The sequence below is a fragment of the Dermacentor silvarum genome, chromosome 6 (genome assembly GCF_013339745.2).
Source record: "Dermacentor silvarum isolate Dsil-2018 chromosome 6, BIME_Dsil_1.4, whole genome shotgun sequence".
Taxonomy (NCBI): Eukaryota; Metazoa; Arthropoda; class Arachnida; order Ixodida; family Ixodidae; genus Dermacentor; species Dermacentor silvarum.
In genome coordinates, this window is record NC_051159.1 from 103951045 (window position 1) to 104023133 (window position 72089).

Genomic DNA, 72089 nt, shown 5'->3' on the forward strand with positions numbered 1-72089 from the left:
ATAGTTTCTGTTAGGTACCTCGAAAGCGGGTGAATTTCACCTATATTGTCACAGCAATGAAAAGAATGCCGCGCCAACAGGTGGGAATGAGAACTGTGACTGAAAATAAAGACGGGGACAAGAACCACCTTTATGAAGCACCCACAAAATAAGAAATACGCTTCATATAGGCAGGGCAAAATTAGGCAATGGCAGAGCCACCTATGGAATTCACTAATCTGTTCGAGACGCAGCGTCACACAAGTGTCTTCAGGATTAGCCAATACTCTGTTAGACACCTCGAAAGCGGGGGGTTTTCCTTCCCTCCTCTCTCTCCCTGTCATCTTTGTGTTTCCCTTTCTCATTCTCCCGGTGTAGGGTAGCCAACCGGACGTTGTTCTGGTTAACCTCCCTGCCTTCTGCCTTTCTCTTGCTTTCTTTCTATCCTTCCTTCCTTCCTTCCTTCCTTCCTTCCTTCGAAAGTGGGGGAATTTCATCTATATTGTCATCGCACTGAAACGAATGCCTCAACAACAGGTGAGGATGAGAACTGCGATTGAAAATAAAGACAGGGACAAGAACCACCTTTTATGAAGCCCCCACAGAATAAGAAATACGCTTCATATAGACAGGGCAAAATTAGGCAGTGGCAGAGCCGCCTATGAAATTGACAAATGCATTTGTCAATTGAAACTAATATTGTTTGATGGAAGTTGCGTACATTATGTGCGATGGCAGTGCGTTCTGTAAGATAACAGTGTTTTCTTAAATATCGTAGACGAGGATGTTACGCACCGCGACAGTTCAGCGTACAGTACATTCTTCATTCGTTTACATTTCTTCACATTAGTTACAAGATTCCTGTATGCTGTCGCTGAAGCTTTTATACGCTGAGGAAGCAAGAATGTGTTCTAGTTAAACACAAGAAAGAGATCAGAATACATAACTGTGAAATACATGCATATTTGTGACCATGTACTTGGCGCCAGGTCACAATACGGTCACAAGGTTTCCTGCCACGGAAAGCAATGTTTCTCTCCGTCAAAAGCATAATAATGTACAAAACTTAACCTTGCGGCGCCCTTGTGGCCCTATAACCCTAATCCCGGAGCACAAACGAATTTCAGGAGGGCTTTGGTATCACCATGCCTTGTACCGTTTTTGAAGCTGCATGGCGTTGATGAGGCCGTTTTCGAAGGCGAATGTTAATGTTCCGTAGCACGCGGTTTTCCTTGCGCCGGTGTGTTCGCGCATTCGAGAGTAACAGTTATGAAATCACAAATTTTACTGAATTTGGTTCGGCACCTGCGGGGCGTCGAAACCAGCTCGTTTGAAATCCATCAGCTACCTTCAATAAACATAAGTACTCAAATGCATGGAGGCACCAAGATGGCTCCAGTTTATTTGGCAAGGACGAACGCTGCAAGAAAGCTTCGTCTGTTTTCCCGTAGAATGACACGCTTTCTGAATTTCTTCAGCAGTGTTTAAAGACGTTATGTATGCCTTATACCATTTTTACAATTGTAAGAGCTTACTAAACTCTCCATCTGCGATGCGACAGTGATGTAACACCTATGATAAGGAGTGGAGTTCACAAATGCCTATCTTTTTCTAACCACATTTTATAACGTTTCTGTATGCATATTTAAAAACATATCTTACAAGCGCACATTCATCAACGTTAATGTGCTGAAGTCAGCTAAGGGTGAAAGATGGAGGTTTAGCTCCGGATTTGAACGTCGGGTACGTATTTGGCCTTCGTAGTGAACGTTGAAGCGGTGAAAAAAATAAGACGTATGGCAGCTAAAGGGTGTCGCGTGCTTCTGCACTATGCTCCTAGAGTTCAGAGACCGGTGTCACGGTACCAATAAGAGCCGGCTTCGCTGGGATTGTGATCGATCGAAGTTTCTGGACCCTGCCTTATTGCTGTTAGCTTCTCCAGAAAAGGACACTGCGTTTCGGAGGACAAAGAATCGAATAAGGTTCCGACGGGGGACTTAGAATCCAGCTTTGTTTATGTGTGTGTGGCGCTTGCTTCCGCCCGATCTCATGTGTCTTCTCGTGTCTTTTTTGTAATTTTTATTTCTTTAAGGTCAATTTATTTCACGTGCTGGTGGAAACTACCAGGCTGACTGCGCCTTGGGAATCAAAGAATCCTTCAGTGAAGTTACCGGAGCAATATGTTCACTGACCGTTGACATTTTTGCTAATGAGACCCTAATCAAGAGAGCGATGAAAAATACAGAAAAGCCATAAAGTGACATGGAGAGCACGGAATTGCAACGAAACTTATTCTTCACGAAAAAGCCTTTATATCCTAAAGGGGGATGAAATGAAAACACGAATGAAAAGTTCCTAAAAATATAACCATACGTAGAAATTATATCAAATACACAAATTATATTAAAAACTTTTCTCGCGTTTCTTCGGAAGGTGGCATTCCCAGCGTTGAAGTACTTCAACTCCAATCATTGCAATCATTTTTCAAGTATAGACATGAGGCCAGCTTTTCCGCCCTCCAAACAAATGCCAGATTGGCTGAGAACAGCACAGTTATCTTTAAATTTTCTTCTGTCCTAAACACACAGGAAGTGCCTCGGCCTAGGAGTACGCTGTGTTTTTCCAATACCACTGGTTACCATGGGACTGCAGCTATGACTTGTGTGCTTAGAGACGCTGTAAGAGCCAAAATTATACAATCGAAAATCTTTCATTGTTAGTAGTTTGTACGCCTTGTATTCTAAGGTCAGGCTACATGACACTGCAGTTTGGTAGGCTCACCACCACTATTTGCAGCTATGACGCTCACATCAATATACGGTGGGGTAAAGTTTTGTTCCTTCTTCCACTCTTTTGGATTTAACGTTTATTATTCACAACAATCCACCAACTATCCATGTTCACAAGCTGAATTTTCATGACATACTGGTCTGTTGTAAGCAGAATATTTGTTTAAAACGCTTCATTATAAACTGAAAATCGTAGTGCGCATCGATCGCGACTCTCTGTTACGAAGTATGCTAGTTTTCACTCAATCAGGCCTATAACACAATTCACACAAAAGCAGCGATTGCAGCTAGCAGAGCCACGAACAGCCATTAGAAAATTTAGCTTCGAAGGGGAAAGCGCAAGTAATTCTGACTGCAAATCAAGTTTGACCCCGATTGCGTGTAGCCGGTGACCATAGAAGAAACACAACGCTTTCACCCTCAAGAAGATCCTAGGTGTTTGGCCAACACATTTTTGCAAAGGCAAGTGCTATTCGCACTCCAGAGATTTCTGGAAGCAGGTGATATCCTCAAAAAACGTTCAGTGGAGTAATTATTGCAAGCTCACTGTGTGCGTTTTATTTTACTCTACGTCTTCATTATGTGCCGGTCTTCACGTGGCACCTTGTGAACGTATTCTGTGTTTTCTTCGGTGACTGGACTTAAGCGTAGTTATGTGACTGGGCTTTAAGGACTGAATGTATTTCACTTACTTCAATAAAATGTAATATGAAATATGTATTGTTTATTTTTACCAACCCAAATCTACACTGCTGAGAGAAGACCTCATTATTATGGGTGCCGAGACAATTTTTACGAAATCGCGTCCTTCAGTTTTCCCGATGAAGCTCTTGAGCCATTAAGTACCATAGATCATCATCATTGATATCATTATTACTTTTCTCGAAAGTCTCAGGGAACTAGAGATCTCGCGTTCCATCGCCACGGGAATGCCTCTATAGCAAGCTTCCAAGTGGCAAGAAGCCTTCGTCAGAGTGAACTTAAACACAACGCCAGGCACAGTTGTGTTTCTTATTACGTATAGTACACAGGAACGTGACACTTAATGTCGTGACAAGAAAAATTTTATCGTTCTTAACTTGAATTCAATCAGGGATGTGGTTTTCTGGCTTTCTTCTGCTTATTTTCAGGAATATACGGACAGAAAGATAAAATGATGCTGCCATCCATCAGGCTTCTCCTCGCTTCAACTGTAGCTTCATTGGCGGCCGTCTTTCCTTGGAAGATCAAACGTGCTAATCAATACTTCTTCCGACATAAAAATTTCAGCTGCACCGGCGCAATATCACCGTCTTATCACTTTTATATACGGGCTAAACGTATGCAGTATGTCATATTCCTCAAATAGGTTTCGAGTATTCTGCGCAGTATTACTTAAAGCGAGGCTTTCGTTGCGAATTCTCCCGGACTTTCCTAACCTAACTTAATCCAACTTTTCTGACTGTAGCTGTTGCTTGGATGCTGCTGCTGCTGTCTTGCGGAATAGCTCGCTTCCAGGACAGAACTACCACCTTCCCTGTTCTTATAGTTGTCCATGCTGTTGACCTTCTTTTCTACGGAACTACTCACTGATAAAACAAATGACACCTAAATATTCTTATTGTACCAAATATACGTATCTAAGCGGAAAATTCCTTCAACAAGGCAAACCATTTTAGCCTTCCTATGCCTAGTTTCCTGACGATTAGGCCTCGATCGCACGTATGTACACACAGCGGGGGATTGGCGAAGAAGTAGTCGCCAGATTTAAAATAAATTAGAAGAAATGCAGAAATAAAAGCGAATATAAGAGTTGTCACTTGCTCGTGTCAACGTGCGCGTGCGCCAGTTGCCTTTATGCCAAAGATGCATGAATGAAACGGCTAGGTTTATAGCATTTCATTAAACACTTCATGAAAGCTTAGCTTAACATAGGTTCCAAAATGTACGCTGGACATGCAAAATTATTTGCTTCTGCCAATGAATACTGTGTCTATGACGCTCGCCTCTGCCGCTATTGACATTCCCGACAGGCCTGGTAGCTTAGCCACAGTGTCTCTTTTTGGTATTGTGGTTGTTGCACAGATTTAGCTGAGTAGTTGCTTGTCGTACACTGGTGATTCTCACCGTCTGCCTGCTCGACATTTATCCACGAGGCTATTTCCCGGTCTAACACGTACGCGCACATTCTGTCAGCCATCGCCTTCTGCTTTTCTGCATATCTCGCGCGCTGCGCAACCCCTCATTCACATGAAGCCTTTACTGATAAGTGCGGCAAACTGGGTAGTTTGATAGAACTAGACGGTGACGAATAAAGAGCGAGAAAAATGGCCTTTTCCTGTCTACAGCGAAATTGGTACATTTCTGTAGCGTCGAATTCCCAGATTAGATCCTCACTGAGGCCGATCGGTTGGAAACCAATTTCGGTGCACTCCATTACTGTGTATCCACCACGCTGGAGCGGCAATTTTTCGTAAGGAACCAAATTTTACGTTAACAACGTAAATGTGTGATTTGTTTGTGGAACGAAAATAGTTTCATTCGTTGTTTTTTTCATTGCGGCTCATTCACGATTCCATTTGAGTTTCTGGCTCTTAGTTGGGGGTCAATTGTATTTTTAAAGCATCTTACTTCAGTATGGCATTGTCTCAGTCCGACTCCTTATCCTTTCATTACTCCTTGGTAGCCTTTCTCAGATTATTCTTATCTTCGTGGGTTCAGAGAACGATAGAACAAATATCACTCTTTCTTCGAAATCGAAATTACATTGTTCTGTAATTTTAACTCGTGCGCCATTTTCTCCTGCTTGAGTGCGACATTGCTTGTCTTGATGGTTTGCCGCAGAGTGGTCAACTGTTCTTCATCGGAAAAAGGCCTAACTCTTGGAGTCACCACAGCACCGGCGACACAGCCATTACTCAATATAACCGCCTTAGTGACCTGCAGGCAAAAGCAGCTAAATTCCATTCTCAGACCGCGCCCAGACCCGTAGTGTAGATAGTGAATGGCGCAAGCATTTTTTTTTTCTGTACTCCCCGTGAGGCTTTGATTCTTTAGGTTTCGTGTTATCGCACACAACCGACATAACTCTGCAGGCCCATTACGTCTTCAGTTCAATTTTCTACGTTTACCAATCGCTTCCAGATAAATAAAAAGAAAGAAAAAAGAAAACCTATGGCAAGCTGGCTACTCTGGGGTTCACGCAGAAAGGAAGAACAAATGAGTGTTTCAAAGTAATGGGCACTTTGTTGATGACCAAAGACGATCAACAAGAGTCGCTTATGGTATTTTTATTACTTGATTTGTCGCCCACTTCACACTGCGCCATTGAAAAAGCCAGCAAGCGTTCCACCACATTTTATAAGTGCAAATGTGTTAAGTTGTCTCAATAGGTAGACCGAGATAACATGCGCATGGTGCAAAAACAATTCTGCGACAAGAATAAACTCACTACGCGGCACCTAGGCTGGAACCACAAGTTCTTCCTTTCTCAAGTAGAAATAAGCGCTATGCCGCCCAATCATAGCTTGTCCGGTATCTTTTCGTTCTGGTATCTTTTATACGCCACGGGAGTGCCTTTATTCATTATCTGACTTCCGTGCTCCAATGATCTTGGTTTCTGTGAGTCGGAGAATATCCAAGTTGTCTAATGTATAGAAGAGCGCTTCTCTGTTGCTGGTTGAAACAAGGGCACTCACGAAGGAAGTGCGAATCCTTTTGCGGTGCCCTTAAAATTCACAGGGTGAGTTGTTGACCATTCCGAAGACAATATGAAAATGCTACTCACAGGCGTAGAGAAGCTAGCAATTGCGGTGTGAAAGGGCGGATGGAAGACGAAGCTGTAAATTAGGATCAAGAGAAGGAAGGGTGCTACACCGACTTGTCCAAACAACAATCCTTACCAAGCGCATTTTTAATTTCTTTCTTACAACGTACCTCACGGAAAGACATAGGGTGTGCTGCCGTAAAATTGTGCACCATGGTGCACCTCATATGGACAGCTCGCGGCACTAGCCGAACACATTGCCACGTTTAGTAGGCCGATTGTACCATGCAACAATCTTCAAAACGATCTGGGTACTTTTTTTTTTCATCGGTACAGCAGGCAATCATTATGATTGATGCCCTGCTACGTGTTGCTCATGCAATCTATTTTATTTATCCGCAATTCAAATCATGTTTCTTAGGATTCGTTTTTTTCCTGAGGCCATTTGAGATGAAAAAGAGACGTAAAACTAAACGGTGCGCGAAACTTCAGTTTCGAACGTTTTGAATTCTACGTCCGTTTTTCAATCTATAACGCACAAGCCGCAGCTTACAGCGCTGAGGAAAGAGACGCAAAGGTGTGCCTCACCTCGAAGCCCGACAAGAGTTGCAAAACGCTATAACCTACCGTCAAGATCACGCAGGCGCAAGGCTTCCACGCTGCTCTCGGGAATGGCGAGGAATGGGCACGGCCCTCTTCTTTCATATCCATTCGTTTATGCGCACGATGCTGCGCTCGTCCGAGTGACGGCCTTGGTGCTCCGATCACGTTCAGGACGAGTGTTGCTATTTCAGATGCTGCAGGTCCATCGGCTGTTCGAGCGAGTTGCCACAGATGAGAAGCCAATTCGTGACACCACAGTATGTCACGTTCACCACGGCGAAGCACTTCTGTCCACCGGGATCATTCGTTGCTACGCACCGTCTTCTCTCCTCACATTGCGCTATGCTCATAGAACGTAGATCCAAATAGCAGACACTTAGATAATATTGCACGTGCGGTAAACGATAATTCTTGGAAGGCGTCTTTTTTTATTAGTTCTGTGACGAAATCCAGCTGCTCACCTGCTCTCCTGCCAGGTGTCTTCAACATGAAAAAAAATATTATGTAGAATAGAAACTCATAACTTGTCCATTAGCACGTTTTACTGCCGAATTGTTGTGCTCACTGAAGCAGAGAAATGCCCATTAAATAAACTCATCAATGAGCCATTTAGTAAAAAGCGGAGGACACGACACGTGACACATCTGGATATTAGATGGTGTAATAGTGCCTATGTTGACCGCCCGGCAAAATGCTCCATTATAAGGCACAGCATAATGATAGCAGAAAGTGTTTGTTGGCGCCGCACACGGAATTCACATTTATAATCACTGCGAGTTTCGGAATGTATAATTCTCTCTAGCACGTAACTAGAATGGCCGGAACGAATGTACCGTATTTTAAATGCATGTGCTCTTAGTACGTACTTATTGGGCACATATGTTTAAGTACAGAAGCGCGCCATTCGACCTTTCGATGGGCTCACATTTCAATTGTTTGAGGAATGTAAAATGGCGAGTTCATTCTGGTGGAGCTTTGTAGATGCCGATAATATCCGGCGTGCAGCCACTACATGTAGAAAGGTGGGCGCGTTTCGTCCAAACAATCGAGACTATCGTCTTGGACACTCTGTTGTAGTCCACAGTTGTTAAATATGGGAGGCAGTGAGGAAGGCATTGAGGGAAGAGCGCATTTAGAAGTCCAGCTGGAATAAATAGGGTGCCTGTTCATTAAGTTTACCTTGCAGGTTGGATGATAAAAGAAAAAAGCTACTATTCTCGTAAATTTTTGACATAGACCTCATGTGGGCTAGTAGCAGGCAGCAATAGAGGTTAGCTATACCCGGGAACTAAACTTTGGCTGATTTGTAGCAAACGCTGGATTTTCTAGAGCTCAAAAACTAGAGCACCGAGGACGCCCACGTGAGCCAAACAAAAAAGCCCTGTGCATAGGTTGCATGTGGGCGGCATGTTTGAGAACACTTACTTCCTTAGAATATTTTTTTTTACTATAAGACCGAAGTGCTTTGCATAGCGGAATGAAAACTCATCATGTCATAGCTGTACACGTTGGTGTTCCGCAATTGTGACTGTCATCGTAGCCTTCTTACATTTTTCACTTCACCATCCTTTTCCGGCAGCAATTACATTCACCGTCACTGTCACAAGGTACTGTCGCAAATGGTAGGTTGACGGTTTCTCAAACCTTTATATGTTCGCGGAGCTTCTTAGAGTGCCGCGCGCGTTTTACAACTACGAATAGATACAAGATACAAGCAGGAGTAGATAATGCACGGTGGAACTGATAAACAAATATAAGAACAAGCCGAGCATGGATGTTGATCATCGATATGTCCAGCGTTTCTTTCTGATCTAGACAATACGTAAGTGATCGATTTTTCCACGCGTTTTCTTATGTCTATTTGATTAGCACCTACCAATAATCTCTGTCAGGAACTTCCTGAGCTCTTTTAAGCCATCTTGATTTGCGGTCGTAAACCAGTCCAGTGAAACAGACAGCTTGACTCAGACGTGCTTCGATTCTGTATAATTTCGGCACCAAATGTAAGAAAATTGTTTTAGAAAAAAAAATTGTCGCAGTTTCACCCGAAAGGCGAATCATCAATTGCGATAGTAAATTAGTAGAGAGCTATACAGAGTAAGGATAGTAGTTTTATCAGCCGTATAAACTTGGACATGCAGCACCACCAGCAACGCGCAGAACTGTTGTCGACGCCGTCGGCATTTGCCCGCGTTCGCACCGAACGCGCGCGGCGTTGGTGACTGTTACCGGTGCCTCTGGGGGCGGCTCGGATGTTTTCGACGAGATCAGAATGGGACACTCGTCGAGCTGCGTCGGAAATCTTACCCACCTTCTCGCCTCGAAGCTAAACATTTCGACAGAATTACCTGTCTGGTTGGGAAAATTGATTCAGACTTAGAGATTGACTCCAACCAAATAAGGAAATTTACTAGCCCGACGTTTCGGAACCAATTCGGCTCCTTCTACAGGTGGTATTCTTTGGAGGTGGCGGTGTGCCGCTTTTAAAAGGTCCATCGTAAGAAAGGAGAGGAAAGGGGGGGGGGGGGGGGGAGAGCGTCAGGTGGGGAGACACTTGACGGGGCGCCTGTTGTTGACAGACGAAAGAGATGGTGGGGGGGGGGGGGGGGGCGGCTTCAGCGTCGCTGGTCGGCTGGGTTGTCCGATGCTGGGAATGCGTTGACGAGGGTCGGGAGGGGGGGGGGGGAAGGGGAACGAGATGTTTTGGTGTTGCTGACCTAGAGCGGGGGTTCCTTTCTACCCTTCGTCGCGTCTGCACGGTCATGAATATACAAAGAAGGAAGGATGCCCTTCATCGTCGGGCTAGTAAATTTCCTTATTTGGTTGGAGTCAATATCTGAGTCTTAACCTTCTCGCCTCGCAACGTTTTTATATAAATACGCATTTGGTGCCGCAGCTAAACGTCGCCTCCCCTCCCTCCCAACCTTCCCGTTCCCCCACGGCCTTTCGCGCGAGGGAAAAAGTCGCGTTTGCTCTCTATACATTGTCACGACCTCGCAGGAGACGTGGAAGCAGGCGTACAGCACGTATACAAGTACTTTATATGAGCAGCAAACGCAACGTCGTTGTCGTCTCTGTTTTTCTACCCGCGCGCTACTTCAGCGTCGTTTCCATGGCCGGGCACATACCCGCGGCGACGATATAGCATGTGGCAATATGGTGATTGTAAAGGAGGAAAGACACGCTTAATTCTGCAGCCCTTCACGTAGCACGGCGCAGAACGCGCGTTTGCTCTCCAACGTGCGTTCGCTCCGCGTGAAAGCGCGCGTCCCTCGCCTCCTTTCACTCGCACATACAGCGTCGGGAGCGCGGCGACAATTTCATCGCCGTTGACGTCATACGCAACCTCAAGGCTGACAGCGACGGCAGAAATCCGCTTGGAGTGTCAATATAATTGCTATCTCAATAAAAGGCTTCATGGTTTCTCCTAGAATATTTTGGAAATACAAAAAGAAATAACATTTGAGAAAAGAGAAATGTCCCCTCAGCTATTATTTCAAATCCCACATTTTGTCTTAGCAGTTCTTAATCTAAAGCAGGCTGGTACTTTAGATGTGCGACAAAGGTTAATTAGAAATTTCAAAACCTCTCGACACCATGTCAACATATTGAAGTCACTGATTCTATGACACTATGACACTTAAACTTGAATCGTGTCGTTAGGAGAGAAACTGCAAACAACGATATGGACACTTTGTGAGCATCAAAAAGTATTGAAAGTTGTGTTCGAGCTGAGAGAAAAAAATTACCAAAAATTCGGCAGAACCCCTCCCACGATTACTGTCGACGGCTATGCGTTTAGCCTCGAATCAATATGGCAGCACCACATAATGCCACCGTCTAAACGAGTAAATTATGAGGCGTGTACGGCAGCGGATTCCCATTTTGCGTTGCCCCAAGAACACTTGGTGCCATCTAGCGCCGCAGCCGCGAAGCCTGCGAGTGGCCTCCGAAATGCACGGCACCCCGGTGCGTGTCGAACGCCGAGAAATGCGCCATGCGGCCACCGGGCTTATTTTTTCGCTCTCGCACTCTTTTCTGGACATTCTAGGCCATCTGGTGGCACTGTCGAACAGTCCGCGCGACAAGAAGCGCACTGCGCTGGTGCCTGCGAACGATGAGAATTGTTCCCTCGTTCGCCGCACACTCAGTGGCACATACTCAGTGACCCAAGTTGGCGTCAAAGATGTTCATTAAAGACCAGCACAGAGCATGTGGCACATGCCAAGGGCTCCAAGTCGGCGTCAAAAGGTTTCTTTGAACGGCTGCACCTACGTTGTCCCGCATCTACAGTGACCCATCTGGGCGTGCAAGAGGTTCGCTGAAGAGCGATACGTATGAAAACATCGCCACTTACTCAGTGAAATAAGTTGGTCTGACGGTTGGTTTCGATCCCTGTTCCCTCAGCACAGCTGCCCGATGCGCTACCCATTCGACCACGGACTACCCAGTCACCCAGATAGGCGGGAAAATGGTTACATACAAAGATGGATAGATACTCGGCCTCCGGAAAGTGCATGGCGTACCATAAGAGTGCTAACGCATTAAAATTTATCATATTGCTTAGAGGTAAGCCACAGTGGTACTTTTGTACAATACGCATACGACAGAAATGTACGTTGTGGAGTTCATAAAAATATATACAATAACCTGCCTTTTTTGTTCAATATTGATCTTGTTCACTTCCTTATTTACTAATTATTACGAACTAGGTGGAAAGAGGCTGTTTTGAACTCTCTCCACCTCATCCGTCAAACCAAGTCAGCGCGCTCCACCCATATGTAAACCTTGCAAATATTTGTTCATTTCATGTCAGTACGCTTCATGTGACAAATGCCAAAGAAAACCAAGGGCGCTATAACGTAAAATGATTCCAAACTGTTTTGATTCCAATTTCTGCAATCAGCCTCCACGGTTGGTCAAAACATTTACGGGCCACTCCCAACTTCGCCTGTCTGTCACGTGACGTCACAAAAACCACGATAGCTCCCCCATCTGATATAACGTGTACACACTGATTATGCATGATTAAACCGCACAAAAGAAAATCATTCATAATTCGACGCCTTTCCACCATTAGCTCTCTGCTCTTGGTCCAATGTTTTCTGGCTACGCCCACTTCGCCTGTCTGTCACGTGACGTCACAAAACCGCGAAAAGTCACCACGTCAAAGTGACGTGTACGCGAAGAAAATGCATTAATATGCCGAACAAGACTGAAACATTTTCTGAATAGCCACAGACTGCCCCGTTCCGAAAGGAATAGAAGATTACTGCCCGCCGATCGCTCAGGCCCTCACTACTTGCACCTGCCGGTGAGCATGTATTTCTTTGCGCATGATAAACCTTTTTGCGTGGCAGTAAAACGTTATCGAGCCCTTTCGGCATGCATAAGACATCGCTCTGCCAACTCTTCCTTGCTGAGGATCCGTTTTAGCGGCATTCTTATCCTTCCGTTGCACGCCGCCGCGATTTTCGGCCAGCCACCGCTAGCTAAGTAAGGCGAAGCGTACCAATCAGAGAAGCCGGCACCACCCTCTTCATGCGGTTATCTATTTTCACTGTGTTGGTTCGGCCCCATCTAAACCCTCTCCACTAGAGCGTGCTCCTCGCCTCTTGTTAGCCAATTAGATAAGAAAAACCGCTAAGTGTAGACAAGAGAGAGAGAAAGGTAAAGGAAAGACAGGGAGGTTAACCAGAGGTTATCTCCGGTTGGCTACCCTGTACCGGGGAGGGGTAAAGGATGCGAAAGGAGAGGGACAGAAAAATAAGTAAAAATAAAGAATAAATAAAGGAAGGAAAGAAAAGAAAATCACACACGCACACACAACACAACTGTTTCTGCGGGCACTGTCACGTAGTCTGCGAAGGCGTTCTCGTGTTGCTTAGTGTGAACGTTCCATCCTACGTAACACAGTGCAGAGTCACAATTTGTCACTGAGTCCGGTGTCTCTCAAGTAACGCAGCAGTGCCTTCAGGGCGGCTCGCGCCGTTGTTTGTGTAGGCCAGTTTCCAAGGATGTTCTTTTCTGTTATTGGGCGTTTGTCCAGTTGATCTATTGTCGCTGAGAGAACTGCTCTCTGCGGGTTGAAATTAGGGCACTCACAAAGAAGGTGTGCGATTGTTTCATTACACCCGCAGAATTCACAAAGTGGGCTATTGGCCATTCCGAGAAGAAAGGAGTACGCATTTGAAAATGCTACTCCAAGCCATAGACAGACTAGAAGTGTGCAGTCCCGTCGTGGAAGGTTGAACGGAATAAGGAGCTGTAAATTAGGGTCCAGGGCATGAAGGCGTGCACTTGTGAAATCGGATGAATTCCATTGTATCAATGTTAGCTCACGCGCAAGCGCGGAAAGTTTTTTCGCTGCGTCGGCTCTCGAAAGAGGAATGGCACCGCAGTTGACAGTTGACACCGTCATGGGCAGATCGGGCCGCTGCGTCCGCTCGATCATTGCCATGTATGCCACAGTGACTAGGCAACCACTGATATATTGATTTATCTCTTGCTCGTCGCAGAGATAAGACAAGTACACCATCGCATAATTGATGAAGGTCACGATATAATATATAAGTGTAGACAATGTTATTGGTTTTGAAAGCGAACAAAGGTGACCTCCTATAAACGAGGAGAGTGTTTGATTGGGTTGTTCAGACAACGCTGCTGGTCACCGCCCGATGCTTGCGTCGTTGGTTACGTAAATTTGACGTCAGGAGATTGGAATAATAACCGTTTTGAATAGCTGTACGTTATAGCGCCCCAAGTTATATTGCTGTTACAACATTTGATGCGTACTCGCTCAACTCTGTTGGACGAATATAAATCTACAAAAAAAAACGAAGCAAAATGATCCTGGGGAGTCGCTGAGAAAATCAGTAAGTTCCAGAATTACATTTATTTATTTTTTTTCCTTGAAGCCTCATTCTTCCGGCATGAGAACGTTTTTTTTAGGCATCACATTTAACGAAGTGAGTAGGATCTACAAATGGAAGTCTCGCCAACAGCCGCGCAGGTCATTACAATGTTGAAAGAAATAGCGTGCTCTGCTTCGCAGAAGCATTGTTTATAATTTATTCATATATTTTTGTGTTCCTGATCCGTTTAAGTAAATCGCTTACTTCGCGTTCACGCAGCCTCCTTATAAGTGTAGTTAGGCACAGACTGGATCTCTCAAGGTTGGCAGAAACATCGATATTACGCATCCATATTCTGGAACAAGGTGTGACACGAGAAAAGGAGAACCAGCCAGGCGCATATTTAATATTATGTATTAAATAACAAATTATGATCCATCCAAGAGTAACCTCAAGCTACAATAAAAACCAAAACTGGTTTCACCGAAACATTCCAAGTTACAAACACATTCGCGTGGTTGCTGGATTGAACCCGTGACTGACACCTTTCCGGGCCTCTCACTCTACCATACAGCGGACCAGGAGGCCCAACAGGTTTTCGAATGAGGCCAACCTAAACCACCATTTGACAACTATTGTGTACGAGTATGTGGCCAACGACCATTTACACACTATCTTTTAGATAAAATAAGAAAAATAATGTGTGCTTCTAGAATTTATAAAGCTACATATCAAAATCTTGTAAATCATCAGGCAGCATAACATCGCAGCTTTCTAATTGTGAAAAGCACTAACCCCCAATTCACGCAAGTTAGCCGAAGGCTTGCTTGTGCACATAGAATCCGACATCTTGGTATGACGCGCACGTCGCTAATGTTTCTGTTTGGCGAGTAATAAGGCGGATATAAAATTTACACTTTCTTTCACTGTGGTGGGAAAGCGCGTGCGCAGCAACAATGCGTAGCTGTTTATGTTGCCTATCTTTTGAGGGCGAATAGCATTCATTGCCTGCTTGAGCCGTGGTCGACCAATTGGACCCAGTGGTCAAATTGGTCGGGACATTAAATGGTGTGTGTTCTGGTTCGCGATGACGTCGTGGTCATTGTCGCCATTCCAATTTCGTCACCCGATTCTCGTCGTGCCATCGCCATCACGCCATCGTCGCCACACAGTCATCGTCACGTCGTGGTCGTTCCACCAGCGTCATCGTCTCATTGTCCTCATGTCCTCGTCACATTGCCGTCATTATGTCATCGTCGTAATATGAGATGAGACATGTCATGGTCATCATGTCGTCGTTGTTAAACACCGTTCTTCCATCAATATCATTAATTCTTCCTCATTACATCGTCACTGCGTCAGCGTCACACAGTCGTCGTCATGCCTCCACGCCCTTGGGCGACCTTGGCAAGCGAGGGCCACAGCAAAATGGGGTGATATGGGAGTATGTGGCACAAAGCCGAATTAATGAAAATCTCACAATTACAACTACACATGTTAAAACATCTACAAGGATTCCACAGCTACCTTGGTTCTCCACAAGAAAAGTAGAAAGTTGCCTATCAAGAAAGGGGTCAGGCAAGGAGACACAATCTCTCCAGTGCTATTCACCGCATTCTTAGAAGAAGTATTGAAGCTCTTAGACTGGGAAGGCTTAGGAGTGAGGATCAACGGTGAATATCTCAGCAACCTTCAGGTTTGCAGATGACATTGTGCTATTCAGCAACAATGGAGACGAATTACAGCAAATGATTGAGGACCTTAATCGAGAAAGTGTAAGAATTGGGTTGAAGATGAATATGCAGAAGACAAAGATAATGTTCAATAGCCTGGCAAGGGAACAAAAATTCAGGATCGCCAGTCAGCCTCTAGAGTCTGTAAACGAGTACGTTTATCTAGGTCAGTTATCACAAGGGACCCTGATCACGAGAAAGAAATTTACAGAAGAATAAAATTGAGTTGGAGTGCATACGGCAGGCATTGCCAAATCCTGACTGGGAGCTTACCACTGTCTTTGAAAAGAAAAGTGTACAATCATTGCATTCGACCGGTGCTAACATATGGGGCAGAAACTTCGAAGTTAACAAAGAAGCTCGAGAACAAGTTAAGGACCGAAAAAGAGCGATGGAACGAAAAATCTTAGGACTAACTTAGGAAGAAAGCGGTGTGGATCACAGAACAGACGGAGATAGCCGATATTCAAGTTGACATTAAGCGGAAGAAATGGAACTGGGCAGGCCATATAATGCGTAGGATGGATAACCGGTGGACTATTAGGGCTACAGAATGGATACCAAGAGAAGGGAAGCGCAGTCGAGGTCGGCAGAAAACCAGATGGGATTATGAAAGTTAGTAAATTCGCAGGCGCAAGTTGGAATACGCTAGCGCAAGACAGGGGTAATTGGAGATCGCAGGGAGAGGCCTGCGTCCTGCAGTGGACATAAAATATAGGCTGATGATGATGATGATGTTAAATGAACGTGAGTTCACGAATATGGTCCGTCGCTACATTTTTTTATTGATATGATATGAGGAGATGTTGACGCACAAGTAAGGCGCCGGCTACTCCTTAGTTCTTGAATGGTACTAACCTACAACATAGAGTGTTTAAAATAGCCTTCTCATATAAGCAACGTTTGCACAGCAACACGACAAGGTGAAAAAAAAAAACGTGGTACATACAATGTAGAAGTTCAATCACTCCACTGCACTGCAGAAGAAAGTCTCAAGAATATAAACAATAATGGCACCTTACAATACAGTCTCTAATCAACAAATATGTCTCCGTCGCTACATTGTTCGATTGCTACTCGCATTACCGACGGCAGTCATCGTGAGATGAGTGCTGCCGTAATTTTATTCTAGAGAACCGCATTCAAACCGCAACTGCTGAGTTCCGCTTATAGTGACCACAAGCTAAAGAAAATGTAAAACCAGACTTGTGTTGTCCTGCATAATAATGAATTTGTCTTTCTCTTCTTTTTTCCTTTTGCTGGACTAGTGAGGGACCACGATTCCTGTTTCCATTTTGCATCAATGTATTCCTTTTTATTTAACTTCTTTATAAACTCAGTGTGCCTCCACCCAATAGTTCTACTCAATTTTTTTTCATCTTTGGGAACAGCATCGCAAGTGCGAGGCACATGGCGAACTACGCATGCGCATGTTTTCCAACTACAGAACATTTGAACTAAACCTTCGCCTTGACTATTTCGTCAAGGTCGTATAAATAGCATTGCTTACCAAATTATTTCTGATCACTACTTGGCGCAGTTAAATCAATTATGATAGGAAAATGCACGTTTAACACAAATGACCCATTCCGAGGCCCCAGAATTTCTCAGACTGCTCTTCTTCGAAATATGTACGCAAATCAACCACAAGAAAAAAAAAACACTAATGCCTAAACTAATTGAACAGCCACTGAATGTGTAATACATAGGGAACGCCATTGAGGAACGGTGAGGAGTAAGAACACGGTGAACCTAAGGCGAAGTCATTGGCCACACCTCTAAGCGGATCGGCCTAACATCGCGTATCAGACAGCGCCGGAGGTGAAGTCAAGGGTAATACCACTGAGAAAGCCAATGCCGACTAGAGAGCAACGGGGTGGCGGCTTTTCGGATCAACCCTTCCCCTTGTATGGTACACGGGACGAATGAACGCCCTGGCGGGGGCGTTATGAGAAGATAGCGCCCTACTCTCGCTTGATCTATATTGCAAGACCAATTCTCAAACGCAGTGCGCGCCTTATGGCTCCGGTTAACTTTTTTTGAATTATTGTTCATTTTTGCGCCATATTCGGTACGTAGCAGCGAGACGAAAATGCAGTGTGAATTTTATTGGCAGATTAAAATTGGTCAGACGCCCCCTCGGTCGAACATGTATATGTTTTTATTATAAATGAAAGACTTAGAGTCAATCTCGGCAATACAGGAGCAACGGCCGCAGCGAGAGCAAGAAGCTTGGGTGCCAAACAGGCGCCTTATTTGCACGGTGTTTGCGTGTAGTGGTTTACTAGGCCAGTTGTATCAAAGTGGTTTCGACTACACTTTGCAGGGGTCTCGGTTTTGTACGTGATGTTTATAGGCCGCTGCATGGGACGTCACGCCTGCCTCGCCAATGCACCTCTGGAATAATACTGTTGAAAATACTCCCGGAAATGTTCCTCCGGGAGTGCTCCAAATCTGTCATTGGAATATTAAGCAGGCCAGCCGGTGACGTGGTCTGATATTTCGGTTCCTTCTGTCACTTTTCATTTTGAAGAATGTGACGTTATAACAAATAACATTAGTCACCACAGCTTTTTAGGCTCCTAACCATGAATAAACAGCTTCAGAAATATAACCCTTAGTTGTAAGTTTGCTGTTGTCGGCACTTTCGATTGCTTTGCGTACCTATTTTGCGTTATATTTGGACGGAACAACTGAACCGACGTTAGCTGATGATTGTAATATCGTAGCTCATTAGAGTGACAAAAGACAAAGACAATATTTGAACGCTATTACTCCTCCACTCGAGTGAATACCAATGACAAAGTGGCAATGACGCGCCAAAGCAGCAGGAGCGTGCGTTGGTTAGAAACTCAATAGGCAACGCAATGTGCGCCAACGTAGTGCTCCTGTAATCGCTGCTTGCACAGCTCCCGAAATTGAACAGGGCAATGGATCCTTCATTGACATTTCAATGACATTTCAGTGAATTTATATGACATTTCAATGGCTTCCCAGTCACTTCGGGGTCATAGGTAACGAACACGCCGATAACGCTGCTCGGTCGGCTCTTTAAGGCAGCAAAGAGGAGTCGATACCGTTATCAAGAACAGATCCCGCAAGCGAAGGTTGAATGCTCGCATGTTCTCCATGTAGAACACCCCAAGTTTTCAAGACAACCGGCTGCACCACAGGAACTCTTCTCGCCGCCTTCGCATCCCAGACGGACGGTGCCCGACGCGACGCCAGTCTACTTTGTCAAATATGGCTAGAAATGGCTTTTACGAAGCTTCCTGCTTTTTGAGCTGGATGAACCGAGAATGCCTCGTGTGATGATCGTGGTAACGAGGAGACTCAACACGTCCTGTGTTACTGTGATCGCTAAAATTTACAGAGACAATCGCTCGCAATCACGACAGCGTGTATTGATCAAAGACTGTTCACGTAGGAAATCGTTTAAAAATGCTGACCACACCCGCCATCGTAGAGGAGGGTGAAAAGGGCGCTGTTGCAGTTTTCAAAGTAAACAGACTTGCACAAGCGGTTGTAGCCAGAGCAAATGTCTGTACAGCTACTAGTGCTACTGTGCGGTGATAGTTTGCGGCGGTAGGGACCGGCTGTGATTGTGTGTCCCGTGCTGCCTTTCTCTCTCTTTCTACTTTCTTTTTTCTTTACCTCCTCCTCCTCCTCCTCGTTCTCCCCAGCGTAGGCCAGCAAACGGGATTTTCCTCGGGTTACCGTCCCTGCCTTTACCCCTTTCTCTCTCTCTCTATCGGCGTTCCTAAAGTTTCTAAGGTCTACGAGCTTAAATACTAGTCTTTTAAAGCGCCGCCTGCTACCTTTGCTATTGCTAAATTGTGTACGCGGCGTACTTCGTTTGTGCTGCTCTCGCTTTCACTTTATGTCCTCTTAACCCATTCTTTCGGTGCAAGGTAGCCAACCAGAACTACCTCTGGTTTACCTTTGAGCGTTTATAAACATTCTCTGTACTTAGCAGCGTTCTTCTCACCAAAGCCGAAACACTTCGCACGTGCCCACCATTTAAATGCAAGGAGTTCGGCTAGTTGGAATTTTAGACAAAGATGTCTTCCTCCAGCACGTAAGAAAAACTGAAAACATCTGCAAAGGCAGGAAGACGACGGGAAAAGAGAGCGCCCAAAGTTACAACAGAACTCATCTCATGATGGCTGTCGAGGGTGATGTGATTGTAATTTCAGCAATGTAGCGAGCCACCGCATTTCAGAAGTTACCTTTATTTAACATCTGCCGTGGTCATTGTAAGGCTTCCGTTGCTTCGGCTATATGCCGCATACTCCGGTATCGTCCCACTTTGCTACGGCACTTGCTTGCCAAGGTCGCCCATGAGTGAAGACTGCATGACGCCGATGCAATGAGGACGATGCAATGGCATCGATGGAACGACAAGGATTGTGTGAGCATCATGGCAAGAATACAAGATAGTATAATGACTATGTTAGTATAAGCACAAGTTAGTATGTGACGAAGTTAGTATAATGACGATGGAACAACCACGACGGTATCGATGCATAGATAGATAGATCTAAACACCTTAAGTAGGCAAAGAATGCTAACAGCATTAGAATTCTTGAAATGAAGCCAAGTAGAAGCAAGAGCATGCGAATACGCGGCAATATAAATCCTAGTAACACGCATCACGAGACTTACTACGTTGTTTCTCCACCAAATCTGCACTTCATTATGTGAGCTTGCAACCAGATGTGCCAGATTTGGCTTGCCTCTTCTTTCTCTTAAAATTTTTGGCTGCCTCGACTGCCGGTATTCAAGTTGACTGGCGGTGTCGCGTCGCTGATGCTTCCGGAAGCTCCACTATTCAGCCATCGGAGACGTTATTTTCTGAAGCGTACAGTGCCCAACGACACAAGATATTTAAGACAAAGAACAAAACAAAAATTGAAAGGAAGGCAGCGTCCATGGCTCCTTCTAAAGGAAATGAGCTAAGGACTCCGTGTGCTGTGTGGTCACATCGAATAAATTGTGGCGGTCTCGTAAGCACGCCGGCTAACGATGTTGCAGCACGAGGGTCCTCTAATTACTCTCACTTCGCAGTTTTGCTTTCAACCATTTTTGACATAGTTATTGCAAATTATTATTTTATTTCTCCTTCCCTAGTAAGAAACCAAGCCATTATTTAGAACAAAGACGACAGTATAAGGGAAAAAAAAAGTTTAAGACGGCCTGACGAAAGGGCAAAGGAGCGAAGTAAAAAGAACTTGTGACATAATACCGAGTAACGACGACAAGCGACAGCAAAAGGCGGCTGTGACTCAAGGAAGCAGGCGGAGATGAAGTGTCCGTGCCTCCCTTTAATGCCGCGAAACCCGATAAGAGTGCGCGTCTACTCGGCTTTGTCGAGAGCGCGTTATTGGCAGGCGCCTCTGAGAAAGGACTCGTCGAGGCGCACCGTATCCGCGTTGGTGCAGAAGAATAGGTGCTTGACACCACCGCGGACCAAAGGCGAACAGCGAGCCCGTGCCTCAGTGTCCACGTGTACACATAATGACCCAGCAATAAAACGATCAACGCACCGCGACGCCACCGGTCCGAGCAAAAGTACATTGTCTGCTTAGGCGGTCGAACAACGTTAAGAGCCCGGCAGGGATGAGCGCGTCCGGCAGTGCGCAGAGGTGGTCCTTTGTTGCGTGCGTTCCCCCGTTGTCATCCTCCATCTGCCGCCACCCTCTGCAGCACTGACTGTCTTCACCACGCTAAACTCGCCCCCCCCCCCCCCCCCCATTCCATTCGCACCACACACCCTAACTTTCTCTTGTACAAGTGCTAGTTCAGTGCCTCCTGGCGCACGGCATTGGTATGTAAGCGAGCCTCGTTAGCAACCGGACACGCCACATGCAGGTCGTTCCGTCGTCCTGGTTTGCGATGTTGTTGGAGCTGATAGTGCGCAAAAAAGAAAGCATGGCTAGGGAAGAAAGAATGGGAAGCAACCGGGAAGAACGCTGGATTGCCGCGCTTTATTCAGTGTCACATCGGTGCTATGCCGACAAGGAATAAATATGAAAGGCACCAAGACAAGGCCATTTCTATTGATCGATGCGATAAGGTCTGACAATCTGTTATCGCCCTGGACAGAAGAAAAACAAAAAAAATTGTCATCTGATGCCACTATGTCACTACAGATCGAGGGAATGAAAAGCAGCATCCCTCTTTCGGCGTCTTCCCGAATGCAGCGGCGTTAGCACGCAATGGAGCTTGCATACACGGAGGGTGTCAATAGCTTCGCTGTGTGCTTGGAAGGATAATCGCGCACTAAAATTAAGCGAGCGTATACAGCACAAGAGTGTAAACAGTGTTGCAGATAATGTAGATAGGAAGGACGATCATTACTTTTTTGTCAAAATCATTATTGGATGTGTCCTCGCACGCAGCATATAGCACCACGTCGTTGTGAGAGAGAAAAATAGAAAAAAGAAATGCAGGGGCTTTAATTAGAACCAAAATCCGGTTTCCTATACCTACACCGGTGTTTTGGAAACCGGGAGGTGGAAAAATAGGTTGACGGAGAGAGAGAGAGAGAGAAAAAAAACAGAGAAGAACCAAGATCACAGAGCACTTAACGTGAGATCACGTACGGCACAATAAACACAACTGATGGCAGAAGTCTTTTGTGCAGGCTTTTACGCTGCCCAAACGTGAATAAACACGCCCAATACAACCAATGCAAGTCGTCAATTGGCGCACAAAGCACCCTAAAAAAATATAAGGTTTTACGTGCCAAAGCAGCGATCTGATTATGGGGGCACGCCGTAGTGGGGGACTCGGGAATAATTTGGCCCACCTGGGGTTCTTTAACGCGCACCTAAATCTAAGTACACGGGTGTGCTCGCATTTCACCCCCATCAAAATACGGCCGCCGTGGCCAGTATTTGACACCGCGACCTCGTGCTTAGCCACCAACACAATAGCCACTAAGCAATCACGGCTGGTACAAGCACCCTCTCCTTATTGCACTGTAAACCGAAAGTGTAGAGGACACGCGGATCACAAGTGCATGAATAAGAAAGGAGATTCAGGAACACAATTGGTCAGCAAACTTTCCTTTCATCTGATGTTCCTGATGCATCTCTAGCTTCCAACTGATTATGTTTTTGTTCTATCATTTAGGGCAGTACTAATCACATGACTATTGTCGATCGACATACTCACTTCATGGTGATGTGCACTGGTTGCTTTCAAGCCTACGCGTTTAAGCTCTGGTGCGGATAGGTTCTTAATGAGCATTACTTAGTTTCTCAGTGCTAGATTCACCTTGTAAAGCAACCCATTACACAGGATTAAGCCGCTGGGGTGAACAAAAAGTACAGTGCAGCAGTGCACTCTATTTCTGCCATTATTTCTGATAGCTTGTTGTCGAGCTCTCGGCGATTCCATAAGTGCGGTGACTTCCAGCATGAGAACATATTATCACGTTTAATTTTTATTTTTATTGCAATAGAAATTTTATGCACAATTCAGGTGGATCGTCGCCGTCGCTGTGATGTTCCGCATGAAGTCCGAGTGCGCGATAAGGTCACCTCCCGCAAGGTCTCGTGGGGTAGGTGGGAGCGAAAGCGTGAGACGATGAGCCGAGAAGTACGGTGTCTTGATGCACACCGTGTTGCCACACGCCCAGTCTTAGAGGTCGCGTGATCAAGCGCGTGCAAGGAGGAGGGGGTTAGTAAGCGCGTGGGAACGTGCACGATCAACCGTGCGGAAGTACGGAGGGGAGGGGGGAGTCCCACGCGCGTAGTGTTGGAGGTCGCTGCGTAGTCTCAAGTTTCGAAGACGCTTTGAAGCGACAATAAGCACGATGCGCTCGCTCTTCGCTGCCGCCACTTTTCATAACGCCAGCATGGTTGCAGCATGTTTTCGCGGTCATTGAGTAAAATCGGCGCATCTTTCCCGGTGCACACGTGACACCATGCATGTTAATTTAATTATCAAGTGAACGTTTACTGCAATGTGTACAGCCACTAGGTCGACGAACCTTACTCTGTGTAGTCGTCGAATATTTCCTACAACTTTCGGGTGAAACTGCGCGATTGTAGTGCAGCAGCGCACTTGAAAAACACGTTATACAAAAAAATGATAAAAAACTCAAGCGCTGTGCATGTCCTCATCATTTTGTGTGTGCGTGCGTGCGCGCGCACGTGTGTGTGTGCGTGTGTGTGCGCGTGCGTGCGTGTGTGCGTGCGTGCGTGTCTGTGTGTCTGTTTGACTAAGTGATGAATTACCAATTAGCCCATCAGTACCTGTTAAGAAAGTATGCGTATAGTGTGTGTGCAAGGCAGAACACTGTCCTGGCTTTGTCTCTGAGGTGATTGGGCATAGCGTTGACGGTGCGTCATCAGCGATTTGTCGTTTTTGCAGCCAAATGTCCTCCGCCTCTCTGCAGGCCCTCTAAGTCACAGCGCGCGTGCCGCGCATGCAACGTTGATAGGAATTGCAGAATATATTCGCAATTAACGCGATAGCGTTAAGGTAGCCGTGTCGCAAAAAAATCCGATGTCGGCACCGACCGTCAATCAAAGTCATTCTGAACCACAACCATGCAGGCCCTCCGTAGATACTTCCATTACAACTGAAGTTGCTCCTACTTCGTCTTACATTCTTTACAATTCCTCCTCGGGATTTTGCTATCGCAATCTAGGTATTTGGTGCACAGTTCGCAATACTGTTTAAAAAAACGTCACAGTTTCGCCCTAAGGGCGAAGCAATGAATGCGATAGCAACACAGCAATGTCATACGAAGTAAGGTGAGCGGCTTTGGTAGCAGTGTGAATTGTAGTAAACATGAGCTGATTAAGTAAGCAGGTGTGCTGCGCCGTAAGTAGACCGACATGAAGAGAGACTCGATGACCACGAGAAGGCGCTTGTGAAACGGTGGTGTTGATGAGAAGCGCTTCCCGTGGGCAGCGCGTGCGAAGGGACACACCTGTAGCGCTGCACTGCCGATCCGGGCAGCATTGCATGTCTAGCGTGCGTTGGAAAATGTGGCCCGACTATTACTAACTGACTGAACAAGCGTGGCGTGAGCGCACACAAACAAACATGAATAGATCACACTGAATGACTGCAGCCAACGACTGTCAAAACGCTGGCAGCGAGCGCATACGCCGCGCAGCGGGCGAAGGTACGTGCGGTCTATCGCTTCAACGGAAACTGAGCGGCGAATGCACGGCGCATAAAGGTCAGAGCCGTGTGGAGATAAGAGACGGTGCGGACGGGCGACGAGCGCGGTTGTTGGCAGAATAGAAGTATATATATATATATATATATATATATATATATATATATATATATATATATATATATGTATAACTTGTTCTTCGGATCCGGCGTTTACTAAATTGACAGAAGTGCCGGCGCACGTCAAGAAGCCATAAAACAAACATTTATTTCGACATTTCGACGGGGGTGCGGCCTTCATCATGAGTGATATTGCAAGCACCCAGAGATCAATTTCCATATATATATAGATTGTGAGACGTCGGCCGATGCGATGCCTTTATTTCCGAGCAGCCGCCCGAGTCAGAGACGAAGTACCGCACGAGGCAACAGATGATGATGAGTCGTATGTACAGATGACGACGACGATATGCCCACAATGCGCTCACAATAAATCCCCCCCCCCCTTCAGGAAAGCGGTCAGCAAGAGCGCAAGCTAGAAATGGTAGGTACGGCGCATGTAGGGTTTCAGGTGAGATACGTGAACGATTTCCGTAGTGCGGCGGCGGCGGTCAGTAGCTGAGCTGACAGGAGTGACGCGGTAGTTAACGGCCGAAGTTCTTTGCTAAACGGTGTAGGGGCCGAGATATCTGTGGAGAAACTTTTCACAGAGGCCCAGTGCGCGAACAGGTGTCCACAAAAGAACTTCGTCGCCTGGGCGGAACGAAGCAACGCGACGCGTCACATCAAAGCGAATTTTCCTTTTGTCCTGAATGGTAGCGGTGTTGGCGCGGGCAATTTCACGGCAGCGGGCGATGCGAGCAGCAAATTCTTCTCGAAGAGACGCGGATGGAGCAGCAGGTGTTGAAATGAGTGTAGTGTCCAAGACGAAAGACGGCGCACGACCGTACACAAGGAAGAAGGGACTGTAACTACGCTCGGTCGGCACACCTACCCATCTAGCCACCGTAGCACGGGGTCATACACGTCAACATTATACAGCGCAAAGGAAACCTCAGGTCTATTTGAGGAAAAATATACGTACATAACCGCAATCCGAAGCGTTCATTTCATTAAGAATACACATTGGACTGGTTTTCATGTTAGTAAATGAAAAATCAACGCCTTAGAAATGGTGTCCAAGAGACGCTACGCGTTAAAAACAAGCCGACTGAAGCCGCGGCTCGGTAGCCGGCTTTACTTAAGGGTCGCTACAGATGGCGCGAAAGCAAGGCGAACGCGGAAAATTTGCATTGAATTGAGCAAAACCTCCACTGAATCCATAATGGGAGGAGTGAGAGGGGAGGGGAAGAGCGTGAGGGGTGGGAGGGAGGAGAAGACAGGGTGTTACGTAATAGAAACGGCAGAAGACTATGTTTTTCGAGGTCATTTGCAGCCAAGCAAGCAGACATGCGGCCAATTTTTCATTAACTGTCTTAATAATTTATCAATTCTGTAATTCAATTAGGAACTACCAATAATTCGCCCCATGCTCTCCTTCGTGACATTGTTTGTAGGCATTTTATTATATATTGTCGCGTAGTAGTGACGGCGTATGTATATGTGTATATGCACACATACACACATACACGCTCTTCTAAGCTCTCCCATACCATCTGCCTTGTGAGCGACTTCAACACTTCACACACATACACTTTCTTCAATTTCGACACTCCTAATGATAATGCATTAAAAATGCTTTGTTTTTATTGCACTACCCAACATTGTCGAGATCACTGAGGACAGCGCCTTTCGATGACGACACCACGAATTCTACTTGGAATCGTACACGGGTCTCGAATGAAACAGACACTGTGGGGATCCGTGGAATCAAGCCTTCTGTGTGAAAGATTATTTTGTTAAAGTGATTGGGTCCACGTTTTAACGAAAAATCATTAAAAACCAAATTCGCACACTTTGTGCCTATAGGTCTGTCAAAAAGTGTGGGCCGATCCCGAAGGCAAAACAATTTAAAAAAAGCGTCTCAAAGTGCTAGCTGTCGCAACGGAATAATGCGAGAGACTTTCAACTGACGCACGTGCCAGACGATTCAGTTAGCGACACGATTAATAAATGCGTGTGATTGTGGCCTAATAATTAGAGCATTGGCCTGCTGCGCTGGAAGACAATGTGTGGATGCGACCATCGGAACTGCATTTCTTTATAGCATCACAGGCATACTTCACCCATTTTGCATGTGTCTAACAGGAAAGCGTGAGGTGTCTTGAGCGCACGCGATCGCGTCAAAGTGGGCGCGAAATCGCAAAAGAGATACAGGATATCAAAACAGCACTTTGATAAATGATATTGTGCAAGGCGCAATATCATTGACGCACCTGCGCAAAGCAGTTGAGACGTCACAATCCATCACCATCAAAGTATGCTGTCGAATATTCAGATTACCACGTCTCTAAGTAGGTTGTCGGATACTCAGACAGCGGAGCTAAGTTCTCGCCTAGTTGTTTATTTTCTTCCTCTCTCGGGTAACAGTTATGCGCTTATATCTCTCGCAACAGTTGTGAGCCGCTCAGCTGGCAAAATTGCAGCCAAATCGCGTGGCACTTGCAGAGATCGAGGTCATTTTTCTCTATCACACCGATACTGATGACCTACTTTCTGGCTTAAGAATTCTTCCACCAAGTATCCAGCAGAAGATGTGTGATGGAAATTAAACGAAGTCATAATAACCTGGCGGAAGTGAGCTAATCACGAGCGGCAGCTTTTCTTGACGCCATGCCTCAGCGCATGAACATTGTATTAGCCGTGATTGTCCCTCTAAGGAATGGCAGCGATAATTCACACGAGTAATTTCCTTGCCCTTTTAAAAAAATGGGTAAAAAGTAAGAGCAATAAATCAAGCAATACGAAGGACATGTTGAAAAGGACTGTGTAGAGATCCGAAGAATTAGAGCGACCCGTACAACGCACGACCCCTATGGGCGCGAGTAATTCGTATGTGCGTTTCTTTGAAAGAGAAGTAATTAAGCACCGGGAGATTCCGTATTCAGTATTACGCGAAGTCACAGCTTTTGTTTCTTTTGCTACTTTTCTCTCGTTTGTCCATTGGGAGCAATGTTTATGGGTTCTCATGATTTAAGGAGGACTTCAGAGAACGCTGCCGCCTATTCTTAGATAGCCAAAAGAAACTGTCGCCAGTCCTGGGACCATAATTACGAGACGAAGTCCGCACTTAGTATTATTTGACTACATAATTGGAACTTATCAAGCAACTAGGCGCTTTCAATGACAGTAGCTCTTGCTTGACAACAAAGTTTCCTTCAGTGCATTACATACGTATCATTACAATGTTATGCGTTCTGTGCCCTTTTGACGCCGAAACAATGAATTTTCTTGCAGACAAACAGTAATCAAAGCAGATTTTATTTTTCGTTTACAAGCTCAAAACTTGAGCTAAAAGCATACTAGGTAATGAAGCGCTTGTGGGATATTAGCACTCCAGTTGTGACTGAGAAGTCAAGTGTGTGTGTGTGTGTTGGGGGGGGGGGGGGGGGGGGTAGGGGTTGTCACGCAACACGCACAACAGTGTATGCTAGTAAATTGTGTATACTAAGCAAATAGTTGCTCAAGAAATTGAAGAGCAGTCATGGGTGACCAATGATTAGAAGGACTGACGACGTTAGGAATTTTGCCGGTTTGTGATGGCTACCGCTAATAAGGACATGTGTATCTGCTGATCGTCGAGAGAGATCACCGGCTGGAGATTACGACATACAACCGTGGATTTCGTATTCTGGAAATTATAAGCGAGATTCCTGAAGCGTTAAAATGTATTCGAGTTGGACAGGGTGGTTCTGTGACAGCCAGGGGGAAATTAAGCCAAACTAAATACAAACATGCATCCGCAGAAATTTATGCAAGGTTCTTTGATCATGCGCTAGACTTGTGCAATGCAGTGCATTACGCGTGCTGGCAGCAACCAATTTTGCGACGCGCTATAGCAATCCTGCACATACGCGTGGCTTACACTGCCAGGTCCACAGAATATGCTCCCTTCTTGCCGCCCTCCACGTAGCTTGGGGACACTGGCAACGTTTTCAGGCGTGCGAACAACGCGACATATTAGCAGCGCATAAGTTACGCATGTTCGCTCGCTAGCCAGAGTGACGTTAGGCACACAACCTGATGAGGGCTACAACATCACGTGGATATTGCCAATGTCTGTTGCGACAGAAGAAAGGGTCACGCTTATATACGATGCAATAGGTATTCGTGTCTTGCCTGTTCAGAGGAGTTCGGTGAACAACGCGAGACACCCCTTAACTTTTGCTTCAAGAGTTTCCTTTTTTTTGTAGGCAGAGAAGGAAGATGGAAAGTGATAAAATTACAAGTAATGTTTTGGATGGAGGCTTCAGCTCTGCAATGTCAAATTCCTCACGTGTTTCCTGGGGCGAGAAAATACAACGAGCAGAGTACGTTTCATACGCTTTCGCTTCGAGGAGCGAAAAACTCTTCACACATGGGGAGACATTGAAGAATTGTTTCAAGCCTGCTGTACAAAGCGGGATTCACCTTCGCAAACAGAGAAATAAGAAATAAATTGAGAAATTGGAAATGCCGGTAGAATAAGAGTACCTTCACGAAACACATTTCATATTCAAGCCAGAGTCTCCTTCGAAGAGAATAAATTTATGCTCCGCTTGGAGGGAATATTCAGGAAGTGTCTCTCGCATGCATTTTCGATGCTGTATCTAGAGTACCGAAGTACAGGAGACGCCATTGGGCTTTTCTTATGGCCAACGTTTGTATTGAAACATAGATAACAGGGTGTGAACTTCGGTGAGTTGGTAATTCATGTTATACTAACGAAAGCACGCATGATGTTGCGAGTGCTTCTATGGTTTCGTATTATTCATTTTATTGTATTCTTCAGTACAAAATATGTAGCCAGAATAACGTACGTATTTATGATTGCCCGTACAGTTGCTCTACGAATATAACTAATACGAGAACATAAGAATATGAAGCATTATTGTTCTCACTATTTTTGCCCATGTGACCCTTTTCGAGAAAGAGGTTCCGCGATCTCACTGTTTTCTTGCAGCAGCCCATGGCTAGCGGGACAGCAAAGCATTTATACGTGGAGCTGTTCATTATTGTTTTAGGGTTCAACTGGCCTTGTTCTGTTATTTTTCACACAACCTGATGAAGGTTGAATGAAGTGACGGGTTTAGGTACTTCCACTTTGCCGAATTACCTTTGCCTATTGGATGCATAAAGGACCTCTCTGTCGAAGAGTTGGTTGGACTATTGCTTACTGATTCTAATTCATTCATGGGTATTAACGTCCCCAAGCAACACGCGAATAACAACAGATGCGAAAGTTGAGCGCTGCCGAATAATGAACTCCATTGCAATAATTCAATTAGTGTATTGGTTCAGTTGAGGCACACACACATGTCTTGGCTTTCAGTCGGCATCGACATAGGGTGACCTTCGCTAAGGCTTGTAAGCGCGACTACGCCACTGCGGTTAGTAAGTTCACTGGGTTGACGTACAGCAGGCATGCCCCGGCCACGTTTTACTAAACCTTAGAGAAATCGATATATCTATAAGCAGCCAGACGCCTTTCCTGATTCATCAAACCGCCGAAAAGGCCAGTAGTCTCTTGCGCTCTTCACGGACACCAGCACAGCTATTCGACACTTGAGGTTTTTCTTTTACACATTGACGTTGAGCGCCCGCTACGCCTCGTGTAAATGGGGATTTGCTGTGTTGAAGAAAACGGTAGGGACATGTGTATATAACGCAATGGGTGACGTGTGGGGCAAGAGGTGTTATCTTTATGAGACGTATAAATCACTTCGCGGAAAGCATACCAGCACCCACGAACATACGCGCTGTAATATTCTGAAGAAAAAGAAGACAAGCAAATAAATAAACACCACATACATTTCATGTTGACCGTGCTTGTCTTTACTCCGAGTAAAAATGCAACTCTTCTTGCTTAGAACAAAGCTGCTACCGCTGTTACAACACGATTATGGGGCTTTCTACAATCATTGTGCTGCCACTAATACTCCACGTATACATTTCTCCCTTACCAAAGCCCATGATGATGCCACCTTTAAAGGACGGCAAGCATTCATACTGACTTCTTCTAGAAGTCAACTGCTCATCCGAAGAGTGGCAGGCGCGTTATTGAGCGGGTCTATGTGATGCGTTTATTACCCAGGAAAAATGGCTGCTCAAGTAGTAACGGTTGTTACAGCAATTAAATCCTGACAGACATCCACTAATCGGGGCTAAGAATACCGCTTTGAAAAAGTTATCAGGAACTATTGATGATGATTGTCGGTGCAAGCGAATAGTGTATATTTGTTGCAGCGAGAATACTGAAAAAATATGCGGATCCTACGCACTGTGAGAATCGATACAGGCGAAGCTTTGTATGCTGTTTGCCTTGATTGACGATAATTGGCGCTGATGTTGGCGGTGATTGTGTAATTTCTTCAGCGTTTAGTTTAATACGAGAGTGGTGAGTTTATTAAACGTTACCTTGCTTGCATCTCGTCTCGCTGCGTAGCGAAGACGCGCCTGTTCCGCGCGACGCTTCTTTCGGGCCTGGGTGTCCTCGACGCTTAGTGCACCCTGTGGAGCCATTTTGCTGGCGCGTGTTTACGTGCTCCTTTTGCATGCGTAAGCGGCACGCTGTTGACACGCCAGCCCCAAGCACTTTCTTCAGGGTATGGACGATTGAAATTTTTATATTATCATAGCGCAGCACGCGACCTCCACACACAGCCCAGCGACTCCATTTTTGTCGCATACGAAAGCAAATACAGAACGTGCCATACGCGCAAACTATGAAAGGCTGTCGTGCCGGCGCCGGCCGGGATGCGCGGAGGCGAGTGCCATCTGATGGTGTTGCAAGAAACCCAGCGGCACGTGCCGCAAGACCATCACAGCAGCAGCAGCGTCCGGGAAGCCGGGAGAAGCGGGAAAGAAAGCTTATGTTTAAAAAGCGTTTGTTGTTACATTGCGAAATTTCCAAGAGAACGGAGCCGTAAACCAAGACCCGTAAGGGTATGGGTGGCTGTACATGTGACGCGAACAGAAGTTTGCGGGTGCAAGCAAACTTGGTCACCGGAACACTGCCTTCATTCTTATTATTCCTTGCCGGCTGGCGCTGCTCCGCACATTACTTAATTCGCCCATCCACCAAATGAACGTGAGAAACAACCAACATAATAGGAAGCAAGGAGAGGCTAATAAATATAAAATATGAAAAATGACGCAGTTGTTCAAATGTCATAACATTCACAAAAATTTTCACAATAATTATACTGTGTGGCATACAGGCTGCACCAGCTGTGGCAAAAAAAAAAGATTTCGTCAGGACTATGGGCTCCCAAAAAACGTTGCACAAACTATCACAATGCATGATCAACATATTGATGCACAGCTGCCTCAATACTACAGCGACTAGACCAACATACGAACATGCCGCAACTTAACCTAACAACCAGAATATAGACAAAATTTTGCTTAAAGCTTCAAAGGTTGACTTTTGCCTTTTGTATCTGTAATAAGCACATGCCGCTGTTTCATTTTTGACCAGCAGGCAGGTGGCAATGATCTAGATTTATGTCTACATTCAATGTACATTCTGGTTGATACAGTTAGTTTTAAAGTATTTCAGAAAAAGTTCTGATGTGTGTTTCTAGAAACCTATGAGACTTAATATTCCGCTCTTTTCAAGGGTCGCCGGAAAGATGCAGGCGCGTGAACCTTGACGCAGGCGTAACTTATGTCGAATTCCATTGGGAGAACAGGAGCCAGGGCACCGCGAAGTGCGGATTCGGGTGGCAGCGCAATGAGTGCAGGGGCAACCGACCCGTGTGCGGGAAAGTGGCATGCATCCCGAGAGCAGGTAGAAGGGGGACGTGTGAGAAGAAATGTACCATGTGACAAAACCAATCGACGTATTCTCTGTGCATGCGCGGCAAAACACGCGTGATTGTGTTTTTATCTCTCGGGCGTAACCCTGTCACCGTTTACGGCCACGTACTACATACTTTTGTGCAACGCCGGCTCATCCCACAACGTTTCCGCCTGCGAAGATCGGCAACTGCAACTTTAATCTGAAGCTGAGCTCCAGCAGCTTTCGCTGCTGTCACCGTCCAGTGTCTCAAGCACTTCAAGGCGGACTAGACATGCCAGGATCTGTCGTCGAATCGCTGCGATGCTCGCTCGTATCACCGTCGTCAAAATCACCGGGGCCAAAACACAAACTACGCCTGGCTGCCACTATTGCCGCCGCGATCGCCGGCTGAAGCAAAATAAAAAAAAGGAGGAGGATATAACGGTTTAAGTCTCGTGACTTTCTGCGTGCTCCGCTTTTCAGGCGAGAGCAGTTCGGACTGCTCCTGGGTGGTCCCGGCGCCGCGGAACTGCTCTTGTTCTACCACTGAATGACGGCGCTCCCACTCCTGTTCGACCACTGAAACACGCCGCCTCTGGAAAAAGCACTTCCAGCGTGCTTTTGAGCATTCCTGTTCTCCCAATGGAATTCGCCATTAGTAACTTATTGGTCGTTGTGCATACCGTGCAGCTAGTCATGCGTTCGAAAACTTAGTATTGGAAAGTGACAAGCAGCGGCGACAAATTATCAATCAGTAAATCAATAACATGGAACATGCCATGATGAGGACATAAAATACAGAGCGTACGAGAAAAGTGCCAACCTTTAACAAGTGATCGGACGTCTTGCTTGTGGGGGAGCTCGTCGCATGGACGCATCCCTTGCGTACCCTGGGTAACCTCAAGTGCTCAGGTGCCCGTCGGTCACAGTAGTCACATGAAAAGCGCCAAAGTCGACACCTGTCCACCGACCACTGCACACGAAAACTTGTCACTGAGCACTTTGCCATCCGATGCAACACACCTTCGAAACATTGCGCTATGAAAGCGGGAAATTTGCGCCGCCGGAGTTGAGAAATCCACACGGAAAAGCAAAACATTTAATCATTTGAGGGGGGCGTATCGTATTAGACGAACTTTACGAGCTCGCTTTGCCGTGTACAGGGGCATGAACGCCCCCTTTTTTTGCCGCGGGCGCTGATAACGATGTACATTTTAATAATGCTAAAAAAAGAAACAGCCTTTTCTTTGCGCATCACATCTATTTAAAACTATAAAAGAATTACATTTTGTCCGAATAAAACAAAGCTTCTCAGGCTTTTTTTTTTCCAAAAGAAATTCTTTGATAATAGTGTTTGTCCCCTCTTCCCCTAGTCACGCGTCAATCGCAACTCACACAAGCGCTCTTGTTGATGTCGCTCACAATTGGTTCTGGACCGCTTTTAGAACAAATTTTCGTCCAGAACAATCTGTCCTAAAAGTTTTAGGAGGCGTTGCCTGAACAAGGTAAATACACCTGGCAGCGAAGCTTCCAGTGAAGTTTAAAAAATGGCAGCTCATCGGCGGTTCATGGGGCTTTGCGCCATCTGTGTGTGGAGGGAACACTTCCGGCGGAAGAAAAAAATATTGTGACGCCATATCCGTTCCACACAGAAGTGACTTGATTTTGTTCCCAAAGGCGTGAAATTCGTTTTCGGGAACCTGCCATTAGAGCTGTATATTCAAATGCCCCGCCATTCGATATCATGGGCGTTTCGAGCTTTCAGTGCGGAAACCGATGCAGGAAAAGTTCAGCCATACGGGTGTCGGAACCACGCCTTTGCGCAGAAAATACTTTGTTTGGAGGCCGACGAACGCTTTGGGCGTAGAGTGCTCGTCCTTTCGTCGGACGCCAAGCCCGTCGGCCAGCGCTATCTCAGGAAAACAACTAAAGTGAACAATTATCTGGCCGTCGCAACTCACTGCTTTTGACTGAACAGGTTAAGAAACAATGAAACTACACGCGTCACCAAATTCAGGCAAACGATTGACAAGCAAAGCAACACAACATGTGAGGGGGGCGTATTGTATCAGGTGAACTTTACGAGTGCCCTTTTCTGCCCACTTGAAGAGCTGCATTGCATTGCAAGTTGTTGTTGCGTCAAAACATGGCATTGCAAGTGATAGCGGCGTGAAGAACACCCGCCGCGATCGGTGGGCGCTGAAAAAAGGTATTTATTGATAATGATCAAGTAAATTAGAGTTGTTCTTTTCTTGCCATGCGTATATAAAATTGATTAGGAATTTTATTTTCGTTGAATGAATCTAACTGTGTATCGCTTTAATTAAAAACGCTTTTTTCTTTCCCAATGTTTGTTCCCTCCAAACATGGTCGCGCTTCAATCGCTGCTCCATAACCACCCTTGCTGATGACGGTGAAAATTCGTTCTGAACCACTTTTCGTCCGAAGCTTCGCCACCATTTGGATCGACCTTGTCCTGAACGTGACACAACGCGCGAGAGAGCGCTACACCAAATTCTCGCCGCTAATACTACCGCTACGAATGCACTATTTAACAGCTCTTTTATTGCGATAGCAATTATCTGGACACTTCAACCGGATTTCTACCGACGCCGTCGCCTTCGTCGCCACCGTAAGGTTCCGTACAAAGTTCAAGGGCGATGAAATCGTCGCCAGACGCCGTATGCGCGAGCGAAAGCGCGCGGGGGACGCGCGCTATCACGGAGAGCGAACGCACGGCGGAAAGCAAACGCGACCGTCGCGCGAAAGGTCATGGGGGTATGGGAGGGAGGCGGGGCGACGCTGTGCTTCGGCACCAAGGCGCATCTTGCAACAGGGCGCAAGAGCAACTTGCCACTCAATCTCCCACGCGAAAGCAAGAAAGCAGGATGGCAGCGCGGGAGGGAGGGGGGGAGGCGCAGCTTCTACTCTGCCAAAATTTTGTCGCAGTTTTACCTGAAAGGCGAAGCATCAATTGCGATAGCAAATTTGTAGAGAGCTATACGGAGTAATGATAGTAGCTTTATCAGCTGTATAAACTTGGACATGCAGCAGCACCAGCAACCCGCAGAACTGTTGTCGACGCCGTCGGCGTTTTGCCCGCGTTCGCACAAAATGCGTGCGGCGTTGGTGACTGTTGCCGGAGCCTCTGATATAAATAGGCACTTGGTGCCGCAGCTAAACGTCGCCTCCCTTCCCCCCCCCCCCCCCCACGGCCTTTCGTGCGTCAGAAGAAGGCGCGTTTGCTCTACATATATGGTGATTGTAAAGGAGGAAAGAGACGCCTACTTCTGCAGCCCTTAACAGAACGCGCGTTTGTTCTCCGCCGTGCGTTCACTCCCCGTGAAAGCGCACGTCCCTCGCGCCCTTTCACTCGCACATACAGCGTTCGGTGAAATCGTTGCCGCGCGGTGGTAAGTGGTTCTTGAGGGAAAGGGATAGCGCCAACCTTTCCCTTTCCCTCAAGAACCACTTACCACCGCGCGGCAACGATTTCATCTCCATTGACGTCATACGGAACCTCACGGCGACGGCGACGGCAACGACGACGGCAACGCCGACGGCAGAAATCTGCTTTGGAGTGTCCATATAGTTACTATCGCAATAAAACTGCGCTCGTACTTTGCCCGACTCTGGCGGTCGCCCGCACCGTCTCTTTTCTCCACACGGCTCTGACCTTTGTATACGCTGTGCATTCGCCGCTCAGTTTCCATTGAAGCGATGGACCGCACGAACCTTCGCCCGCTGCGGCGGCTGCGCTTGCTGCCAGCGTTTTGACAGTCGTCTGTTGCCCACGGTGTTAGAAGTAGCTGCGGCCATTCAGTCTGATCCATTCATGTTTGCTTGTGCGCGCTGACACCACGCTTGTTATTCCAGTTAATAAGCGAATGTGTCCAAGTTTATGCAGCCGATAACACTACTATCCCTACTCCGAATAGCTCTCTACTAATTTGCTATCGCAATTGATGCTTCGCCTTTCGCGCGAAACTGCGACATTTTTGTCTACAGAATTACACAATCAAACAACAAAAAGCTACCTAAATATCGTCACTGCCACATATAATGGAAGAGGGCAGCGGGAGAAGAGAGGGGCTAGTCCTTTCCGAGCGCTCCCCTACAGCATGTCAACGTTTGGATATACAAAGTTCTCGCATGGCAGCGCGTGCGCGTCCCAAAGAGCTAAATGGCGCTGGCCGAAGAACGTGACCCGCAACTCGGTTACATGACGACATGCAGCATCAGCATTGGCGCGTTTTATCGGTGGTTAAAAGGCAACCACCATCGACCAACAGAGCAGGCGAAATAGGCAAATACAGCTTTCGGGTTAAAAGAAAGAAGCCTATTCGTTTGCAAAGTTTCAGTGAATCGAAGAAGCGGAATAAGCAGAATTTTTAAAAAGCTAGCTGGTAACGAAATTTTAGACCGCATAAAGAACCTAGATTGAGATAATATAGAGGAGATTGCATGCAAAATTTTACATTCAAAATAAGAGCGGAAGCGCCAGGAAAAGCACGCAATAACGTTTTCGATACTTCAAGTGAGAAAATTCGGTAGATACAATTAAGACTGTTTACGTGTGGGAATGCAAAAGCATCATACCGTTAGTATACCTCGCTACATCTAGAACGCGCTCATTTTATAAACTCAAGACCTGGGGCAACCTCGTCCCCACTGGCTACGTCGTCACGTGCCGAATGACGCACGCACTATCCACATCTTTAGTGAGCCAGAACTGTGGAGCCGCGGTGGCTTCGGGGAAACGCGCTCATCTCACACACCGGAGGCCCGGGCTCGATTCCCACCCAGATCGAAATCTACAAAACTTTCTTTCCAAAGCCATTCATTTATATTGTTTACAGGAACCTCCCTGAGAAATTTGACGTAAGTCCGAGCACATTTTTTGAGACGTATATATTTAACCTCTGCAACCACCGTGGTTGCTTAGTGGCTATGGTGTTGGACTGCTAAATACGAGGACGCCAGATAAAATCCCGCGGCCACATATTAATGGGGGCTAAATGCGAAAACAACCGTGTAGTTAAATTTAGGTGCCCGTTAAAGAGCCCCAGGTGGTCCAAATTATTACGGAGTCCCCCCCCCCCCCCCCCCCCTACGGCGTGCCTCATAACCAGATCGTGGTTTGGCACGTAAAACCCAGTAATTTAGTCGCCATACTATGGCCTTCAACGTGGTCGTCATCGTGCAGCTGTCGTTACAGGCACGTATATGCTCACGACCCACACAAACACCACTACTCAATTTACTCACCATCCACACAGACACCACTGCTCAAACACATTTGCCTACGTGGTATCGCTTTGCGGTACCCCAAACAATGCTAGATAACCAGGTACCTGCAAGATGTTTCGCATAACGTCGATTCCCAAAATGCACGGGATCAGCACAATTTGCTTAATATTTTCTTTCTTTTATTGCGATAGCAAAGACTTCAAAGAAGGTGGCAAAGACTTCCGACGCTGCTCGACGGGTGTCCCGTTCTGATCTCGACGAAAACCTCCGAGCCGCCCCCAGAGGCTCCTGCAACAGTCACCAACGCCGCGCACGTATTGTGCGAACGCGGGCTAAACGCCGACCGCGTCGACAACAGTTTTGTGTGTTGCCTGTGCTGCTGGATGTCCAAGTTTGAACAGCTGATAAAACTACTATTCTTATTCCGTATAGCTCTCTACAAATTTGCTATCGCAATTGATGCTTCGGCTTTCGGGTGAAACTGCGACAATTTATTCTTACGCGTCATGCGCGGCTTCAATTTTATTGCGATAGCAATTATATGGACACTCTAAAGCAGATTTCTGCCGTCGGCGTCGCCGTCGCCGTCGCCGTGAGGTTCCGTATGACGTCAATGGAGATGAAATCGTCGCCGCGCGCCGAACGCTGTATGTGCGAGTGAAAGGGCGCGAGGGGCGCGCGCTTTCACGGGGAGTGAACGCAAGGCGGAGAACAAACGCGCGTTCTGCGCCGTGCTCCCTTAAGACCTGCAGAAGTAGGCGTCTCTTTCCTCCTTTACAATCACCATATATGGAGAGCAAACGCGCCTTCTTCCGACGCGCGAGAGGCCGTGGGGGAGGGGGGGAGAGGGGGAGGGAAGGGAGGCGACGTTTAGCTGCGGCACCAAGTGCCTATTTATATCAGAGGCTCCGGTAACAGTCACCAACGCCGCATGCATTTTGAGCGAACGCGGGCAAAACGCCGATGGCATCGACAACAGTTGTGCGTGTTGCCGGTCCTGCTGCATGTCCAAGTTTATACAGCTGATAAAGCTAATATCATTACTCCGTATAGCTCTCTACAAATTTGCTATCGCAATTGATGCTTCGCCTTTCAGGTGAAACTGCGACAACTTTTTTTTGTTGTTAAAGAGCTTGGCCTATGCTAGCTGGAACATCATACGCAGGGTGTCCCAACTGTCATGCACGAATATTTAAAAATATCCAAATGTCACGCGGCTGGACAGAACCAATTTATTTTTGTTTGCCGTCACTTGGGGATACTCAGGTTATTTATTAACAGCAAAGCTGTTCAAGCTTAATGCATGAATGAATGAATGAATGAATGAATGAATGAATGAATGAATGAATGAATGAATGAATGAATGAATGTGTGATGTTTAGTGGCGCAAGAGCCAGATATGGCCAAAGAGCCACACTGTTTAAGCTGGAAGTAGTTCGGTGGAGTACGCGGAAAACTCCTCCACCTGGCGCTGATGTCACGGGCGTCGCCTAGCAACGGAGCGCCACCTCCTTACATACTACTACTTTGCCGAGCTAGGGGAGAGAGAGATGAGAGAGAGTGACAGCAGAGTATAAAAAATAGCATCGCACAGCATAGCGGATGCGAGGTGGAGAGGAGGAGTGAGGCAGGTGGCAGTGGGACGCGTAGAACTGTTGCCGACGCCGACCCCGTTTATTGGCGCTGAGCCGTGCTCCCTCAAGGGCTGCAGAAGATAGCGCCAACCTTTCCCTTTCCCTCAAGAACCACTTACCGACCCCGTTTCACCTCGTTGGTGAAACGACGTGAAACACGTTTCACATACATCTTCAACGCAATTCTTACACTTTCTCGATTAAGGTCCTCAATCATTTGATGTAATTCGTCTCGATTTTTGCTGAATAGGACAATGTCATCTGCAAACCCAAGGTTGCTGAGATATTCGTCGTTGATCCTACCTCGTAAGCCTTCCCACTCTAAGAGCTTGAGTACTTCTTCTAAGCATGCAGTGAGTAGAATTGGTGTAATTGTGTCTCCTTGCCTGACCCCTTTCTTGATAGGTAACTTTCTACTTTTCTTGTGGAGAACCAAGGTAGCTGTGGAATCTTTGTAGATATTTGCTAAGATATTCACGTATGCCCCTTGCACTCCTTGATTTCGCAATGTCTCTATGACTGCTGGTATCTCTACTGAATCAAATGCCTTTTCATAATCTATGAAAGCCATATAGAGAGGTTGATTGTACTCCGCAGATTACTCGATTACCTGATTGATGACATGGATATGATCCATCAGTAGAATATCCCTTCCTGAAGCCAGCCTGTTCTCTTGGTTGGCTGAGGTCAAGTGTTGCCCTGATTCTATTGAAAATTATCTTGTTGAATATTTTATACAATATTGAAAGCAAGCTAATGGGTCTATAATTCTTCAATTCTTTAACGTCTCCCTTCTTATGGATTAGTATAATGTTGGCGTTCTTCCAGCTCTCTGGTACACTTGAAGTTGTCAGGCAGTGCGTAGAAAGGGCCGCAAGCCTTTTCAAGCATGATATCTCCTCCATTTTTGATTAAATATACTGTTATTCCATCTTCTCCAGCAGCTTTTCCTCTGCTCATGTCTTTCAAGGCGCTCCTGACTTCATCGCTAGTTAGAGAAGGAGCCTCTGTATCCGGTTCAACACTATTTCGAATGAAAGTAGCTTGGCTGTTTTGGGCACTGTAGAGGCCAGTATAGAATTCTTCCGCTGCTTTTTCTATGTCATCGAAATCGCTGATGATATTACCATGCTTATCTTTCAGTGCATACATCTTGCCTTGACCTATGCCAAGCTTTATTCTTACTGATTTAATGCTGCGTCCATATTTTACGGCTTCCTCAATCTTCCCCACGTTAAAATTTCGAATATCCCTTAATTTCTTCTTGTTGATCAGTTTTGACAGTTCAGAGAATCTGATCCCTTGAGTTGGACACTTTTACGTTTTGTCGTTTCTTTATTAGGTCCTTTGTTTCTTGGGAGAGCTTACCTACTGGTTGCCTTGGTGCCTTACCTCCCACTTCAATTGCTGCTTCTGAGATCAACCTAGTTACAGTTTCATTCATTACCTCTATGTTGTCTTTATCTTCATTTTCTAAAGCTGCATATTTGTTTGCGAGCACCAGCCTGAATTGGTCTGCTTTTACCCTTACTGCCTTTAGGTTGGCCTGTTTCCTCTTGACTAATTTCACTCTTTCTCTCTTCAAATTGAGAGAAATCCTAGACCTCACTAACCTATGGTCACTGCACTTTAGCTTACCTAACACTTCTACATCCTGTACTATACTTAGATCGGCAGAGTATGAAATCTATTTTATTCCTTGTTTCTCCATTAGGGCTTTTCCAGGTCCACTTCGTGTTGCTGCGCTTCCTGAAGAATGTATTCATTATTCGGAGCCTATTCCCTTCCGCGAATTCTACCAACATCTCTCCTCTTGCATTCCTAGAATCGATGCCGTAGTTGCCAATGACTTGCTCACCAAACTGCTTTTTTCCCCACTTTTGCATTGAAGTCGCCCATGACTACAGTATACTGAGTTTGCACCTTTCTCATTGCTATTCAACATCTTCATAAAACTGTTCTATTTCTTCATCATGGTGGCTAGATGTTGGGGCGTAGGCTTGTACTACCTTCATTTTGTACCTCCTATTAAGCTTTATTACAACGGCTGCTACCCTCTCATTAATGCTTTAGAATTCACCAATGTTGCCCGCTATGTTGTTATGGACTAGAAATCCTACCCCGGATTCTCTCTTGTCTGGAAGACCTTTGTAGCAGAGGACGTGGCCGTTATTCAGCACTGTGTAAGCCTCACCAGTTCTTCTAACCTCACTAAGGCCAATAATATCCCAGGCAATGCCTGATAATTCTTCAAATGCTCCTGCTAAGCTAGCCTCACTCCAGAGGGTGCGCGTATTGAAAGTTGCCAGGTTGAGTTTCCATTGGCGGCCTGTCCGGACCCAGAGATTCTTAGCACCCTCTGCCGCGTAGCAGGTCTGACCACCGCCTTGGTCAGGTGCTCCGCAGCCACTGGGAACTGAGGGCCATGGGTTAATTGTCGGAGTCATGAGGGAGGGAGTGGCCGAATACTGCACCATGCAGGGGGGCCAATTCCTGTGCTGGTGAGGGAGTGACTTCGATGAAGCTTAGTGGGCCTTCCTATTTTGGTTGCACCTGAACTAGTATAGCCCCACTAGCTCTTGGCAATATATCTTTCTTGCCGGTGTCAGGCACCACTCCATGCCTGAAAAATGTGGTGGACTGGAGTAGGATTCGAACCCGGAGCCCTTAGTTCCGGGCTAATCGATAGAAGTGAACCTGGAACACAAATTAAGATTGTTTCCTTCGTTTTCAAGCATAGACGGCAGCTTATGAGAGTTCGTTCTTTGTGTGTGTGCGTGTGTGTGTGCGTGTGTGTGTGTGTGCTTGAGCATGTTTGTGCACGTCTTAGCACACGCACTCACACACACACACAGGGGGGGGGGGGGGGCGGGTCCTACCTAAAAATAACCAGAACACTCCATAGAAGGAGGCATTCCCCGGTATTTTCGAAAAGATAGATTCCAGTTAATATATTTTGTAGCTTCTATACATAACAGATATTCCCGCTAAGGTTATAGTTTGCAACGTTGGTACTTCTCGAAATTTAACTTCGGGTTTGATAATCTGTGCAATGTCCAAGTTCCTAATATGCTAAAGGCCTTGCGGTACGTCCCGAATTATCCGTTTTTTTATTAAGTACTGGTTATACGGCATATTAGGCGATGAAATCTCGATGTAAATAATTGAGGCCCTAGTCCCGGAAATCTATTCTTTTCAGGCGTGCCTGCTTTTCCGTACCTAGCGGGTTCACAATCAAACAAAGTTTAAATTTTGAGAGCTTCGCCAGAGAAAACTCAGTACTGAATTCTGATTACATTATACAACGCAAATTACCCAGTTTCATCCTGCTGTCGACGGTGCGGTTTGTGTTACAGGTGCTAACTAGCAAGCGTGCTCAAAATGAATATGGCCAGCATTTTGCAGGATGGCCAAACGTAGATGTCTCGTGATTTGAAAGTGCCCTTTCTATTTGACTGAAATTTCAAAGCTTCTGTTGTTTAAAGTTATCCATGCTTGCCCGGCTACTTTCATTGCTTCATCTGTATCTTGTGCTCCCCGAGTAAGGTAGACAGGAGTGCCGACCCACGCGACAAGGAAGCCCAACAATTTGTTCAGGTAATTTAAGCTTGATACAGTAACGCATAGGTGGCACTAATTGTTAGTTAGTCTTTCCAGCAGTGAGAACATACCGACGGCTTATGAATGATGTTATATCGGAGCCGTATAGTGCGGCCACTGGCTTCTTCGAAGGGTGTGTAGAATGACTGCGGCAAACACCCAGGAGAGGCTCTGATGGGCTCAGAACGTATGGGGCTGTACCCGATACGTTCTGGTGCAGTCAGCCAATGTGCCAGGTCTCACCTGTGCTAATGTAATATTGTGCTTAATATTGTAATATTGTATCCGCACATGGCTTGAGAAGTCAGTACTTACATTGGGATGACTAGCCCCGGAATTGCACAGGCGGGTTGGCTTTCACGCTATCAGGGAGATGTGGGCTGCTCTTCAGTTTAAGCCCGGAAGGCAAATTGTGATATAGGTGCAAATTTTTAAAATTTATATCGAACTTACTGAAGAGGCCTCCATAATACGATGTTCCACCGGCATGTAGTACACAGATGACTAATTTGATCGTCAGGGTGTGGTGCACGTGACGCAATTAGGCCTGAAAGCAGCAGCGGAAAGATACGTTTCAATAACAACAGGGTCAGTCACTCTTATGAGCTCCGTAAACTATACCAAACCTCACAAGTGTATATAAACAAACAAACAGCAACAAAAAATAATATTGTTGAATATTGCAGGAGTTTGATGTGGGCGAGTTAGTGTAACATACGGACCAACTTAACATAAAGACGCTGTGGACACTCTGCATCGGACCGTAAGTTCAAGCCACCCCTTAACCCCCCTTTAAAAAGATAACTGGTTTCTTGGGGGCAAAATGGCGTCACAATGAAGATGGCTTTGTCATTCTTCAAGGGTTCCTATCGTGACAAGGCTACCATGGCGATTGGGAAGAATTTCAGGGCAGTATATTTCTACCAGAAGAAGCAGAATTCCATCGTGATCAAGCAGGCTTGAGGACTTCAATTTGGACGTTCTTCAGTGAAGGTGACAAACAGGGCTGAGGTTGGTGTTTCAGGAATTCTCTTAGAAGGGACCCACAAGCCTGATTGTCCCATACGGACAATAGTTTCCGAGAAAAAGACGTGGCAGATGCAGGTAGGCCACAACCTCCAGTGCCATTTACGCAAACTGTCCCTGGATCACACATTCCGCGTGTGGAGCTCAGCTGAAGCTATGCAGATGCTAGCAGAAGGGACATGGAGCAGTTCGTACGCGATAACGTCCATTCGTTGTAGAATACTTGTCTTCCTTTTGTCTCGTCTACCTTGCGCTGCATTTTTTAAAGTTTGTTGAACACCGCATGCCATACCGAAAGCCTTGTTTTTGAAGGCTACGCGGCTTGTACAAGAAGGCATCCTGACAATGACAGACGCATGTAGGCATTCATACAAAATATCTGAAACGCAAGAACGTCGAGACCACTTTGCATTTGTTTGGCATGTGGAAAGCGTGAGGGCCCCCCAAGTTGCGGGCGCTCTGACAGTCCTAAAGGGGCATCCGGACAAGAACAAAAATCTCAAGGCATTAGAATAACAGAATTTCACAGTAACTTCGCCCGACTTCGCTGCGTGCAGGGAATAAACGCCGCCATCGTGTGGTATATACTTACCAAGCCGCGCCTAAGAGCCTATACTCGGTCTGCTATTTGAATTGCAATGCGAAGAAAGGCGAGATCAGGAGCACCACGCACGCTTTTGAAACCACAGAGCGTGCATCGAGCGTGCTTTCTGTCGGAAGCATAAACCAAAGACACCACGAGCAAGCTGTCTATCATGCCATAAAACACTACATACACAATTGGAGATGTCACCAATCAATACTCGGGTTCTGAGGCGTTGTGTCCCAGGCTACCTGGAAGGTAAAAACATTACGTTATTTCTGTCTCTCCGTGCATAGCTGCACATTTTTTACGATAGAAACCACCCCCCTGAACACTAAACGAACTTGCGGCTACATCAGCAAAGCGATCCTTTATCCTGCCGTTCTCGGTAAGAAAGATATCCGAACTCTAATAATTTCAGCGGCTCAGCATGTACTCATACTGTGACAGTAAATACCTATTATTATCACCTAAAACATCATAGTTTGGTGAAATACTTGTAAGCTAGTGTGAGCTTCTTCAACAGCATGTACACTATGACGTAGACAATGACGAAGGCGGCAGCATGACGGAACCCCTCGCCAGGTTACAAAATTTACGGTCGGATGGATCAAACCCTGTGCAAGGGACTTAGTCTGCCGTTGCCGCAAAATGCTGCATATGGCACTCATTCCACAATGGAACGACGCATCAATCCGGGCACGATGACCGATGCCACAGCGCACCTGTATGCGCGAATGGATCGACAGATGGACAGAACAGACATATGGTAATACTGTTCTCAACTAAAATTAGAGAAATTCAAAACTAAAACTTGAGACTCCTGGCAAACATTGTAACAATAAAAGTGATTACATTACTGTGTCATATAATGTACCGTACAGACTAATGTTATTCTTTAAGTGATTATTGGGTGTGTTCCACATTGTTGACCTGTCTTTTTAATAATTACTATAGTATATTTATTGCACGTAACAATATACATTTCGTTTATCACAGCTAGATAGCGCCCTATGGCAAATATTCCAAAGGTACGGTCCTTCAGCAGGAGGGTAGGCCTCGTCAAGCGGCGAGCTTTTAGCTTAACACTTGAAGTGCCGATGTATGACAGTACGGTGCTGTATGCAAAGGTGAAATGTCAATCACCACTAACTCCGAGTTTGTGTTGATCTCCAAACAGCTAACGCATATGAATACTCTGTCCGATCGATGTAGCTGTAGCGACGACCTTCCGTACTATTCTTCCCGACTTAGAAAGAAAAACACACATAAAGAAAACATAAACATCATTTTTAATCGACACTGAAGACTTAAAAGTTGTCATTTCGTGGAGAACGTGCTGGAAAATGGTATGAATGAAAAAAAAATGCAGCTGAAAACGCAGAGAGTTACTATATTTATGGGCGACCTCCCTAACAACGTATGCGTCAAACTCCTCGATATATATATATATATATATATATATATATATATATATATATATATATATATATATATATATGATAAAATTGTCTTTGTTCTGATTCCTGCATCTCCGCAAAATGGAATTCTTTTACTTCTTTGTATTATCTCTAATGATATAGGTATATTTCCTTTTCCGTACGCCTGAATTGCTTTGAAAGCTTTCCGTGGTCTCGAAAACACAATAAAAAAAACGTGGCTTGTCATTTGTGTTTCCAAACCTCCTTTGTCCCATAGTTTTAACTCTTGCATAATTAACTTTCAAGAAGTTCCACCAAGCGCACTATTGACCCTGACGAATGAACCTTCATTTCTGGATAAAAATGAAGAAATGTAGAATACGCGACATCTTCTGTCTCCTGTAATACATTTCTGCATCATAGGGATCACTGAAGCAGGGTTAGCGGGTCCTGGCAACTCTTTCAATACACGTTCTGATTAAAAGTCTCAGAAGCATTTGTATCCTTAGGACTGCATAACTTAGCAATGCCTGCATAATTTAGACTGCATAACTGCATAACTTAGAAAGAAATATGGGAAAGCAGATGCGAGAAAATTATGAAGTAACAAAAGAAAGAAAAATGAACTGAAATGGTGAAGGAAGACGAATAAAAATATGCACGTTGGGCTACGTGGTCAACAGGGAAACAAGTGGTTTTCAAAAACTTCCTGTAAATTCTTCGACAGCTGTATTAGGGACCGACTTATCGTCAGTGTGCACAGCACTCACCTTATCGTCAGACAATACAGTTTTCAATGTACTAGAAACATCGATAGTATCGACCTTACATCTGGTGCGCTTGATAGGGGTACCAGGTCACCGTGCATTGCTTTTAAATAAAATGGCCGACATACTAGTGCGTATATCTCTAGATGGACCACTCATGTCTGTACCGGAGACTTCTGTTTATAGCACAGTGGCTACGTTTAGAAAGATACTCTGTTGGGATGCTCTGCAAGTCCGACATTCCAAACAACAGAATAATTATTTGCTTTTCCCTCGGGACAATCTATGGTGTCCCACACGTAAATTCCCAATCACTTTCTCAAAATTACGGTGTCGTATTCTGCCAGAAAATTTTTATTTACACAGGTCTGGTCTGGCGTTCTCCCCACTATGCCATATCTTCAGAAAACGTGAAATCACTGATCATTTTGTATTACCTTCCCGTCGATTGACAATCCAGATAAAAATTTAAATGAAATTAAATAGGGAATTCGAAATTCCATTCCGAAAATTAGGCTTTACTGTACGTACTGAAAATATCCTCTCCTTTGGGGCATATACATTGGGTTTTAGCCACAGGAGCGTATGCATGGCCGTCTGCGAGTTCCTTTGAGGTACAAGGAGAATACCTGGCTAAATTACTGATTTAATATTTGGCCTTTCACCAGATTTCCATTTGAAATTGATTGAAATTATTACCACCGAATTTGCTATCCTCTAAGGAAATAAATGTCTTTAGCATTAGGTTGTCCCCTTTAATTGCTTGTACAATTTCAACTTTATCCTGACATAGTTCTCCTCTCAAGTTCTCTCTCCCCCCACCCGTCTTAATGCCGGCTTCTTGACCTATACGCCCTAGTGGGTGTGCGACATATTATAGTAAGCAATCAAGCTAGTGAACAAGCGCACACAACAGGTGGAATAAGCCCAGCTTTTGTATGGGACGCTGAAGAGAGGGTATGCTGGAGGCCAGATGAGATGGGTGGTTGATACAGACGGCAGCAGTCCGGTGGAGGTAATGCCCCAGCTTTCACGGTTATCACCCATGGGCTAAGTGCGCACGATCAAGGACAACTGAAGCTATGACCCGATGGTTCCTTTGTCACGATCTCCTGAACCTGTGCTCCACAAGCCTAGCGTAGAGGGCCGAGCGCTTCAGACGCATCGGTCTCACACTATCCTCACCTCCGGGCCCCATTAGCCGTGATGACGTCGGAGGACGCGACATCAGTACCCTCATCGCCACGGAGAGCCATATGAAGTGACGTAGGAGCCAGCGGCACCAAGTGAACATGAAAGCGTCAACGAACTTAGCCGAAAGATATTGCGTCCCGTATGCTTGCTTTCATTTTGTGGCTTTGTTGTAAGCTTCGGACTGATACTGCGTTGTATATAATTTGCAGATTGTTAGGGTGTTTCTACTATGTAATTTAAATGTGTGCTTTGTTTTTAATAGGCCCCTGTCTGACTCCCGTGCGCCGCAATCCATGACATTGGTAAACAAAACATTGAATGTACAAAGTTTAGAGAAAAGAGCCAGGAGCCACGTCGAATACCTATACGTTACCTTAACTGATGAGTTACATATGGTTAGGCAACGTTAAAATGCAGACTTCACGTGACTTCGAGCTGCGTGGATCGAAAATGGTAGTTTTATTACAGCGAAAGCTGTATATGGGCTAGGCGAAACGAAAAACCGTTCATCCCTTGTTTCGATAAACGTCTCCATTGGCTGCACCGTCAGTTACGTCGTTCTCTACTTGAGAAACGCTTCAATACAGCATCGGGATTCACCGACTGCTAAACACCGAGGCCGCACGTTTCAGCTTCGCTGGTTAACCATCTGTACGGAGTGCTTGGGCGGTGTTTATTTAAAAAAATCAGTGAAATAAATAGTATGCCGTGATGTATATAGAGTAGATATAGGCAGTGAAAACAGTAAACTAATAAAAAATGAAGGCGTGAATCTTTCTTTATGTTTTACAATGTCATGCGAAGCATTTCTTGAAGGCATAGACGTCGCAAATGCGTGCAAAGAGTGGCAAAGATGGTATGATGTAGATGGTGGGACGACGGCGGCTTGTCGCCTATGGTTTGTTGATGACGTTGTGAGGGTGACTGCATGACAACCATGCAAAGACGATGCTAGACTGACGAAGGTGGCGTGGCGACAACGTGATGCCGACGCTGCAGTGATGCAGATGGGATGGTGATTTTACAATAATTACAATGGTGTCACGATGATGGCATGACGTCAATTCTATGACGATGACTGTATGGGGACCACGGCGTGTCGACGAGAGCAAGAAGGCAACGGGATCACGAAGGTTGAATCACGATGACGGGGGATGACAAAGGCATGACGACAATGGGTTGACGACTGTGCAATCGCTACGACAAAGTGACGATGTTGGAGCAATCATGACGACATGACGGCCACTATGTGGAAAGGGGTTTTGTGTTTCCGCGTAACAGAATTATGTTTTCTCATATAATCAAATGACAATCCGACGCTATCATGTCTATAGGCTGTGTGTAGGTCATACTTTATGAATTTTCTGACGCATTTTACATTGCAAAATTCAGTTCAGTTACGCCTACGCGCCACTCGGAGGGCCTGCTTGTTTCGAGATGCGTAGTGTGGGATGATTCTTCTGGAAAAGACAACGCCGCTGACGCCTACACTGGATTTTCTGCGACACGGAACCCTTAACACTATCGCAATTAAATTCTTGAAGGACACAATTACGGAGCGTACAATGCATCTACTATAATGCTCGTGCGGGGTCGCGCACCAAGTGCACCAGCAAATGTGCAGGCTAGAAATCCTCCTTGACAGCAATGAAGGCGGCGTTGGCGGCCTTGGCGGCCGTGTCCTTTCCCGCTAACTCTGCTATCTGAAATGTATATTTAAACTTGCACTAGTCGAAAGGAAAGATTTAGCATTTACCTGAAATATTAGACCCAAACTCGAATACGCTGTCATTGTTTGGGACCCTCACCCCAAAACTTAGCATTGATGTGCTCGAAAGGATAGATGGTTTAATTTATTCAAATAATCGACAGGCTGACTTACAAACTTGCTTAATGAGTCAATACGGTATTCAAACTTTGCAGCTGGCATGAAACATTCCGACCAAATTTTCTTTTTGAGCTCATGCTTATGAAACTACCTTTAAATCCTGATGATTTCTGATGATCCTGATGACATGTGATAGCATTTAAGTGGCTTCCAGTACGTTGCGGTTTAATAGGTAATGAAAAGGCGGATGAGGCAGCCCGCAAAGGAGATGATCACATGAAATTGAGAAAAGTGTTCTTCACTAAAAGTGAGGTTCCAGCTTTTTAGAAGCGAAATGTACACAATGAACGGGATAGAAGATAGTCTTCACCTTCAGGCAATTGCAACTTTTTGTCTAACATCGACCCAGAACTCCAATCAAACGTACCACAATTCCTACCATGGCATCTGGACCCCCACTATCACCGGCTTCGACTGAACGTTGCGTACACGAACCATCTTCATTTTCGCAATGGCCACACCGACGAATCCATGCTGTGAGAACTGTGGCGAGGCGGAATCTATAGAGCATATCTTGCTCGAGTGTCTAGCTTCTAGAGACGAGCGACACCGATATAAAGTGAACATGGAAAAGTTTGACCAAGGCCTCTTGACATCGATACGGATGCTGGGTCCCTCTCCTTGCCCATCAAAACAGCGCAATGCCCTGGACGTCCTGGTTTTATACCAGGTATTCAAAATTGAGAATTATGGAATTTTTAAAAATGGCCTGTGTCAGGTAGGATAATTCTTATCGCTCAGCAGGGTTATTCGAAGAGGAGGACATTAGTAGCACGAGAAATCGAAACACATATTCAACTAATTAACAAACATTCAATAATCAACTTCTAGGTAATTACTTTATGACACATTGCCATTTAGGAATTGTTGCTAGTGAGCTTGTCAGGCGTATCCACTTGGAATGAATTTCAAGAATGAATCCAGTTTGGAGATATGCACCATTATTATTATTATTTGATTTGTACACATATACACACAAGGACACAAAGGGATTAAGGAGGGAGCAAGCTGACAACTGCCACCGAGAGGGGCACAACGCCTGCCTACTCCTATAGGAGGAGGGAATAGAGGAAATGAAAATATGAGAAAAGAAAAGAGGAAATCAAGAAATGACGGAGACACAGACAGAACAAAACAAAACAAAAGAAAACAAAAAAAATAAAATAATGTCTATATGCACCATCAAACTCGCCGTAAAAAGGCACTGTTGTTTCCCTTTTTTTTTAACCAAAATGCGGTTTTGTATATTGAACCACAAAAGTAACTCGAACATAACACACTTTGGGAAATAATATCACGAAACGGGTGTCATCCTGGAAATTCAGGCTGGTGCTTGCTAACAAATATGCAGCTTTAGAACGGGAAGATGAAGACAACAGAGAGGTGATGAATGAAACCGTAACTAGGCTGATCTCAGAAGCAGCAATTAAAGTGGCAGGTAAGATAACAAGGCAACCAGTAGGTAAGCTCTACGGAGTAACAAAGGACCTAATAAAGAAACGACAAAGCATGATAGTGTCACACTACAGAGACAGAATTCACGAAACTGTCAAAATTGAATTGATAAAACTGTCACACTATAAAATTCATTAAACTGTCAAAACTGATCAACAAGAAGAAAGTAAGGGATATTCGAAATTAAAACGTGGAAAAGATTGAGGAAGCTGTAAAATATGGACGCACAATGAAATCATTCTGAATGCAAGCTGAATGTATTGAAAGATAGGTAGGGTAATATCATCAGCAATTTCGATGACAGTTAAAGCCGCGGAGGAATTCTATACTGACCTCTACAGTACCCAGAGCAGCCATGCTACCTTCATTTGAGGTAGTGATCAACAGGATACAGAGGCTCCTTTTGTAACTAGCGATGAAGTTGGAAGGGCCTTACAAGACATGGCCAGGGGAAAAGCTCCTGGAGGACATTAGATAACAGTCGATTTAATCAAAGATAGAGGAGATATCCTGCTTGAAAAGCTTGCGGCCCTTTATACGCAATGCCTCACGACTTCAAGTGTACCAGAGAGCTGGAAGAACGCCAACATTATACTAATCCATAAGAAGGGAGACGTTAAAGAATTGAAGAATTATAGACTCATTAGCTTCCTTTCAGTGTTGTATAAAATATTAACGAGTATAATTTCCAATAGAATAAGGGCAACACTTGACTTCAGTCAACCAAGAGAATAGGCTGACTGCAGGAAGGGATATTATACAATGAATCATATCCATGTCATTAATCAGGTAACCGAGAAATCTGCGCAGTACAATGAACCTCTCTTTCATACATTACGAAAATGCATTTGATTTAGTAGAGATACCAGCAGTCATAGAAGCATTGCGTAATCAAGGAATACAGGAGGCATACGTGCATATCTTGGCAAATGTCTACAAGGATTCCACAGCTACCTTGGTTCTCCACAAGAAAAGTTAGAAAGTTAAATATCAAGAAAGGGCTCAGGCAAGCAGACACAATTTCTGCAATGCTATTCACTGCCCTGCTTAGAACAAAAAAAAATGTGGTTGATCCCTCTTATATAGGAATCGGTATAGAACACGAAAGTGAAACGTGTCTTCACAGAAGTAGTGTAATGTTTATTGCACATTGATATATAATGTCTATTGGTGTTTTGTGGCTAAAGCGCCCTTAGGCGTTGATGCACCCACGCTGACGCCTGGTGGCACGTCTCCTCCATCACGACTACCAACGTCGATGACCATGAGCAACCGTCGTGCATATGGAAGCTGCACTACGCTGCACACGCTAGCACAACGCGAAAGACGAAGCACGTAACTGACACACTAATACAACGCGCAAGACAAAGCACGTAACTGAATCGTCACCGAGTCAAATCAGCGCGTACAGCGCGTCGTAATTGCAGCCTCCGCGATCAACTTCAGAAACATGATGATGATGATGATGATTTATTGGCATCCCCTTTGAAACGGGGCGGCGACAAATAGTCACCTAGCCTGCTTGATTTAATCAGGTATACTATACATGTTCTTTATCTTGCATTTTTGTATACCTATCATTATTTTTCTTTTTCAAAAATTTACCTTGTACCGCTGCCTATGATTTTAAGAGATCAGGTCGCATCCATCTTTTCCCTACTTTTTTTCCACCAGTACTCTAATCGTCTCTTGCTGATCTCTACGGCTGATCTGTTTATGTTTCCTTCCACTTTAAACCCAAGCGCTTCTGGGAGTTGCACGTTACCTACGGTTCTCGCTGGGTGGATCCCGTCGCATTCCATTAGGATGTGCTGAGTGGTCTCTGGATCTTTACTGCAGCATACACATGTCTCATCTAATTCCGAATATTTGTTCCGATATGTTTTCGTCCTTAGGCAACCGGCTCGAGCCTCAAATAGCAAGGCACTGCCCTTTGTGTTATCGTACAGATTTTCCCTTCTAATTTCTTTCTTCTCATTCTTGTAAATCTCCATTGTCCTTTTCGTTTCCATTCTTTGCATCCAATTCACGGTCTCTATTTCTCTCACTTTCTTTCTGATGACCCCTGGTTGTCTATTTACAGTTTCGATTATCCTGTACTTGGTTGCCAACTTCCTTGACCTCTTCCTCCATTCTGTGTCCACGCTTTCATGTAGAGATACTTGTGCACTTTAGCCGCCCATTTATTTTCATCAATGTTCCTGAGCCTTTCTTCAAAACTAATTTTGCTTTGTGCTTCTCTGACTTCAAAAGAGGCCCAACCCATGTCTCCATGCACTGCCTCATTTGTCGTATTACCGTGTGCTCCCAAAGCCAACCGGCCTACTGATCTTTGGTTAACTTCCAAACCCGCCAATATATCCGATTTTAAGCATATAATGGCATTTGCGAATGTTAGCGCTGGCACCATTACTCCTTTCTAGATTCCACGCACCACCTCATACTTATTGTGGCCCCACAGTGCTCTGTGTTTCATTAATGCTGTGCTGAGTACGGTGAACGCCACCTAGGTGGCGTTGGTAGTGCTTCTTGATGCCAGCGTCCCTTCGAATGCTGGCATCGAGGCGTCGTAGTGCTGAGACCACCGAAGCGTTCACTGTCGGTGCGCGTTAGTGTCATAATGCAGTACTTCTCTTTTCTGCTCGTAGGCGGCGGCACCGCCCCGAGCAAGAGCGCGGGTACACGGAGGAGTGTTAAGCCCAGACCACACGTACGCTTGCGGACGCGCGTAAGCTCGCGTCTACGCGCCTTGCGGTTGCCGCGCCTAGCGAGGAATGGCGTTTTGCAACCACAAATACGCGCGACAGCGCGCGCTCACTGGCATCACTTGTTTACACCTTGGCAGACGCCACTTCGTATTTCGTTGTTGGCAGTGCTTCAATATGCTTCGATATTTATAAACGTAATTTTTATCTTTTTGGAGCTGTTAGATCAGCCCAAAAAGTGAAGAAGAAGCACTTTCTTGCATGGTATAATTCTGCTTAACTGAGAGTTGAATGTACCGCGCCGTCGCTGCGTAGCCAGGCGCGCCGACGCGAGGCAGCCCAGGCGCGCGATAACTGAGAGGAGCTGATCAGCGAGATCGCGCCGCGTTTCGACGCGTACGAGCCGTGCCGCACCGTCTGCGCATGCGTGGGCGCGCGGACGCGAGCTCGCGCGCGTTTGCAAGCGTACGTGTGGTCTGGGCTTTAGATATATAAGGCGCGTCTGTGTAGCTCTCTGCAAATGCGTTTGTGGCGCAATGGGTTAAACACTCGGCGATCTATCGTCGCGGACCGAGAGGTCGTGGGTTCGATTTCCAAATTTTGCATGTTTGTGGAACTTTTTCTTCTGGTTTCTTTCTTTGTATTATGTTCTATGACGTATTTCCGTGACGGAAATACGTCAGTGAAGTCTTGGTGGACCCCGGCATAAAACACTTTCGTGTTAAAATTCAAGCTCTTAGACTGCGAAGGCTTAGGAGTGAGGATCTACTGCGTATATCTCAGCCAGCTTTGGTTTGCAGATGACATTGTCCTATTCAGCAACAATGGGGACGAATTACAACAAATGATTGAGGACCTTCACTGAGCGTGGGGTTGAAGATCAACATGCAGAATACAAAGATAGCGTTCAATCGTCTGGCAATGATTTATATATATATATATATATATATATATATATATATATATATAGACATGCATACATACATACATACACGATTTTCACTTCCAGACACATTTGCTTTAATGTGTCCTAATTTGGGTTAAAATAACGCTGCTGAATTCAATGTCAAGGGGAAAAAAAGAAGTAAACTCTGCTGCAATTTTAGAGCAGGAAGCAATGAATACCACTCGTAAATTTACGAAAACGCTTAAGCTATCTTGCATTCTCAACATTTCAAACAACTGCATCTTCGGATTCATACAGGCTCATCACAATAAAAAATAACTATCGTACAAACCTTTTCACTCAAGAAGCATGACAAGTCACATTCTTGTACCGAGTGATGAAAGCTACAAATGTTTTCCAGTGGACCACAACAAACGGTCTGTTAATTGAGCCTCAGTATTGTTGCTGGAGGACTGCAATTAAGATCACCCGAAAGCAGGGCAGCTAGAAAACGACGCTACTGTGCCAAGTTACTGACAAAAAAAATTAAATTATGGGGTTTTACGTGCCAAAACCAGCTCTGATTATGAGGCACGCCGTAGTGAGGGACTCCGGAAATTTGGACCACCTGGGGTTATTTAACGTGCACCTAAATCTAAGTACACGGGTGTTTTCGCATTTCGCCCCCATTGAAACGCGGCCGCCATCAAGTTACTGACAGACCTTGAACGCGTTCAAGTTACTGACAGACCTTGAACGCCAATAAAGTCAAATGATACAATGGGCGACGAAAGCAGTCACTAGAATAGCCGGTGCCGCTCTATAGAACAACCACAACGAGTATTGAGCGTCGACACTGCCTAGCACCAGGTTTCTGGCATCGTAAACTGTAACAACTGAAGTGTCAATTGACTCAAAGGCACATAGCTTTCTTCAATCAGTGCACCTACGTGAAGAATTACTAGAGTAGCATATCCTGGAATATGGCGATTGAAGTGGTTCTGCTCTCTGTACCGCAACAAAAAAAGTCGGGAGATGGGAACGGAAAGGTGATGGCCGACCAGTCTCAGCAGCTCGTGTGGCGGGCTAGGCTGGTGGCGGCGGCGGCAGCCAGAGGACTCTGGCATGGAGGAGTTCCCTCACTGTGGGGACCAGTAAGGAAGGAGAAACAGAAGCTTTTACTACTCGAGTGTTTTAATTCTCTTATAAATGTTTTATCGTCCTCCTTGTCACGGCCGGCCATGGATGCTCACGTCGACGAACCGCTTTTAATGAGTTACACTTCCTAATTTTGAGTTTGTCAAACCAAATGCTGCTTATTATCTCGTATATCGTTAGAAGAATACTTGGAGGCGCTCACTCGTTGCCTGTAGGAATTCTCGTTAGTTCAAGGTGACAAAAACAGCAAGATGTCTCAGGGAGCTATACTCATATTTTACTATTTCAAACTTGCTTGCCTTCTGTACGAACCCATGTAAGAAAACGCAAGTCCAGCAATGACAGAAACAAGAAGCTTCAGAGAGATTTAATGAGGAGATTTACCAAGGAGTGTATGGCTTCAGAGATTAACGGCGGAATCCTGTTAGCTCCGAAATCGCTACATTCGGGCTCCCCAGTCTACTAGCCCTGTTTACCAAAACGGAGTGTTAGGAATGAGGTGCAACTTTGTCGGTTGCAGTGCTCGTTATGGGCACTCAAGAAAAGATAACCTTGGCACTTGTACTGCAGCTTAACACGAAGCGGTTGAAGAGTGTCCTTTATAGCTTTTGGAAGTGCATACACGTTTGTTCGTTCCACGTAGAGTTTATAGCTTCTTTTTTTTTTTTTGGGGGGGGGGCGTTGCTGCGCAACGCACCTTCTAGAGCATTTCTACACACCGGGGGGACTTTGCAATAAGTGCGTTTTGACATGGCCTTGCACACTTGTTTTAAAGCAATAGTGTTAAGGGTTCCGTGTCGCAGACAATCCGGCGTTAGCGATGGCGTCGACGTAGATGTCGGCGTCCGTGGCGGCACCCCGACCGCGCAGGCCCTCCGCGTGACGCAAGGTTTTGGTGAACAAAAATTGAATGTCTCAGAGTGAAATCCGTCAGAAAAAATTGCCCCCACCTCCCCGAAGGGAATCGTGAGGAAATGCGAATGCATTTCTTGCGCCGAGAGTACACGGCGTAGTAATTTTAATGGCGTAAATTAATGACGAGACGAGGATTTGTACCGTAACCATTTATTTACACATTTATCAGCACCTGTTGACGTTTCTCCGCCGCGTTTCGAACACGAACTTCAGCGTTCTCGGCTCGCCGTTGACGTCTCACAGCGGCGTATCGAGCACACATTTCCGGATCTTCGGCTCGGCGTTGGCGTTTCGCAGCGGCTTCCCGAGCACGGAGTTCGGTATCGGCAGCTCGCTTCGCTGGCTTGCGCTCGGCATCACGCGCTCTTCGCTTCGCAGCCTTGTCTTTCGCTTCTTCTCCTCCGGTTGATGATGACGTTGAAGCTACTGCAGTGACGTCACCTCCAGCGAGAGGTGTAATGCTCGGGTTTGATTGTATTACACTTCTTGCTAGGGGTACCGTTGCCGTCAGACATTCGCCTTCACCGACTTCTGCCATCGCCTTCAGAGGCGCCTAGCCAGCGAACGGTCGAGGGTGAGGCGCGCTCTTCACTCCATTTATATATACGTGCGAGCGAGCGAACGGGAGAGTGGGGCGCAGGGAGGATAAAGAGCGAACGGCGAGAGAAGGAGCGGCGAAGAAGACGCCTGACATGCCCCGACTAAGAAATGCATTCGCATTTAAAATGGTAAAGTACGACTTAACCACAACCTATAGACACGGTAGCGTCGGATTGTAATTTGAATGTACGAGAAAACGCAATTCTGTTACGAGGAAACTGAAACACAAACCCATTTTCCAGCATTTCTACCATACCTACATCGGCGCGCTCTGGTAGGGTACTTGCGAACATCATACCCAGATGGCGCTCGCATCCTCTGCAGGTCAAATTGGTACTTCGCCTGCCTAATGCGTTTTGGACACGCGCGCGTCGGGGCAATAGCAAGCACATTATTAAAACAATAAAGAAAGGTGCTAGGGCCTTCACATTTTAATATAAGACGACTTATATTTCCCCTAGAAAAACGTCTTCCCAGAAATGAATTTCTGTTAAAAGTGAAGCCAACTTTAAGGGGATTGGTGTGTCATGAGTCACCGGCAAGACGTGTGATAAAGTGAAAAGGACGAAGACGCCGGCCGATCGGAACGGAGAAAGGACCCGCAGGCGAGGAGCACGTGAAGCGTGTGAAGCACGAGAGAAAAAGACAAAATGAAGAAAAAGGAGGCGCAGGCATTGCTGAGTTGGCCCCAATGCCCAATGAGTGGGCATTGCTGAGGTGGTCGAGAAGCAGTTCCATTTCCAGCTGTGCTCTGGACACGGGAGGCAGCAGCTTCGGGTACCACGGACCGGGGAGGGGACGTTCGCGAGCTGGCCAGTGACAACTCCAGAGCCTCAGCCCCGACTGCGTCACCGTGGATGTGTTGCGCGGCCCCAGTCCAACCCCAAGCTGCCGTAACCTGTTGCTGTCCCCTACCACGAAGGCAATCGCCAAGGCCACGTCAGTGGCACAACGGCCGACTGGCCCAGACCGCGTCCCGTGCCACGTGGGTCTCGGCGCAAGAACGTAACCTCATCGCTCTCGACAGAGGTCGACGCCCAAGCTGCGTCTGAACCACGCAGGCCAATGTCTTTTGCCACGCTGAGCCGGAGTCCGACACGACGGGCGACGGTCAGAACGTTTCTTTGTTCGTGACTTCACGTGGGTTAGTCCGGCGGAAGACCAATATGCAGTGAGGGGTTGTTTGTTTATTTATCTGTATAGCAAGTTTTTGGAGTGTGTCTGTGTGTATAGTCTTAGTGTGCTAGGATAGTTTGCTGATTTTTCAATTTGAGATAAATGTTCTACATATTTGGTTTCAGTCTCTGTCCGTTTCTGGAGCGCCGAAATTCGTGACACGTTGTAACCTTGGTCTTTGCAATGTAAGCTGGTTTCCCCACGTTCTGTGTTGCAGTGAAGCCCACTGAAAGAAAAATGCGATACGAACAGGACCTGATAAGGCTATAGCATTCCACACTTTAAAGGCGAAGCTTAAGCGTTCTCCAATTGTTTATTATAAAAATTGTTGCAGGGACTAATGTGATGAATCAATGCTTATCACACTAACGATGCCATCGCACAGACGTTCAAAGACGACGAACTTTGTTGAGCGTAATCAGCTTGAATAACAAAATCACTAACAGAACTGAGGCTCGAACCTAGTTACACCAAATCAGTTCAAAGCCTTTAAGGAACGCTAGCTTAGAGAAGAGGTTTTGATGTCTTTTACTCCGCTATTATATCGAAATACTATTTAAATAACCAATTTGTTCAGAAGACAGGGTCAAATAACAAAGCTGTGCTTGTACTGCAGTGAGGAATTCAAGAGGGGCCCTTGATTCGTGCACACTCTTTGCACACAAGAAACGTCATGGGAATTAAATCTGCTTAACCTTTTTGTTTAATTACTATAGAGACTTGTACCACTTGAAAGACAGCCCTTCAGTCTGCCTTCTTGAAGTCAACTTTCATAACGTGTCACTGAGAATCATGAAATAACGGTACTTTCAAATGCTGTGTACTAGACCATGTTGCTCTTGCAGTTTTTGCTGGCTCGCATACTAGGCCAGAGGGCTCAGGAAAATACAAATTATATATTTTGAAATATTTTATCTTTCCCCATCAATTAAAAGTGGCCGCATTTCTAACTGCTTCTATATAAGTGGCAACTAAGTGCACACGCGTCATGGCTTTGAAAGCACACACGGCTTAAACGTCAGTGGCAGCCTGTTGTAGTGAAGCTTTGATTATGTACTGCGCATGGGCACATCCCCTGTGACAGCATGAGAATCTTTTGTTCCCGAACGTGTGACTGAACTTTAAAATAACATAATTTAATATCGCGCGTGTTTTACATGCGCTTTGAAAATATGCATAAACTTATTACAGAACATGTCTTCTTGACACATATACATTCTTGACGGTGAAGACGCTTAGCGTATTCAGTCGTCTGCCTTGTCCAGCACCTGCACTTACATAGCCTTCAACGTGGCTACATGCATTTCCATTCTTTCGCAGGAGCAATATTTAAGTCGCATACAAGCTGTCTCCAGTACTATCTGAAAAGGTCTTCCTCTGCTCGGCAAAACGCTGACTAGGCAACCTGTGAACCACTTGCAATGCAACTTAATTACTGTAGTTATTTTTCGTCCAACTTCATTTCCCTTTCTTAACTCTGTTGGCTTTATATGCTCTTAATGATAGCCATCAGCCGTCTCGAGCGTCCCCATGAATAAATACTTATATCTGCAGCCGCTTATGGGGAACCGCTAAACAAATTGCAATACTCAGTCTTTTTCAGAAAAGCTTGCGACCTCATTGTGAATTCAGAAGGACGCAAAACGGGGGGAGTTGGTATCAGTTCATGCATGCCACAGCGTGACTAGACCGGGACTAAGAAGCAGGAAGGGCCACTGCACGGCACTGGTTGCCAAATGAAGTTTATTACAGGTTAGCGAACAATAGTTATAACAGAAAACTTGGGCAGATATAACGCAAATTTTGAAATCTATATCAAGCGAAGCTTTCCTGAAGTGGTTAATCAAATGTTATACCTTTCCGCATTTCATACCTGCGTCGTTGGAGCAAAGGAAACGCGCGCACGCGCACTTGTGCACCCCGCGCTACACGATGTGAAATACGCATTGATTATCTAAAAAAGCTAGTTGCCGTTGACATGCTACCAGTAATACGTGCAATTGTGGCCTAATGGGTAGAGCATCGCGTGGCTGTGCTGGGAGACCGCGGTTCGATCACACCATCCGGCGCGCAGTTCAATTTTTCGTAAGTGTGAAGTATTCAGCAGGACAGCAGCAGCACCCAGAAGCCACGGCCCGACAAGATTCACGAAGAAAGCATGGTGTTCTCGCCTTTTACTGCAACAGCAGCTAAGTGTTCGAAATTGTGTTTTCCCTGGCCGTCTGCCCATTCTGCTACGCTGACAGCCACACCGACCGATGGGTTTATATGATCGTCAGGCTGCCTTGTTATCCCAAGCTTCGCCGTTTCCCCACAGCGTGAACAAAAATAAAACTTCTCCATAACTACCACAACAGACATTTGAACACAGGCAAGTGAAGCAACGTGCATTTTGGAGTCGAGCGCGCTAACCACTGAGCTACTATATGTATACGCAACAAATGCACCGGGCAATTAGTGCAACGTTTTCAGCTCCACACAGACTGAGGGCAGTGGCATTCTGTGCAAGTATTTCGGAGGTCAGAACGATCAAAACTTTAGTGGACGAGGATTACATTATGTGGTATTGCAGAGAAATTACTCGCCGTGTTTGCGTACCGTTCTTCGTTGTCATGCTAATAACAGATACCCTGTAGATCTATTACAGTTGCACAATGGGTACTGAGGGTAGGGAAATGCACTAGAGGACAGCAGAAAACTTGATAGCTTAATAAAATCTGGAAATTTGTACTTATGGGATGGATCCAGTTGACTCAAGACAGAGGGAACTGGAGATCACTGGCAGCCTTCATCCTGCAGTGAACATATGTAGGGGTTATTATGATCATGATACATAATTCCCAATAAGAGCCATATTTAAGCGCCTCACAATACATAAACTTAAGACGGGAAATTTTCCCTCAACATTCAAGTGATAATTAACCTGCATTTCTAAAAATCGCTTTCGTCTCTTAATAAACTTATATTATTTATAAGTAGCCCTCACTATTTCTTATACATGCCTTAAAATTCACTAATATGTGATCCTTTCTGATTAAAAAAAACGAAGCAGACAAGCTGAAGATCAGAATGGCAAGCGCCTGTTGATAAACACATGCATGATCTTACCTCTTTCCCTTTTCTGTGAGTTTTCCAAAGCTGCCGATAGACAGCTCCAACCGTCATGACATTATTTCCATACACATACTAACTGGTTGAATGCACTCTCTGCAGTAAGAGATTACGCCACACTTCCTGAAAAACCTGACTCGATGTTGTTTTACTCCGGTGATGATATAATTAGAGACAATTTCCCTCTTATCAAAGAGTTAACCATTATCAGCAGACCAGCTGAAAAAATTATGCTTCGTGTTTCGGAAAGTTGCTTTGCACATAGGCTTGCTTTATAAACGTGTAATAGCCACTTCTGACGGCAACAGTTACCCTATGGTAATATGTGATCAGGCGCGATCAGCTCCGAAAGAAAGCCCAATACTTGTTTGTTCTTAGACTTACCTGGTCCCTGCTGCAGGGTTGTTTCAGTTATTTGAAGCTTCTTCACTTTCCACACCACAACACACCGACGTTCCTTGTAAATCACTACCTGATGAGCATGCAAATCTTCTGAAGATTAGACATAGGTTTACGTCGTAGATCGTTATGGCAGATGCCCAGGTTCATATACATGGACATAAAGAAACGTTTGAAGTTTAGTACTACTTCTGTGCCTCAAAGTGTCTCCACTTTGCAGGCGAAAAATTTTCGTTTGTATTTTATAACAAACGTAACACTTCCCGGTGAGCTGCGAGCCGCCATGCCTGGACGGGACTACTCTGTTCTGTGCATAGTGCTATCATAGTCATTTCTCAAGAAATTATGCACCCTTTGTCGTCTGCTTCCAATCCACTTTGTCAGTGGAACGCACATATTCAGAAAGCATAAAGAACAGTCGCCGTTCCTGCTTCGCATTTTTTTTCTTGCCTTAATGGTAGTCGTTCTTTTGGCGTAGGGATATAAAATTCACCAGTCTGACTTCCACCAAGCAATATTTCCATGTGCTTTTTGTGGCCTCTCGGTATTGTACTGACACATTGGTATGATATTTGCCAGGCGCTTGTATCGGTTTGTAGTTTCCCATCAACGGGAGTACATTCACGACGCAAAAGCACACACACAACGTACGTGAATAGCGAGAGAACTAGTGGAAAGAAAATCTTCAATTTCGCCCAGCAGCTTAGAGGACGTATTTCTTTTTTATGCGCGCTGGCGTATACTATTGAATGCAGCAGTGGGAAGAAAGGTGATTCTTGTGCAAGGAAAATGGAACACTCCGAGGAATGTAAACTATATCGAAAGGCACACCTTATTACAAGCCTCTTGGGGCCCAGAAAAAAAAAGCACGAGGAGTTGTACGCTGTATGTGCCAGTTTAGTGATAATATTATAGTGTAGCCAAATTTAGACATTCATCCCGATTGGAAAATGTTTGAGAAAACCAGTGCAATACAGTTTCCGGGTATTGGTCTCATGCTAATGTTCTTCTGTAGTTGTAGAGAACAAATTACTTTTTCCAAAAAACAAATGTCCAAAGTTTCGAAGTACTTTGCATGATATGCTTCCTCCGCCTTGTGTAGTTTTCGGTCGTGTGAGCTACAGTTAAACATAACACTTAAAAAAATGCCTTATTTATATATATATATATATATATATATATATATATATATATATATATATATAAACCGTCGCGCGTGTATATAAGACAAGGTCGCGTTCTGCATTTTGAAATTCCCTTCTGTCGTCGTAATGGGGAAGCCCCGTGTTGCGCACACTGCTGGCGACGGTTGCATTCTCGTCTTTGTTGCTACCGTCGCTTTCCGTAGGCGCGTTGCTCCTCGGGAGCCCAGATTATACGCGGCCTCCCCATTCTGTGTCACCTCTGTGTCGTGTGCTAAACAGCTCCGCTGGTCATCCACCTTAACAGAGTGGAATGGCTCGTTATTTTTTATTTCAGCGCCTCAATTTGCGACACTTCGAAATAGCCACAGCAAGTCCATGAACGAGACCGAGCGCGCGAACAGAATAAACACAGCTGCCTACTTTTGAGCTTTAAAAGTCGTTCAATTCTGCTTACCGAGGAAAATTGGCGCGGGGCACAATTTTCTTAAAGCTTGCCCTGAGCGCACGCCTTTTCAGGGAAACTGTGCGCGCTTCAGGAAAGATGATTTAATTTTCGACGCAGCACAAAAGCCACAACAAACTTTGCACAGCAAATAGTGACAAATGACGCGTTGATTTGAAATGACAATGAGTTTCCGTGACTGCTTCAGGAGATTTTCTCTATAAACTTTTTCGAATCAAGTACTTCTCAGGGATGCTATAAAATTTAAAATAAATTAAATTAGGAGGTTTTACGTGCCAAAACCACGATCTGATTATGAGGCACGCTGTAGTGGGGAACGCCGGAAATTTGGACCACCTGGGGTTCTTTAACGTGCACCTAAATCTAAGTACATGAGAGTTTTCGCATTTCGGCCCCATCGAAATGCGGCCGCCGTGGCCGGGATTCGATCCCTCGACCTCGTGCTTAGCAGCCCAACAGCATAGCCACTCAGCAACCACGGGGTGTTCTGGCATGCTATCACCATGCAACGGAAGACTTCCAACGGTGGGTTCGAAGGCCTACGAACGAAACGTTTATGTGAAGATAATTTATTTTTTGGGAAAATTTAACGCAATTCACATTAGTAAAATGGTAAAACGAGCCGAAATTCATAAATGTTACGGAAAATTTGGGAGAGTTGGCAAGTATGCAAAATGAAACTCTCGGTGTGCAGTTAGAACAAGGTTCCTTCCAATTTGTGCGTGCAGGAGCTATTGTTCACCCGGTCACAAAATACCGTGGAACGCGAAAGCACGTTTCAAGTACAGAAATTTGCATACATATATAGTCGGGTACAACTTAAGAAGACAGGAGCGGCCCCGCCCAGATGACCGAAGTGGAGCAGCCGATTTCTTCCGCGACCAAATAAATAGTCCCGCTGACGCGACTCGCCGCGGCTTGAAGCGCGGGCTGCCATGTTCTCCGTCGGCGGGGACACCGGCCGTCCGGCTCATGACGCAAGTAATTAGTGCAGGCCCATTGGTGGAGGCTCGAATGCATCCGCCTTTGAGGGGGGAAATGCCGCTGCCTTCTAAAGTTGTGCCCGACTATAGATATATCGTAAGAATCCAACAAATAATCATGACAGCAAGGACAGCACAGGGTAATTTACCTACCGTTTTAAATTAAATAAATAAATGATAAATAAATGCAAACTAAAGTGGATGAGAAAGGAACTGGCCACAGGTGGGATACGAACCCACGTCTTCGCACTACCCGTGCGATGCTCTTATCAACAAAGCTACCACGGCGCCGTTTTCCCATACCCTTTCTGTGGTGTTTATGTTTATCTACCAGAATTAACCGTCATAGCAAGGGTCTCGAATTCGGCAGCTTTGAAGGCTTCAGGTAGCATGTGCAGGTTTATTGACCAGTTGTCTTCACCCAAAAAGTTCCCGCAGATGTGACGCTTTCAGCAGATAGGATGATCCACAACCGCCACCAAGGCCGTGAGTGGGGGCGCTGGCTAACACTCCCAGAGATGTATATATGTATATATATATACGCTCGTGTAAAGTGAACACCAATTTGCTTTTTTGGTCATCTCATCTGTGGGGCGGCGTCTGCGTCATTAAGCTCTCCTTACGATGTTTTATTATTTTTCCCCCTCGTTGACGTTGTTACTTTGCTCCATGACGGATCCAATCTCACCGGCAGGCCGCACTGCAATTACAGTCATGTACATAAACTGTGCACTTGGCAACCAAGAATAACCAGTAAAAACCGTGTTTTTGTCCTAAGGCTTAATGGTAACTCTCGAGAAAGATGACCGAGAGAAAAGGGGGCAAGCGGTGAGTACAAGGTTGCAGCGAGTAGAAAGCATTGCGTCGGCAGAGTGTGGCGATCGATGAACACCCTAGCGTCCTAGCCGCCGGTAAGGTGGCACAGTAAGCTTGTACGCAACGCGACGGCGTATGTACTTCCTCAAACAAGGACACCAGGTAGGGTCGCAGCCATCTTCGGGAGCAAGCTGCCGGAAAAGGGGTGAGGGTGTTGGCCTCGCTCACGAGTGCTAACAGCGACAACCGTATCGATCTCTCGGCGGCTGGCCCACAGGAAGGACAAACGAGCGTGCGAAAGTAAACAAAGTGTTTCAGTCTTTACCCTCCGATGCCCTGAGAGCCTCGCAGGTATCGTGGGAAAAGAGCACTAACCTGACGAGAGTCAGGGAGGAAGGGCAGCTTAGAAGAGGAGGTTCAGAGGGGCGCAAGAGTGCAGGAGTGTTGTGTGTCTGGGAGTGTTGCTCTGTGTGCGTGTGTTGGATGCTCTCCTATGTGCGTATGTTCGTCTGTCTGGATCGCTTTCCAGAGGTGAGACCTGGGCGACTTGCATTAGTGACCAACCTGAGGCTCAAAGACGGCTCCTAATGCTCGTCCTCAGTGAGGAGTGCACGAAACGTCTGCTCATTATTTAGCCTTTTGTTTTCGTTTAACTAAGCATAACATGACCCAGTCAGTAAATTAACACTGTTGTTCAGAAACGGTAAGCCTTTAGGAGCAAGTTCATTGTGTAGTTTATAGTGCGTTTTGGAGCGTTCTCGCCGGATAATGGAGTGCCACACAATACTACCCAACTCATTATCCGCAACATCGACTTCAGTGCTTTTCAATACAACTATGCGAAAAACGGTCACTCCGAACACATAATCTTTGTCGGACCCATATACCTGACAATACGCCGTAAATAATCGCGTCATAACAATTGCCGGTGGGTGCCACTGGCCCACAGTTGTGGTGGACGTGTCGCCACTAGAAGGCACAGCGCGTCCACAACGAAGCGCGATAGAGGAGCCTGGTTGCTGCATGACGCGTTTCTCAGCGTCCGCACGCACTGGTGCGGCATGTATTTCGGAAGCCATGCGCATGCTTCGCGGTGGCGGCGCTAGTTGGCGCCGAGTGTTCTTAGGGAAGCGCGAAAGAGAAGTGCTGCTGCAGGACACGTTTAATACATAACTCGTTCCGAATGTGCCAATACGCTGTGTCGCCATGTTGATTCAATGCTAACGCATTAGCGTCGACAGTCATTGGGTGTGTTCCAATACTCGCCATGGACGGCTAAATAGACAGCTAAGTGGACGGCGGCTATCTTAAGTCTCGTTCGAATTCTCACGAAGACGTCAAAGTAGACAGCATCGCGAAGACAGCATCGAAGTCAAGAACTATGCAGGCTACTTTCCTGTCTAAACAAGATGGCGACTGGGCAAGACGTAGAAACTCGACGGGAAGGTTGTCTGCGCACACAAAAACGTAGAAACGCTTTTCTATACCCTAAATGTAAGTCACATCATGTTTTTCATAGGTTCACAGGCGAAAATACTTCATATACAGAACTAATGTGTGCTTTTCTCAACTTTCTTTTTGTCGCCGAGAGGTGGCATCACGTCGCAGAAGTGTCTTCCAGACGGCTCGAAACGCGTTTCATTACTTGGCCTCAAAGCTGTCTTGGCTGTCTTCGTAGACGTCAAAGTAGACTGTCTACGATGATGGAAATAATTGGGACACAGCCATTGTGAGTTGAATTCTGCCGCACTTTTTTGTCTTTTTTTTTACCGGACATGTCATTCTATAGATCTGCATCAACTTTTACGAAGAAGAAGAAACGGTCACACCATCTGCTCTTTTTCCAACCTTCTTCATACGGGGCGACAAATTGTGCAAATAGGAAAGCAACAGCAAAATTACGGCGTGGTGTGGCTGGCTGTGGCCCACATTTTTTAAGTTGTGTGCAGCATCTTATCAGCGCACCAGGTACCAGAGTTAAGCGAGGTTTTACTTGCGGTGCTCGGGTCGGAAAGCTCTCGGAGCTTACGCCTTTTAACTAAGAGAGGGGGGGGGGGGGGGTCGGTGTGTCGCCCACGCGGAGTAGCCCCGCGTCCACAACCATGCACATTTTACTGCGCTTAATATTGCGCCAGCTATTGCAATACTGCGCCGTTTTCCCTGCAAAACTGGAATTTCTTACAGGCTCAATTGAAACAACTTTCATGGCAGATCACACAACGCAGTTTCCTTAGATATTTCAGTTCTGCGTCCCGTTTCGTGCTACATCTATATTATGTGAAGCGGCCATGATGGCATGCACCATCCATGTTTGCAACCACACACTCTCCTTGTGTCTCTCAAGCTTACACCCCATGCTTCAGGCCATGCGCTAATGTATAGGGTCAGATACTTGATCGACAAAGCTCTGCGGGAAGAATAGTCCTTCATGCAAACTAAAATATATGCGCAAGTCTTGAAAATACACGCATGATCAGCGTAGAGTAGCGCCCGGATGTGTCATCCTGGTGTTTCGTCGCCGCAGCTCTCGAGTTTTTCAATAAGCTAAAGAAAAGAGGTCCCACTCATAACCCACAGAAATCTTCAAATATGCATTCATATGGTATATTCTTCTCTTCGCCGTAAGCCATAAACGACTCACTTGCAGCATAAAGAAAATACAGACCAGTGCTGGACGGCTAACGCAAAACGGATGACCATAACGTAATAGTAGAATTGGATACTAACAAAAAAAAAAGAATGTCGGCTAGGCAACAAGCAACAAACTTTTACAAACCTTCTAGATGGGACTGCCTTTACACGGAAGCGGAACCTCAAAGAGGAGATGGCCTGAGCGGGAAAAAAGAAGCAACTAAAGACCTGATGTAACGAAGGTTAGCATTGATTGCGATGGTAATTACGGAAGATCAGCGTTGAACCTTGCACAATACATGGCAAACGGCGTGAAATGGCGTCTGTGGGGTCATAACAAGCGCTGTGTTTCCCAAGCGCTCACTGTTAAAGCGGAGCTATTGCTGCAAGCCGGTATAGTATAGTATAAACAAGGGAGTATTTGTTCGTTGGTTGGTAATTAGCGCATATTTCGTGCACTGCCATTCGCATCATCTTTATTTATTACGTCTCACGTGCAGCGAGAATATCGAGTCACAGAAAATTGCCCACATTTTACTCTTCTTTTCTTGCCTTTCTCTCTTATTCCGAAGTCATCGAAGTGCATCGTTCCTTTTTCACTGAGCTTCGAGCAGCCGTTCTGCTTCATGAATACTTGATTTTTGCAGCCTAATTGCATGAATATCTAAAATAAAGGCATGACGCACGGCACTGACGCAATTACAGTGAGCGTGTTCGCAGGCGCACGTTTGATGCGAAAGCATCAAATGGCTTATTGAGCGACAACATAAGCATCTGTAGCAGGGAAACGGCACCTAAATTCCTATTGGCTGTGACGCCACGTCCCGCGCGCGCCTTGCCAGAGCAGAGCGGGTAAAATAGTGTTGCGTGAGGGGAGAGGGCATCGCTGCGACGCCACGTCTCCAGCGCGCCTTACTAGAAGAGATACGACTACGTGACTCCGCGGGGCGAGATGTGATTTCGTCGGCGAGGCAGCCGCCGTCTCGGTATGCTTCATCGGGCTCTCGTCGCGCACGACGTCGGTGGCATGCGGCATTGGCCCCGCAGGGTGCTGCTGCTTGCTGGCTCGGGCAGCGCGTATCGATATAGTACATTACTCGCAGCGCAAAACACGAATGATCACTCAGCGGCGTTCAATTGGACAATAATGAATGGGTCTCCTCGGATTTTTTTCCCTGTGCGTATGCTTGTGCATGCGTGCACGCGTGCGTACGCGCGCGCGCGTGTGTGCGTAGAGAGAGAGAGAGTGCAGGTGCATGCGTGTGCTCTTCGAGAACCCGCCATTGATTAACGTTAATTTTCTTGACGGGTGGCTTATATAAGCGACATGCTAAAATCTCCTAATGTCTATGGGCATTAGCAATCTCATTTTTTAAATGAAAAGAGGCCGTTACGTCATGGCGGCAGTGTTAGTCGGTGTATTATAATCAGTCAACACCAAAAAAGTGGCCGAATACCGAAAACTATTAGTTTTTGAAACCCTGCAAATAAGCCATGCACGTACAGTTGGTTCAACTCCTTCATGAGACTATTTAGTTTTCCGATTATTCTGAATATGAACAGTGGTGACGCGTAGCCAGACATAATATTAGATAGCTGAATAGAGTGCCTTGTTTTCCATAGTAACTTGCCGACTCGACTGGCTCAAACTCACACGAAAGAACAAACGCGTGTGTGCTCATCAGGTCATCCCGGTCGGTACAACAAATCTAACGCGGAGACGAGAACGAAATAACGAAGAAAAGAGAACATCGTAACGGCAAGCAAGTTTGGCGAATGAAAAGCGGAAACGCGGACTGGGAGTTGCGGCGTCGCATTTCGGAATACCGACAAAGAATTGCCAGCGAAGGCGGCACGAGCGCTGGAATTTATCGATCCTCTCGGGGAACCGTGCGAAGCAAAAGGACCAAGACCCTCGACAACACAAAGAAAAGGAGCAACGCTGTCTCGTTCCCGCCTCTAATTGGGAGCCACGGCTTTGAGGATCATTATGGGAGTGTTCGATTGCGTGCTATGGATAGTAGCACGCAGAGAAAAGGGAAAAAATGGGTGCCAGCACAGGGTCGTTTATCAGATATTGCCTCTGAGGACGACCGCGATAGCTGGCAGGTAGATAAAAGAACAAGCCCTGAATAAAACAGGCATTTAGAAGAAAAAGAAAAGTAAAAGGGTAAGTAGGGGAAGCGCTACGCACTTTCTTGTCGCCATTTCCTCTCGCGATCAGCAAGCCGCCGCCACTTCCTGCGTGAGGACTGTGCCTTCTCTGTCGAGAGGATGGTAATGGTCCGTGCAGAAACAACACATCACGCGCGAGATGGCCGATGTGTTGAGCGCTGCAGCGATGCCGTCAAGGCCTCCTCAAATAGGTTGGGCAATCGAGGTGGGAAGGAGTAGGTAAGGAAACAGATAGACTTCATGTGAACCATTTGTCTCGGCTGTAAACGGCGGCGCGTTCAGACTGCGCAAGCGCGGTGCAGGGGGGTGAAAATTGGCCGAATCCTCCGATGATCGCTCTTGAAAACTGAAACGGTTTCGATTGCGATGCTGATGACGCAAAAACCGAGAAACACCAATGAAAGTGGCGACAGGTATATGACAGAAAAGGAAGAAGATCGAGGTGTCGAAAGACACGATCCGGAGTAACATTGTTTATTTCTGTTGCCAGCGAAGAAAAACTGTGTGAACATTCTTCAAAGACGTTGTCCCATCACACGTGTAAGTTATGGCTCGTCAGTTTAATTTGGCGCGCCGAATATGAGAACAAACGCTTTCTGCCTAATGAAACATATGTAGGCCTAGGTGATGTTATTTTCTCTGGGTGTTTTCGACTGCAGTAGACACACTCAGCAGTGAATTTGAGCGTACACGGCCTGAGTGAAAACGTCAGTAGAATTGAAACAAAAAAGCTGTTCGCAAGTGAACGCGGAATTTATTACAGTGGTATATTTTAAGGCAGTCTCTATAGGAAAGCATTTCATGGGTACCACTGGAAAAAAAGCAGATGTTCTTGACAAACTGGAACAGAGCGGATAGCGTGTTTCATTCCCAGTAAACGTCAAAGTTGGCGATGGATATAGAGCATTTTTCCCCACGTCCAAGAACACGAAGAGCCAGCGACTGTAACAGAAGGCGACGCTATTGTAGCGTTTCAATTAAAGATGGGTATATTACTCTCTGCGCGGACCTGTCACTGTGAGGTTTATAATTAAATCACGCGTTCAGTTGCCGGACTAGATCTTCTAAGCACATCAACTCCGTCTATTAGGGCAATGACCTCACCAGTATCGCAGCACAATTCTAGCCTCACCAAGCTATCGGTCGAGAACGTTATTGTGTCATTCCATGCCAATTGCCCCTCTGGGGCACTCGACCAACATCCATCTCTCTCCCCCCCCACCAAAAGAAAGTCCAGGTATGTAAGCATTAGTTGCGCCGTATTTTCCTAATATATATTGAGCGCGAAAATTTTTTTGGGCGCGTGAGGGCCGTTTGAGTGTCACAAAACGGTGAGAACCAGG